The sequence below is a fragment of the Melanostigma gelatinosum genome, assembly GCF_949748355.1.
Source record: "Melanostigma gelatinosum genome assembly, chromosome: 14".
In the NCBI taxonomy this organism is placed as follows: Eukaryota; Metazoa; Chordata; class Actinopteri; order Perciformes; family Zoarcidae; genus Melanostigma; species Melanostigma gelatinosum.
The window spans coordinates 13201785-13261332 of NC_136647.1; the positions used below are offsets into that span (position 1 = coordinate 13201785).

The 59548-nt window shown below is 43.9% G+C and overlaps 6 protein-coding genes across 21 annotated transcripts; 5 read left to right on the top strand and 1 right to left on the bottom strand.

Annotated features, from left to right (window-relative positions):
- Positions 1-220: 220 nt before the first annotated feature.
- Positions 221-2782, top strand: znrd2 (zinc ribbon domain containing 2). Its single transcript, XM_079283039.1, has 4 exons — positions 221-281; positions 723-874; positions 989-1073; positions 1235-2782. Exons 1-4 carry the CDS (start codon positions 266-268, stop codon positions 1678-1680), a joined length of 699 nt encoding a protein of 232 aa, XP_079139165.1. The 5' UTR covers positions 221-265; the 3' UTR covers positions 1681-2782.
- Positions 2783-3292: 510 nt separating this feature from the next.
- On the top strand, positions 3293-4950 carry fam89b (family with sequence similarity 89 member B). Its single transcript, XM_079283184.1, has 2 exons — positions 3293-3601; positions 3954-4950. The coding sequence occupies exons 1-2, from the start codon at positions 3347-3349 to the stop codon at positions 4203-4205; spliced, it is 507 nt and encodes a 168-aa protein (XP_079139310.1). The 5' UTR covers positions 3293-3346; the 3' UTR covers positions 4206-4950.
- A 1644-nt stretch (positions 4951-6594) lies between these two features.
- ehbp1l1b (EH domain binding protein 1-like 1b) lies at positions 6595-34530 on the top strand. 13 transcript variants are annotated; one of them, XM_079283481.1, is made up of 33 exons: positions 6595-7045; positions 11059-11116; positions 11415-11510; positions 12163-12216; positions 12312-12490; positions 12752-12870; positions 13000-13095; positions 14310-15107; positions 15492-15557; positions 15687-15821; positions 15965-16201; positions 16334-16508; positions 17542-17889; positions 18136-19719; positions 20767-21282; positions 21578-21679; positions 22828-23937; positions 25409-26242; positions 27274-27511; positions 27610-27758; positions 28183-28231; positions 28357-28681; positions 28958-29028; positions 29203-29239; positions 29343-29389; positions 29744-29864; positions 29991-30090; positions 30183-30256; positions 30549-30663; positions 30947-31027; positions 32729-32831; positions 33017-33100; positions 34332-34530. In XM_079283481.1, the coding sequence occupies exons 1-33, from the start codon at positions 6942-6944 to the stop codon at positions 34443-34445; spliced, it is 8319 nt and encodes a 2772-aa protein (XP_079139607.1). In that variant the 5' UTR covers positions 6595-6941; the 3' UTR covers positions 34446-34530. The 13 variants fall into 13 exon arrangements, with proteins under 13 accessions (XP_079139607.1, XP_079139613.1, XP_079139608.1 ...); XM_079283487.1 differs by having other exon boundaries at positions 29753-29864; XM_079283482.1 differs by having other exon boundaries at positions 19618-19719.
- Positions 34531-39534: 5004 nt separating this feature from the next.
- LOC306788329 (uncharacterized protein) lies at positions 39535-43604 on the top strand. Its single transcript, XM_079283811.1, has 2 exons — positions 39535-40517; positions 41697-43604. Exons 1-2 carry the CDS (start codon positions 40097-40099, stop codon positions 43424-43426), a joined length of 2151 nt encoding a protein of 716 aa, XP_079139937.1. The 5' UTR covers positions 39535-40096; the 3' UTR covers positions 43427-43604.
- Positions 43605-43872: 268 nt separating this feature from the next.
- dpp3 (dipeptidyl-peptidase 3) lies at positions 43873-53866 on the top strand. 3 transcript variants are annotated; one of them, XM_079282943.1, is made up of 19 exons: positions 43873-44019; positions 45368-45526; positions 45636-45780; positions 45911-46000; positions 46106-46243; positions 46568-46642; positions 46888-46978; positions 47201-47331; positions 47675-47805; positions 48070-48128; positions 48675-48869; positions 48959-49071; positions 49168-49260; positions 49365-49427; positions 49526-49650; positions 51235-51355; positions 51676-51855; positions 52547-52709; positions 53060-53866. In XM_079282943.1, the coding sequence occupies exons 1-19, from the start codon at positions 43919-43921 to the stop codon at positions 53200-53202; spliced, it is 2316 nt and encodes a 771-aa protein (XP_079139069.1). In that variant the 5' UTR covers positions 43873-43918; the 3' UTR covers positions 53203-53866. The 3 variants fall into 3 exon arrangements, with proteins under 3 accessions (XP_079139069.1, XP_079139071.1, XP_079139070.1); XM_079282945.1 differs by lacking the exon at positions 43873-44019 and adding an exon at positions 44273-44329; XM_079282944.1 differs by lacking the exon at positions 43873-44019 and adding an exon at positions 44282-44344.
- An 889-nt stretch (positions 53867-54755) lies between these two features.
- Positions 54756-58002, bottom strand: LOC306788645 (uncharacterized protein). 2 transcript variants are annotated; one of them, XM_079284235.1, is made up of 6 exons: positions 57866-58002; positions 57068-57268; positions 56815-56929; positions 56502-56574; positions 56217-56308; positions 54756-56053 (listed from the first exon to the last, which is right to left on the bottom strand). In XM_079284235.1, exons 2-6 carry the CDS (start codon positions 57266-57268, stop codon positions 54765-54767), a joined length of 1770 nt encoding a protein of 589 aa, XP_079140361.1. In that variant the 5' UTR covers positions 57866-58002; the 3' UTR covers positions 54756-54764. The 2 variants fall into 2 exon arrangements, with proteins under 2 accessions (XP_079140361.1, XP_079140360.1); XM_079284234.1 differs by having other exon boundaries at positions 56809-56929.
- Between the last annotated feature and the right edge of the window lie 1546 nt (positions 58003-59548).

Below are 59548 nucleotides of genomic sequence, written 5' to 3' on the forward strand. Positions count from 1 at the left end.
TTATATGCATGTGTTTAATCATACATTTATTTGTCATAATAGTAATAAAAGATGGGATTGAAATTAGAGTCACTTTGGCTCAGACATTATAAATATTTAGTAAAGAGATTCATTTAAGTAGAGGTTTTTAAATGTCCACTGTGGGAGACTCCAGGAGGGGGCGGTAGTGCGACGTTAAGGAGGCTAACTGCCGCAAACCTCAAAAAAGAAGAAGAAACTCAGCGACTCTGGCGTCATCACGTAGAACGTGCAGCACTGAAGCAACATGGCTCTGAATGGAGGTTTGTGAAGTTATGATCTTATAAGCGAGCGAACTTTGACATTTATCTCGTTTACCCGTGCTACTGACAAATACGTATTTTTTCGCGCGCGTGTTGTCATTGATTACCGTGTATAATCTTATTTTTACTAAAAGTGTTCGTCAGCACCGTATAGACTATGTTAGCCCACGTTAGCCGAGTTGGTTTGCTAGCTAGCTTATCATTTTCCAGCAGAGCACTGCGGCAATGCTAATCACGTTTTATAACAACACAACGAAACATCTAAAGGTTATAATAAGTGCAAAAGTGTTGTGGAGTCGAGCTAATACATTTCACAAAGGGCTAACAGACAGACAACATATACACACACGCTACAGAAGTGCAAAGTGTGTTATTACAGCAAAAAGCTCTGAATTTTGTGAGTACAGTTGAATAAAATCAACACTTTGTCACTGACCCCAGATGACAAGGACTTCGAGTGGGAGCCTCCAACAGAGGCCGAGATGAAGGTGATCCAGGCTCGCAGGGAGCGACAAGACAAAATCAGCAAGCTGATGGGAGACTACCTGCTCAAAGGATACAGGATGCTGGGAGAGTGCTGTGATGTGTGCGGGGTGAGTCAAGTGGACTTTTACGCTGCGTGTGTGATTTTTGGTCGCCTCAATAATGTAGAAAAGATGGAGTCGTTCTATCACGAGTGTTGAAATACGTTTGGTTTGTGTCTCCAGACGATTCTTCTCCAGGACAAACAGCACAAAAACTACTGTGTCTCATGTCAGGAGCTGGACTCTGATGTTGACAAGGACAATCCTGGTACACACACACACACACACACACACACACACATATGAGTATTAAGGAAACCTGCTGTCTCCTTTCTGTCATGGCTGCTCATCTTGCTTTGTAGGTGTTTGTAAATACCATTTGTGCTTCTTCCCATCTTTCCCCTTCTCCCTTTTCTCCGCTCCCCTCAGCTCTGAATGCACAGGCAGCGTTGTCCCAGGTGCGAGAGAGACAGCTCGCGGCCCAGTCCGCTGCACCCTCCCAGGTCCCAGAACTCAATGGAGGCCCCAGCAGCAGCACCAGTAGTCAGGCAAGTGTGTCCGTTCCTCTGCCCAGACCGGAGCACTGTGAGGGGGCTGCAGCAGGGGGAAGAGCTCTCCTGCCTCTGCCTGCTGTCCCTTCTCCTACAACCCCTGCACCCACCCCTGCCCTGGCACCTCCTCGCCCCCCAGTAAGTCCACCCACCCCTGCCATCTCACCTATGCTGCTAGAAGCTGAGGAGGCTGTTCTCGTCAAACTTCGGTGGGCCACTAACCAGCTACAGAGTTCGACCTCCCTGGAATCGAGTATCCAGCTCTGCAGCCTGATCACCAGCTGTGCCAACTCGCTGCGCAGCCTCAAGGAGCTCAGCCAGTAGCCGCCACGGAAAAGGTTGAAACCCTGGAGCGCCGTTTCTTCTTGCCTCTGTTCTGGAATACTGACTCTGGTTCGCTGCTTCCCTTTGACTGGCTCCCTGCATAGAACTGAATTTGAAATTGGTCAGCAAATGCACTTGAAATAAGATTAAAATGTCATAAGTTCACAAGTTGCTCTTGAGTTAGCATACCCTACATGGCCGGCAGAAATATCATGTTACATTGTTTCCTTAAATGTTTAAGTACACCTGTTTGAACATTTGACCGTTTTTGTCAATATGTAAGTTATGATGTAGTGACAAGAACGGAACATGTCTAAATGCACATTCGTCATTGGTAAGAATTTAAAACCGTCTGGTCATTAAAACATTTTAAAATAAGACTTAATCTATTATCTACAGTAAAAGACTGCAAACGTAATTCTGCAGTTGACTTTGATTGATCCTAAAAAGGCCACCACATTGATATCAGGGTAAATGATGAGTTGTTCAGTCGGGTGAACAAAGGGTGTTGGTTTGCAAATTCAATCAAAGCTAAAGCTCTAGTGCCCAAATGTCTGTATAATTGTGTGTCTGCACACGCAGCAGTGTCTATGCTGAGATACAACACTACTACACTGAGTCATCAATTCAAATGTAAAGTCTGTGAGTGTGTTGTTGAAAACACCAGTCCTCTGACACAAGATGCATTTTTCTATTGACTGTTCAGTCTGGATTCAGATGGATACCCTTGTCTCCGACTTGCCGGTGACGCAAAGATTGTGAATGTGTGCGGGCAGTTCTGAGGTTTTTGTAAATATATTTGATACGTGGTGGTGGTGGTCATGTGATGCTCAGATGAAATGGGCGACATTCAGGAGTCAAATTCATAATTCTTCATTCATTAAAACCATCTAGAGCAAATAAACTGTGCACTGTACGTCAATAGACAGCACTTCATGTTAGATCAAAAGCCAGCTTCAGTGTTCTAGTGTTTTCTAATTCTGCAGTTTGCTTCGTTCCACAAGAGGGCGCCAAAATGCTAAACACAATGCCGCAAAGTTGAATTGAAAAAAACGCTGTATTTAAACAAGTAGTATTTCAAGTACCAATAAACATGTACATTTCCGTTTAAAACGTGTCCCGTGAATTACAGTCGTATCTTTGTTTCAACACAAGTTGCCACAATCACACTGGAAATGAAGTCATTCACACATTTATTTCATTTACCTGTCTGCTGGTAAATGGTGTTGCGTTGGACAGAATGAGTGTATTTGTTGTGTTTGTGTCACAGCAGTGAACCAGTTCAATCAAACAATACACAGACAGACAGTCTCTCTTTCCCCCAAAAAAACACCAGCGGGGCGTGGCGCCGCCGGGGGGGGGGGGGGGGGGGGGTCTGTGTCTGTGTCTGTGAACTCTCACAAAGGAGAGAGGAAACAAAACAAAGGCAGGAACTGGAAGCGTGACACTAACTTCTAATTCGGTGCCTCTACCGCAGAAGACAGCGGTGCATTTGACTTGATTTTCCTTTGAAAAGCCTGTTTCCGACACATTGGACACAGCGTCTGCTGCAGGAGAGAGGAAGACAGCACCTTTGGGTGACGGTAAGACAGCATTAGACTGTGCGGGGTCTCTCCTGAATGCAGTAACTGTGCGTCTCCTGCAGAGGCAGCGGTGCGGCGTGGCGATGAACGGCAGTCGGCGCGGCGCGGCGGACTGTCCGGTGAGCGGCGTCTTCTCGGTAGACGGGCTGCCGCCGCTGCCCAAAGGCCTGAGCGGGATCCTGAACTCCAGCGGCGGGTCGTGGCGGGACATCGAGAAGGTGCACAGCAAGAGAGCGCGCATCCAGGCCGACATCAGCCGGGGCGGTGGAGACGCGCCGCGCGGTTACGGAAAAACGGGGGGACTGGACGCCGCTCTGGCTCTGCTGCGGAAAGAGATGGTAAGGTGGTCTGCGAATATCCTGCCTTTGTCTGTGTGTGTGTGTGTGTGTGCGCGTGTGTGTGTGTGTGCGTGTGAATAGCGCACAAATTCAACGTTCTGTGCAAAGAAAACCTGCGCAATTGGCCTGTTTTGCGTCACACAAATCTACACTTATGATTATAAACACATTTGACAAAATTATCTGAACTCAATCTTCCCTCTCTGGCTTTTTCCAATAAAGCAAACAATACAAAGTAATGGGGATGAAGATTTTTTCATGCTATTTATGTGGTAGAAGGTGAAAATGAAAGTTCCTCATGTGTGAATAATATTTGGTGGCCAGAACATATTTTGTGTTTTTTGTGTAACAGGTCGGCCTGCGTCAGCTCGACATGTCTCTGCTGTGCCAGCTGTGGTCTCTCCACGAGGCCATCCAGGAGTACAAGGGCTACTCGCTCCTGTCCGGGGCCTCGCTCAGTGCTGATAATGGATCCTCTGAGGAGGATGATGAAGATGAAGAGGAGACAGGAATCCCCTCGCAGCCTCTGTCCTCCTCGTCCTTGCCTCCACCCGGCAGCAACTCCAGGGACCAGTGGATCAAAGACTCCTTTCATATTCCCTGATGTAGACACACTCACATGCACCATGTACTGTGCTGTCTTCTCAAAGTTCATGTGTACCTTCAGGCAACACTTACACTAGTTTTTATACCATAAATCTTCTGGCCGGTTTGTTTTTCTGGCCGTGGGCCAATCAAATGACAGCAAATGAATATCTCAGCAGAAATGAAGACCAACTGAGAAGAAAACCAAGATGTTGTTCTGTAAAACAAGCAGGACAATGTTTCCCATCGCACAGTATTTTCTGCCATTTAGTGTCTTGACTGAAGTGTCGTCAATCATATTATCTGTATTCTTTTTAATTCTGTGAGCATTTGACATAGTATACACATTTTTCTCACCTAAATATAAGGAGGAATTATTTTGAAAATAATGTCTAGCTCGTCATTTTATAAAATTAGATATTTATATGTCTCCCGACCCTGACGTTTCCTGTCTACAAAAGAGCTCTACAAAAAAAGATTGCACGTTACTTCTTTAAAAGTATCTTGGCTGCCTATGAAATGTTCAAAACGTTTTTGTAACCTCTGTTTTACGTTGTATGTGCTGCTTCTGTCTCGGCGAGGACACTCCTTTTATCTGGACACCTCTCTTGGTTAAATACAGTTATGTGTGTTTATTGAAATATATTTTGCTTCATCTAGAGTAGGCTTCATCAGTCCAAACTCAAAACAAGCCTGAGTAAAAGCAAGGCTAATGTTAGGAAATGATTAAACTAAAGGCTGATTCTGGTGGGATTCTACTTGGATGAAGGCATATTAAAACGGATTCAATTCTCATGAATAATCAGCTTTTTACAGTGTTATCTGTAGGTAGTGTTCATGAAAGCATGTTGTTTTTAAGCTCAAACCTTTAGAACTGTACAAAGCATGGGACTATTCAACTGTGTTTCATGAAGTAAAGTGGCACAGTCTGTCTGATGGAAACAGTTGCACATGCTCATGCTTCAGAAAAGCCAGTAAATTACTTGTTTTGTTTCTAAATCTTAAAATGAAACTCCAGTGTACACCACAGGCATTCACAGCGTTTCTGTATTTGAATTAAAGGTAATCAGAGGATGAAATTGCAAAATATGACCAACAGGGGGCACACTGTCACTAGTCACGAGAGCTCCTTCCCTCCTCGGACGGTCATGTCGAAAGCAGCAGAGTGGGGGAAAGCATTTGCTGCGTGGAGAGCAGCAATGAAGGGGGAGTGACGTTTGGAGTAGACAGCCTCATGCTGTTCTCTATTTATAATCAACATATGTTGTGGTTATTGTTAGAAACGATCTGCCGTTTAACTGGGTGGGTCCGTCTCTTCGTCACAAAGCATGTCTCCTCACCTGTTTGTCTCTTCATTTCCCCCTTTCTTTCTCTGCCTCTCTTTGTCTTTTTTGTTGTCCATCTATCAGCAATTAATGTTGGTATCACTCCACATAGTTACTGTTCCTGCACTGTAGTGAGTGCTCATTTGAATAAATAGACAGCAGGCTGGAGGTCAGTGGCTGTCAGCAGGGACTGGAGCGCTGGAAAGGACTTTAATGTGTTACGCCGTTACAAGACGAAAGGCCTGTGTTACATGAAAAGTGGAAAATATGTGGACGCACGCGGGTCAGGTCTGTTTACGAGGAGGTATGTTGAAAACAGGAAGCCGTACAAACTGTTGGTACTGAGAGCAACAATGCTCCTTCTGAATAATCGACCCACGGTGTAACATTACAACAACTCTGAGTCATGAGAGAGTTGTTCCCGCTGCTGCTGCCCTCCACCCCAGCTGCCTCTGTCCATCCATCCATCCCTAAAAATACACTCCTGCTCTCACTGAGGAAAATCCCTGTGCTGACCTAGCTCGAACACACACACACACACACACACACACACACTGACTGGCCCTCATGGAAACTATTCCTCTGTATTTAACTGGATGAAACACGTTTCTTGAAAGCACTGAATGACGCAACTGAAACTCAGGAAGTGCCTTTAGTATGAGCTCAATTCTTATTTTTTGATAACAGCAATGGGCTTTATGCATTTCATGCTTCAGTTAAGTTAAGTGAGTTGCATGACAGCGTACAGGGTTACACACCTGCAGTAGATCTGAGTGTGCAGAGCTGATTATGTGAAATGGTCAGATAAGCCTGTTCCAGTGACACAGACAGTCAGGATCAAAGTCTACAGGCATGACAGCAGACTGCGATGTTTCGCACATACAGTAAAGCAGCAAAGATAAAGACCCTTTTTGCATAATGCTGCATCACCACACAGTCTTTGCATATCCTGTCTGTCTCTCTGCTGTCACTGAAGGTTGGAGGAGGGCTTGACTAAGCGTGGCTCCGTGTGGATTATTGCCAGAAAGAGAGAGAGACAGTTGTCAATGAGAGCCGCTGCAGTTGTTGGGTTGAAACGTTCGCTTCATATCAGGCGTGTTGCTGTTTGAATGACAGCGAGCAGGGCGGAATCGGTTCCTTTTTGCTTCTGGCTTCATTGCCAGTTCTGTCCGTCTCTTTCTGGTCACTACACCGCGACATTTCTCAGCGTGACTCCACTTATTGCCAATGAGCGCAAGTCGCAGTTTGTGTGAAGCCTATTATCATCAGCAACAGTAGCAGCAGCAGCAGCAGAAGAAGAAGAAGAAGAAGAAGAAGAAGAAGAAGAAGAGGTCCTTTTAAGGAACTTGGATTATTGTTGCGCGGCGGAGCGCGAGCCCTTCTTTCTCTTTCCTGTTTGTTAAATTGTATATGTCTTACCAGAGGAAGTTATGACTTCGGTATGGAAAAGACTGCAGCGCGTTGGTAAAAAAGCTTCAAAGTTTCAGTTTGTCGCCTCTTACCAGGAACTCGTGTTGGAGTGCACAAAGAAATGGTGAGTCTGGATCTTTACAGTGACTTTGAGAGCTTTTCTGCCATGACCCATGTGAACGTTTCTTCCTGTTTGACATCTAAATAACTCCCCTAACAGGTTTAGTATGTTAGCGATAATCAGCCTCTATTATGCAAATGATCATGCATGTAGCCTCCATGTGATACGCGGTTCCACTGTGATAGTGGGTTCGATTCCCGACTGCGCCTATTGACACGTTTTGTGTTAACCTTTAGATCAGGACACAGTCCATTCTAAAGCATCATTGTTCTTTAAAGACTAATGATTGAATATGACAATAAGTATTTGTGCAGATACATTATCTATCATGTAACCAATGTGACAATGAATAACAGTCTGTATTTGTTACTTGCTGATGTTTTACTATCACTCCTTATTTATTTTTGAAAATGTATACAAATTCAGGCAACTAAGGCTAAGTGTCCGTGTACATTGTGAGCAATATTTTTATATTCAACACCAACATTCAATCATGTACCGTTGTAATCAAGCAAAATCAGTAGTCTCACTCTTATTTCATTTCAAAGCTCCAATCCAATCACTTTGTAGTGCTCAAGCTCTGTAGGGCTTCCCCCTCGTGTGCAATTTCCTGTTGTACAAAACATTTGGGAGGTGGCCAGGTGATGCAGCATGAGGCATTATTCTGCTGTGACACACATTGACACAGCATCGGAGAGAAAACATACTCATATACTGTCAAGAATTAGCAGTAAAGGGTGCTGCTTTAGGGTCACGTTGAAAAGCCAAAACTGGAAAATAATATCACCACCTTTTCCTGGAGCCACCTTCTTATCTGTCCAGATTACTCTGAAGTATGGACTAATTGTGTAAGCGGCGTGTTGTCAGCACGATAACAAACCGTTTTGTTTTTTAAAATCCTGCATTGATTGAAGGCAACGAAGTGTCAGAGTTTGATCAGCGGCAGAGAGCTGTTATGTGTGCAAACAGATGGGAAGGGATAGAGTGATTTAGAAAGAGTGACAACTCCCACACATGATGAAATCAGAGTTGATAAGCCGTTACCATTGTCAGAAACAACAGAGGGAAGGAGAAGAGAGGACAGGTGGAAGATCCTATTCGGCTTAAAGTTGTTTTTCAAAAGGAAATCAACCCAAAGTTCCTGTGATTAAATCTATAGTGCACAGAGTTAGTGATACTTAAAGATCACCTCAAACATCAGAGGCGGGAAATGAATCCTTGGGGGTTGAAAGTGTCTCACAAGTCACATGTTTGTGTGTGTGTGGTGTGTGTGTGTGTGTGTGTCTGTGTTTGGGGGGGTTGTTGTAATTTAGTGCTATGATTTGAAACCATTGGCTTTCTTAGAAACTGTCGCCCCTATACGCCCTTGTTACTGTGATGCATTTAAAGTTACCACAAAGAACTTTCATTTTATGTCAATTGTGGCGGCCCCTGTGGCTGAAAGCAGTAGTGTGCATCAGAATCCCTGAAGAAAACCTCTCATTTGACTGAAACAGGGTCATACAGTCCATCAGTATTAACTTGAGACTGTTTCATAACCAAAATGTCTCACAGTAACTTTAAGTCATTCCAGTTTGTTCCATTGACTCATTTTCTAAAGTTGACTTTATATCATAACATGTTAAGTTTTTATTTCAGTTTATAAATCATTATATTGTGCTTAAGTATACCAAATAAATAATTCTTAAGGACTCCCCAAAGTGTAACGATTAGATGTTAGATGTTTAAAAAAGTATTGTTAATATCTTAATGCGTCATGGCTGTGTGCACTCAGCACTGGAATGACGTAGTACAAGTTTCGCTCTTTTGAGAACTCTGAACATTAAAAAGTTTTAAGATTTAAATGTTTTGTAATTAGTCATGAGTGTTCGGCATACAACTAAATATATTGTTTAAGTTGTGTCAGACGTGTGTGTTAATGTTGTGTTAATGCAAATTAAAAGGTTGGTTTCCTCAAAGTAGCCACAACAGAGTTTGAAGTTTTCACAACTAAAATCGAATAATTTTTTTTTGTGGAAATAAAACGCTTCAATAAAACGGAAATAAAAAGGTAAATCGTTTGAGGTTTAATGCACTCGGTTCCCTCAAACAGTTTGAATTAAACAAATGAATTCGGTTTTAAACAGAGCTTTACACATCAGTGACTTTCAGCTCATTGTTTAGCTGTCCACAACTTTACTGTTATGGTTCACTCTTCCAGCTGTCATAGTGTAAAAGTAGAGAGTGACCATAGGGAGCAGTGAGCACCTATAGGTGTAGACAGAGCCAGATATTTACCTCAGGAGTTTTTAGAGACCAAAAACAGAGACAAAAAGAGAGAATATTGAATTACATTCATCAGGTTGCCACAAACAACTTTAAATGTATTATAGTGTTGCTCTGTAGCTGTCGGATGTGTACGTCGGTCAATCAAATTAGTCCTCGTTCAGCTCGACCTAATGTTACATGCGGTGCATTCAGAATATTCGTTGACGGGCCCAGTGAATATGCAAGTAGTGCGCCACATCAACTTTAATTTCTATAATATTCTCAATGTTGTCTTCACAATCTGTTTCTACTGCCTCGAAGCGGAAAGAACAATTACACGATACCATGACTGGAAGGACAAGATATTCACCATTACAAGCTCTATTGGATCGAGGAATTAGAAACACAGAGGAGCCAAAGATAAGCAGGCCTGGACGTTTGTACATGACAACATGATGTTGACCGAGACAGTCTACAGATATAATTAAAGACTTAGCAACAGGCTATTTTTACAGTAACACAAGGAGTGCTTTATGTGACCCAAACATGAGATGGGCTTAGTGAGCAAGTTGATTTATTTGACTGTCTGTAAATGTGTATATGTTCTGTTTTTACAGTGATATCGCAAACACAATCACAGACACCACATGCTGTTTAAAAGCAAACATTTCTACATGGATGTGGGTGATGTGTGTCCCTCCTCTAGTCAGCTGTGGACTAAACCATTGTCTGCTGAATGACAAAACACCAACCACAATTACAGTAATTACATGTTACACAACTGCATTACACCGCATGTTCGCCCGTGTAAAACCCATAGTTACAAAGCTCTCTGGTTCAGAAGATGTTTTTGTGTCTTTGTGGTTCGGATCATACGTTATAGTCTCCTGTTGGTGCTGTTCCTTCTTTCTCCCCTCCGTCATCCCCGCTGTGCCGGTCAGCTGTGCTATTTCTAATGCCACTCCTGACCCCCTAACACACACACACTGTACCACATAAAGACTTACACACACGTGCCCTCTTTAAACTTGAGCACTGATACACTGCAACTTGAGACAATATTTATCATTCTAAAGAGCATATGTAGGTGTTGAAACAGAGTTGTAACGATAACATATTTAAAGTTGGCTCTGAGATTTGAAAGGTGTTAGGAATTATTCGTATGTGCTGGTAATATTTGGTGTGTGCGTGTGTGTGTGTGTGTTCTCTTCCTACTTCCTGTCAAGATGCACGCCTCACATTCACATACTCCGACTCAGATCACATGACTCCTGTTTCACTTCCTGTGCCACAGAGGACTGAGAAAATACAATGGAAAGTGTTACAAACACACATATACAAAATGATAGGCACACACACACACACATATTAAAACAGCTAAACAGATAAATAGCTGCATGAAATACACACATATGCTGTACACACATTCACAATTTGACCAATGAGCTCACAGCACTCTGCATGAACACTCATATCAGTGCCTTGTCTTTGACTGGAGGGAATGATCCTCCAGCGATTCACAAGACTTTCTATTACAACTCGTGTTCTCTTTTTTGTACAAAATCCACTTTGTTTGGAGACGTGATTTAATGAAGTTCGAACATCCTTTCACCGAGGGTTTTTGTAAAGTTACTGATGTTGATCAAATGGTTGTTTTGACTTTTAAAAAGAAGCTGTTTCCTTTTTGAAGAGCAGATTAATGTCAAGTAACAACATGAGGCAAGACGTCATTTCTGTGTGTTGATGTGTTTTTTGTTTTGTTTCTGTAGGCAACCAGACAAGCTGAGGGTGGTGTGGACCAGGAGGAACAGACGCATGTGCTCCAAGGTGAAAGCACGAAACCACAACAAACATACACACACAGAGGCATGCACAGTCTTCAGAGGTGGAAAGTAGCGTTCAGAGGGAAATAACTCCACTGCTTTTATTTTAAAGCTTTAGTTCCCACTTACTTTGCAGATTCAGAGTTTTGATGCCCATACTTTTACTCAAATTACATTTTGAATGCAGGACTTTTACCTGTAACAGAGTATTTATACACTAAGCGTTGCTATTTCTACTAAAGTAACAGTTCGGAGGACTTCTTCCATGACTGACAGTCTCACCAATGTTGTTTGTTGTGCAGCTCCACAGTTGGCAGCCTGGAATCAAAAACCCCTACAGGGGCATGGTGGTGTGGCCTGTCCCAGAGAACATCGACATCTCTGTTACACTCTTCAAGGTACCAAAACAACAGAACACACTGTTTACTCTACACACACACAAACGGCAGAATTAGAGGGAACAATGGATGCTTCCATAAAGAGCACGAGGGGTCCAGTAGAGTTCAGAGTACTTTTTTAATCCCAAAAGCAAATTGCAGCGAAGCCAAGTCACACATCAATCACACAACAACAACAATAATAAAAACAGAAACTTAACAAGAATCTAAAAAATGAGTTACAGTATATTATGCTATATATCGTCTTGTATTGATATGGCAAGATGCTTCATTTGAATTGCATACATGAGTATTGGAAAGAACATAATAATAATAATAATATACACTGAATATGTACATATATATATATACACACAGTTAAACAGTTAAAACAGAAATAGGAATGTATGTAGAAGAATGTATACATGAATGTATACGGTTAACATGGTTAACATTTAAGTTAGATATTGGATAAAAATAGTAAAAATATACACAAATTCACAGTTGTATAATAATAATGTGTGTGTCACATTTACACCTGTTATATCATAACATAATATGTTCTACAACCAGAAAAATGAATTCATGTATTCATTAAATTTACAAAAAAGTGTGTGCAATGGTCGGGCAGGATGTTCGACTGCAAATGGTGTTGTTGTTCTCCCCTCTTCAGGAGGTCAATGCTGATGAATTTGAGGACAAAGAGTGGACCTTTGTAATTGAGGGTGTAAGTATCTCTTGACTACTCTGCTTATGATTCTTTCAATTGATATGATTCAAAATCCTTTACTGATCATGGCTCTTTTTGTTGGCCATGTAAAGGAGACCAAGGGACATCGTAAGGTGCTGGCATCAGCAGACATCAACCTGAAGCGGTTTGCCAGTCAGACGCCGACCCAGACCGACCTGACGCTGAAGCTGAAGCCGCTGTCTGTCAAAGTGGTGGAGGCCACGCTCAAGCTGTCGCTGTCATGCGTCTTCGTTCGAGAGGGGAAAGCCACGTGAGTAATAGTTTTATCTCAGAGACTCGTGCTTCAACAATACGTACTTGAAAATGGACACCGATTACAAAAACAAGGAAGAGTTTTTATGTGTTGTATGTATTATACTTGTTGTAAATAATAAAATTCCAGTTTGGAGGTTGAGAAATGAAGCCTCAACCACATTTAATATACTGACTGGTTCATTTATCGAAGGGATTGCTTTCCTCACTAAGTAATGACTATGTAATAAATGTTTGCTCTCATGTTCTTGCTCCTCAGTGATGAAGACATGCAAAGTCTGGCCAGCCTGATGAGCGTCAAACCCACAGATATCGGCAACATGGACGACTTCAATGAGAGCGATGAAGATGAGGACAAGAAGTCTGTCACTGCTACAGGTGGGCAGACTAACACAACCACTGCTTCTTCTCGCTGATCTTCACTGTGAGCGTTTTCTTCTGACTTTTCCTCCTCCTCTGCCTTCTTTTTCCTCCTGTCACTTCTTTTGCTCTACTCTGTTCTGGTAGCTGCAGTTGTTCCACACACTCTAACTCGCCCAAATCGCCCCGCTCCCCCTCCACCTGACAAGCGAGACTCCACTGGATCCACTTATCCAGCCTCAGGTAGCTTCCTCTTGCCCTTTCTTTCACCTGCTCCTGCTGTTTGTTTCTGTTGCCAGAGAGGAGGAGGAGGTGTGAACAGGAACTCTCTCTCTCCACCTGTCTGTTATTGGGAGGCGCGGTTTATATCACAGTAATTCACACACTCGTGCCATTTGCTCTGCATACCACATATTTCTCATCGAGACATTCTTGAGAATCATGTGATGACCAAGGCCACAGATGTTTGTTTGGAGGCGTGAAAAGCAACATGGCATTGAAAGGTGAATGTGTCCAGAGAGGCATTACTGTCAAACCACCAATGTAGTTGCATGGCTTTAAGGCGTACGTTGTTATCCGAATAGGCACCAGTGGTGGAAAAAGTATGTACATCATTTACTTAAGTAGAAGTAGGAATACAAAACAATGAAAAATACCAGTAAAACTGCTGCGTTCATTAGAAATCCTACTTCCTACAGTAAAAGTGCAGCAGTATTTAATTACCAAATAAAATGAATGTACCAACAATACTCATTATGGAGAGTGTCCCCTTGTTAAATATACGATGTGATAATTATCACTTCTGTATTAATATGTGAGAAGCATTTTTGTTGTCATTGGTCGAGGTGATTTTAATTGTTAATATAAAATGTGGTCAGTTTAATCTGCAGAAAAACTCCACTCTTATGAAGATATTTCTAAATGCAAAACAATGAAATGATAATACTAATTATTAATTTAAAAAGCCGGTTGCTGCACTACAATGATTCAAATAGAGTTTAGAATATTGTGAAATTAGTTCACTTGCGTTAAAAGAGATTATCTTCCATTTTTTATGAGAAAGGAAAATGAAATAAGATATGTTATAGGTACTGGTTATGTAACCAGTAACTATAACTGTCAGATAAATCAAGTGAAGTGAAAAGTACAATATTTCCCTCTGAAATTTGTTGGAGTAAAACTATAAAGCAGTAGAAAATGGAAATACTCAAGTAAAGTACCTCAAAACTGCACTGAAGTACAGTACTTAAGTAAATGTACTCAGTTAGTTTCTACCACTGATGTGCTCACCTTTAGTCAAATCATCAACTGTCATTGACTCCCAGTTAGTTTCATTTTCATTCTAAATTCATAACCTTTTCCTTCCTGTCTTTTTCATAATTTGTCTTTCTGCAAAAATCTACTTTCCCTGATCCATCCATCCATCCATCCATCCATCCATCCATCTACTCATCCAGCCTGTGGGCGTGATGGCGGTCCTCCCAGTCCTGCTGTCCACTCCCGCCCTCCTCTACCTATTGCTCCTCGCCCATCGCCCCGTCGCAGCCGACACCCCTTCACCACCACCCCTGTTCAGTCAGAGATCCAACCTTCCCCCGGCCCCTCCCCTCAGCCCTCACCCAGATCCAAGCATAAAAAATCATCAAACCCTCGTCTCCTTGAGGCTCTTGCTTCTTCTGACCCACTACCTAATCCTCCAAACTCACAGCTCACAGCGGCTACTCCCTCAATCCAAAGTGCCTCCTCTCTCCTGCCTCTCTCTGATGTGTCTCCTGCAAATCCTCCATCCCCCAAATCCTCCAAAGCACCCATAATCACACCTTCAACCCAAAACATTTCCTCTTCCATTCATCCTCCATCTCCCAAATGCTCTGGATCTGTGTCAGTGAAGCCTTCTTTAGCAGTGCCGTCTGTTCCCCTAAATTCTTCTTCAAATACCCCCTCAAAACTGCCTTTTCAGCAGCCCAGCACCACCGGAGCTGGCATTACCTCATTAACTTCCAAACTTCCCTCCCCTGCATTGTCATCACCCATGACTTCTTCCTCCACGGCTCCCCAAATGTCTTCTTTCACTGTGTCCACTACTATGACCCATCAGACCACCTCTACTGCCTCCCATTCTCTCCCACCTAAATCCTCCTCTCCCTGTAAGCCCACCCTGTCCTCTGAGCCTCCATCCGCTCACCCTCCACTCACCCGGACCCTCTCTCAGCCTCCCTCTCTGCCCAGCATCTTCCAGTCATGCTCAGGAAAAGGTATCAATGTGGCTGGCTGGCAGACAGGCATGCTGCATGCTTTCCACTAACTGATTCCTTATGTGTGCTGGTCTGGTCTGACCTTGTCTTCCACATGATTTAGAGTCATGCCCATGTTACTTTACAAGTCAAAGGTATGCTACTTATATACAGTATGTGTGGTGTGGGGAAGATCAGTTTGTGATGATATCAGAGTTAAACATCTGCACGTTTTGACATTGCTGCAGTACCTCAGGCAAGAACAAAGGAAAGGTTTGTGGCCGTTTTAGAAGTGATAATTTGGTATCTACTCGTTGCTCTTTCACTCTTTGCCTCTCGCTAACTATACATTGGTTTGTCTTTATCCCTCTCTCGTTCATCACTCCTCCCTCTCCCTCTCCTCAGTTCCTATTTCACATCAACGGCGCCCCCCGGAGGATCAAACTCCTGATGATCTTACTTCAGTCTCCGGTCTGTCTCTGCTGTGACTGTCTAGAATAACAAGATGCTCCACTACTAATATTATTTTCAAATCTTAAAATCATTTTCTTCTCTTCTGTCCTGCTCTTAATATCTTTCATCGCCTGTTCTCTCAACTAGGCCGTGCTCACATTTTCAGACCTCAGGTTGTCAAATCAATCCCCCGCCCCTCATCTCCATCTCCCTTTTCCGCTGATGCACCTCCTCTTGAGTCCACTCCTCTCCCCAAAACTCACCCCAGTATCTTAGAGTCAGGTAACCAATGTCAATGTCATGTTTTATTTTCCTCTGACGTCTTCCCTCATCATTTCACTCTTTCCTATAAACCTGCTTCATCTAGTCTCCCCTGTTTCCCTCTCCGCCTCCTCTTCCCTCTCCTTCCTCTCTGCTTTCCTCAGATGCTCAGGGGACGTGGTTGACATCTGGTAGTGACATCACTCCTGTCCCCCTGCTGAGTAGTCCGGACCTTGATGCCCTCTGTGACCCCGCCGCTCCGGCCCTTACTGCCTCCCTTCCATTCTCCTCACCCCCTCGCTCCTCATCTCTTTCCACCTCAGTTTTATTCTCCTCTCCTCACTCTCAGCTCGCTGTGTCTCCTTCTGCTCCTTCCGCTCCAATCAGCTCCTGTCAGTCAGGTATATCAGCCAGCTAATCAAATAATCTCATGTCTTTATTACAGCCAAGACCATTACCTCATGTTTTTTGACGTTTAGAAATGTCTCAAGCAGATTTCATCCAAAAAATAACCTCGCTTTTGCTCTTTCAAGGTTCAACCTTCCCCCTCGCTCAAGTAGACGAGGAAACAACTCAGAGCCCTCTGCACCGGGACAAGAGTTCTCCTCAAAATAACCGGGCCGTGGCCAACATCAGAGTATCCAACCAGCCAATCAGACCAGCCCAGGATTCAAAGGTGGCCATCAAAGATGAACCAGCAAGTATCAGGTGAGGTCATGGGATGATATCACATGAGTGATTCAATTTATATTGCTTGGTTTGGATCCTGTGTTTGGCTACGAGTCGCTGTGTGAGGAGAGAATGTGTCAGCAGACCACAGAGCACAGCTTGGGAGAAACACAGACACACAGACTCAGCAAGCGCACAGAGCACATCTGGACACTTTAAGATGGGCTACCTGCTTGAAATTGCATGAATGCTTCAAAGAATAGTTTTTTGCTGAATGCTCTTATTAGCTTTTTTGATGAGAACATCAATAACGTGCTCATGCCTGTCTATCAAATATGACGCTACAACAAGGAGAAAGTTGGCATTGCATAACATAAACACTGGCAATGGGGAAAGCAGTAATCCTGTCTCCATCCAAAGGTAACAAAATCCACCTACCGCACCTTTAAAGTTCACTAATTAACATATTACATCTTGTTTCTTTAATCTGTACACAAAATACTATGTATTTAACCCTGTGAAGCAACGTCATTTTTACGCTTTTTATACGGATTAATATAATGTATTAATTGGTGAGCTTCACAGATGCTGGTAGGCAAATTTTGTTACCTATTGGACAGAGCGAGACTATCAGTTTCCCACTCTTACTGGAAATATAAGCTAACCATGTAGGAAGGTAGCTTCATATTTACCGCACAGACATGAGAGTGGTATCAATCTTCTAACATGGATCTTCGAACTCTCAGCATTGAGAGCGGACCCACCTTCGTGCTGACTGAGGCAAACCTGCTTCAGCGTGCGTGTGTGGGTGAATAACAGTTTTACCTTGTTTGTTGATCAAGAGATTTGTGAAACGATTGCTCAAGGCCTCATGGTTGCTTGATGCTAACATGTGCTAGTTGAGTGTGTACCCTGCCTCCTGTTGCACTGACCTTCCTTTACACGGCAGTGGAGTAATGATCAGGTTTGTAGTCTGCTCTGTTTCCACCCGTAATCACCTCCTGCACGGTCCGCCTTGTGAATTCTCACCCACTCATCTCTCGAGCCTGACCTCCAGTATTTCTGTCCCCAGTCCTGCCCAGTCACATTCAGAGCTGATCATAGCCCCGCCCCCTCCATGGCCCTTCTCCTGCTGCGAGAGCTCCACCCCTCAGCAGCCCTCCACCAATGTTGTGGCAGCATTTATCACTCCTAAGCAGCCAAACGCTCAGGGGGAAACTGATTTGAAAACAGCAACTAATGAGATGGGGGTTATTAGCGTCTTTAAGGCCGAAAAGCCGCCACTGGCAAAGCCTGAGCCAGATCCTGACTTTGACGACATCATCTTTGAGTCGCTTGAGTCACAGCGACAAGAATCAGGGGGCTTGTTTCTGGAGGAGGATGACTCGAAGCGGGATACCATCAAAAGGTGTCCTCCGGGGTGAGTATTCGCAGATACAATCAAGGCCCAGAGCATTAAAAAATAAGTTTGCAAAATGTGAACTGATGGTGCTGATAATAAACACACACACACACACACACACACACACACGCACGCACACACACACACACACACACACACACACACACACACACACACACACACACACACACACACACACACACACACACACACACACACACACACAGATTGAGGATTAAGTAATATTGTTTATCTGTTCTGCAGTCTGCAGAAAAACAATGAAAAAGTTGGTGGAGAAAATACATCACTGACGGAGCAGTTAGAGGGAGCAGCGATGAAGAAGGAGGTGATGATCAAGGCAGAGCAGGAGAAGCAGAGGGAGAAACAACAAGAGGAGGAAAGGAGGAGGAAAGAGGAAGATCAACGAGTAACGCTCCAGAAGCAGGAAGAGAGCAGAAAACATGAGGATCAGAAGAAGAGACTGTTGGAGGAGGAGAAGAAGAGGCTCTTACAGGAGGAGGAGGAGGTCAAGAAAGAGAAGGAGAGGAAGAAACTTGAGGAGGAGAGACTTCTGAAGGAGAGAAGAGAAAGACAGGAGATGCTGAGAGAAGAGGAGGAGAAGAGAAAGCGGAATGAAGAGGAGAGAAGGAAAAGAGAGCAGCAGAGGAGACTGCTGGAGGTGGAGGAGAAAAAGGACAAATGTAGGAGGGAGGAAGAGAGGAGACTTGAGAGAGACAGATTCTTGAGGAAAATGAAAGAGGAGGAGCAAAAAGGGAAGGAGGAGGTGAGAGTGTTTGAGGAGCAAAGGAGAAAGAGGGAGGAAGAGAAAAAGAGGCTCCTTGAAGTGGTTGCGCAGAAGAAGATGGAGGACAAATGCTTGAAGGAGGAAAAAGAGATGGAGCAACAGAAAATTAAAGAGGAGGAAGAGAGAAGAAAGAGGGAGGAGGCAGAGAGAAAGAAAAATGAGACAGAGGAGAGGATGCAGAGGGAGGAGGAGCAGAGAAGGAATGAGGAAGAGAGAAAGAAAAGGGAGGAAGAAGCGGAGAGGAAGAGGAGGGAGGAGGAGAAGAAGAGGGTCAAAGAAGCAGAGGAGGGGAGAAAGAGGGAAGAAAAGGAAAGAGTTCTCAAAGAGGAAAAGGAGAGGGAGGAGGAAAGATGGAGAGAGGAGAAAGAGAAGGAGAGACTCATAAAAAAGGAGAAGGAAAGGATGGAGAGGAGGAAAAAAGCAGAGGAGAAAAGGCATGGAGAGGAGGAGGAGAGGAGGAAAGAGACACTCTTGAAGGAGCAGAAAGAAAAGGAGAGACGACTGCAAGAGGAGCAAATGAGGCAGGAGGCAGAGAAGAAGAAAAAGGAGGACGAGGAAAAGAAAAAAAGGGACGAGGAGGAGAAGAGACATTTAGAGGAGAAAGAGAAAGCAGAACGAAAAATGAAGGAGGAAGAAGACAGGAAACAGAAAGAGGATGAACAGAAGAAGAAGCTTCTGCAAGAGAAGGAAGAGATGGGAAGACGAAAGAAAGAGGAGGAAAACAAGAGGAGCAAGGAGGAACGAGCTGCTACGATCTGCAGTCTGGAGGCCAACAAGTCAGATGAGGATAAGCAAAAGATGAAAACTTCTTTGCCAGTTCCTCAGCTAAACAAACACACCGACGCCCCTCCTCCCACTTTCACACACTCGCCCGCGGCTCTTAAAGATGTAACACAAACTCGACTTCCTGCTCTCCACCTTCCTCCTCCCGACAAAACCAGCGGGACATCCGAGCAGCTGCCCTCACAAATTCTCAGCCAATCACAAAACAGAAAGATGACCCTTCAAACAGTTGACAAACCAAGCTCTGCCACCAATGAGCGGTGAGTTGCACCACTGAAATAAAAAGTGATGATTTCACTGTAGGTGTTGATATTACATAACTCAAATGGCTGTCATCTGCTTTCTTAATCTGCAAATAAAATCAATTTACCAAAAAGTCACTTTAAATTCACTTTCTACTGATTGAAACATCAGACTTTGTTCTGCAACTCTGTCCTAAAGTGGAATCAAGTTGTGCTGAATCCTTATTTCTCTGTTCTTCCGTGATGATTCTTTTTTGATTCTCTGCTCATGTAAGCTTTCTTTGATTGATCTATGTTGTAGGGGAGGGGCAGATCGATCCCCAAAGTATTGATGCCACCGATACTAAGTCTTGTCTTAAATATCAATACCACTAGATCGTGCTTACGAGCACTCTTTGCTTCTCTGCTGCTTATTTTTGTGTGCACGTGTGATTTTAAGACAATTCACACGATAAAAATGCATTGTTTACCATTGAAATCTGTCTTGCATTTTAACATGCAAATGTTCCTACTACTACTTTTTTGTGTTGTCGTTGTTGTGTGGCTTTCCTCTTCTCCCTTTCCTATTTCTGCTGGATTATTTTTGAAATTCTTCAACCTGCCCCCCTTATATTTTTCCCTCTTTTCTCTCCTTATTCCAGTCTTGGGCAACCCTCTTAAAGGAAGGTTCATTGGCAAACATTGTTATCCCAGAAAAGAAAATATCGGCCACATATACTCCACCTAGCACCTGTTCAGGCCCCAATGTTCAGGATAAACCATTCACATCAGAGGTCTTGACCCTGGTGCCACCTTCACAGAGGCTGTCTGATGAAGAGGTTCCTCTATGGAAAGCGCTAGAAGGGAGAAGTGGGAAAGATACATCTGAAAAGATCTCTGCAATGGAGGGTGCAAAACCTTTGTGCAGAGGGCAAGAATGGATGAGGGGATGTCTGTCTGTCTGCTTTGTCTTTCTTTCTGTGTATCTGCGTGTCTGTCTGCTTTGCTGTTCTGGCTTCTCAATGATGTAGTAGGTATGAAAATGTAAAACTAAGACCCCTTCATGCTTTTATCCCTTTCTTCCAGCTCACAAAGAGAAGATGCTGCTGAGGTGGACACCCCTGTCAGGCAGGAGCCCCAACCAATAACCGTAAAAGACTCAGAAAACCATCACATATTCCCATCTCCTGCTGAACCCGGCGCTCCACCAGTTAAAGAGGAGCCCAAAGAGCCAGAGGGACCCAGCGTTGAACCAGAAACCTCACCCGAAGTTTCCCCAAAACCGACCGTCGAGGGAACGGCTTTGGCGCTAGAGCCGCTGCTTCCAGCAAAACCAGAACCAGGACTGCGGTCGGAACAAGTCCTCCAGCCATCAGGAAAACCACAACAGGAGGGAGCAGATGAGGAGAAACCAGCCGAGGTCTTGACTGGTGGTCAGGAGAGTTTCACCAACAATAAGGAGCCAGTGTGCGAGGCAGAAAAGCAGCTGTGGGCGACAGTAGAGGAGACCACAGCGGAGACAGGAGTGGAAAGACGGATGGAAAGTAGTGAGAGCACCGAAGAGAAGGATGAGAAGCATGAGGAGGGTGGTGTAACAGGGGGGTGAGTCAGTGACGGTTCCTTTGCAGCATGGCATATGTCTGCTTTTGCTTGCAAACCACTACAAACACACACACACAGACACACACACACACACCTGCACATGTAATGACTAACATTCCTCTATGGTGCTGCAGCCTACCCAGTGCTTAGTTGCAATTAACCTCATCTGATGCTGTTCTCTTCATCTCAACCACTGTCTATGCTGTTAGACTGGCTGTTTAAATGGACATTATTTGATGAGAGCTTTTCACAAGACTACATTTTGTGTGTGTGCGTGTGTGCGTGTGTGTGTTAGTGCCCAGAAATGTGCACACACAGAGGCAGACGTGTGTGTTACAGAGCAGCAGTTGGGGCCTACTGGCTTCATGTCAGCAGTAGTTGGGGTGTTGTATAAAGGGTGAGTCTCTCTGCCTGCCTATTGCCTATCTGATCCGTCTATTTTTATTGAAAAATAACCAATTAATGAATTTAGTTAAATCAATTGTTTAAGTGTGAGGCATTATGCTAAAAAGGTGTTGTAGACCAAACTTAAATACAGTCACAACGTATTGCCGATAACTGCTAATAATTAGACAACTTTTGGATAATTCAATAACTTGTCAAATGCAATGAAAAACCTTTCTAAATGTTTCAAAAAGCAGGTGCAGTAAAAACACATGCATTATAACTTCAAATACAAATACAACTTCAAAAGAGGGATAATATTTGACACTATTGACTGAGGTAGTATAATAATTAAGAGTTAAGACTTCAAAATTATAATTATGTTTTTTATAAATAATCATTATATCTGAGGTTATAAAAGTGTTTTAAAGTTAAATGCACGCCTTTTCTAATAATGGCATAGCAGTATGTTTACACATTTTAGCCTATTTATCATACATTTTACTAATCAATTTAAAGAGACATTTTATTACATTTTGATGACTTATTACTTTATCTCTATGGGAGTAATGCTGGTATGGGATGGCTATACATTTGCCATAACACACATATTGTATATGAGTGCTTAATGCTGTGGAAAACCAGAAACAGTTTGGTGTTTAGGAACTGCTCTTCTGAGAACAACTGCACTCAAAAGCCACCACTTACAACGATACACCATGCTGTTGGTCCAAGTGGTTGATCAAGCATTGTTTTGTTTCTTGGTTATAATCCATTCGGTGAGCTGTCGAACACAATGTGCTCATCTTTTCAGTGTGTAGTAGAGAATTTGTCTTGTGCATATGCGTATATGGGCTTGTTGTGTCATCTTTCTCAGAGCTGCAAGCGTTTTCATGTCTTCTGGTCACGTTTTCTGAATCATGCCCGAGGGCTTTAGTAGTTAATAAGTAGAAATAAAGTGCGGGGTGGATCTCAGTGCAACCAACAATACATGTTTCCTCTGTATGTTTTGGACAAGCACCAAAACAAAGTCTGAGAAAACTGAACTACTTAATCAAGCATGCTGACTGGCTTTCTGTCCAGCTGTTCAGAGCCTGCTGAGGTCATTTTAGGGTGAGAACTGTCTCAGAGATTTCCTGTCCCTCGTCTCTGTCCCTTTAGCTATGAGACAGTGACCTCCATCCTGCAGACTGCTGGACCCACTGATGCAAGGCATGCCCACCACTCTGCAGGCCAACCATGCATCCCTATAAGTAATGAAGATCAGCCATCTTTACACGGAGGAGACGCACAGATTCTGCACTCCGCTGAGCCAGAGGACGACCCACTGATTCCCGTTGGTGTCGACATTTCTCCGCCCACAGCCTTCTCTGACACAACAGAAAACCAGACCATCAGTAAACAGACTGGATTGACTCAGAAACTTTCACACGGACTAAGTCTGGTGGCAAGTCTGAGACTGGCAGCTAGTGAGCAGGAGAAGGAGAGAGAGCAGGAGAGGGAGAGAAGGGAGGAGGAGAGGGTAGAAAACGTGAAGAGGGAGGAGAGAGAAGAGGCAGAGAGGTTGGAAAAGGAGAGAGAAGAGATGGAGAGGGAAAGGGAGGAGGAGACAAAGAGGCTGGAAAAAGAGAAGGAAGCGCTGGAGAACAATCAAAGGGAAGAGAGGGAAAGGGCAGAGAAAGAAAGGAAGCAGCACATTGAGGATGAAAATAAGAAGAGGAAGAGAGAGATGGAAAGGGAAAAGAAGAGAAGGAGAGAGGAGGATGGTGTGAGGCAAAGGGAAGAGGATAGCAAAGGAGAGAAACCACAACAGAAACAGATCAATTCTGTCTCTACGTCACTGCAGGAAGTCATGAACGACCAATCAAAAAACTGGCCTCCTCTGAGGGAACTGGAGATGGATGATCTTGCGTATGATGAGAGGTTACAGGTTGATGAAGAGCAGCCAGAAAACAAGTCGGATCCCAAATTAGTGACAACAAATACTGTCCAACTGGTTTCAACCAGACCTGCTGATTCTGTCCCTGTACTCAGACCAACAAGCAAAGTTGACTCCCAATCAGTTAAACCCGAGGCCTCTGTAACTGCTGTTAAGAAAGCCCTGGATAATACTGTCCTGAGATCAGTTAAAAAGGGCAAATCCAACCTGAAATCTGGCGCCATCCCAGTGTGTTTGAGAGAGGAGGAGGACGAAGAGGTGGAGTATGAGAGAGGACAGGAAGATCTTGGTTCCATCTGGCTGGCTGAGCTGTACATGGAAAGGGAAGCAGGGTGAGTAAGGGTGGGTGAGAGACAGATAGCTGCAGGGAGAGAGTTGGCTATGTGAAAGAGAGCTGCTTGTTGCATCTTGTGGATACAGAGAACTCTGCCTGTACATTTGTGGTGTATGCCTCCTCTCATAATCAAGGCTGTCACTCGCTATATCTGCAGGGAAATAATAATTACTAAGCACTACTTACCTTCATTTACTCAGGGTTTGGCCTTTTCCTGCAGGTCTTTTTCAAGAAAGTTGTGTGTTGGCATGTTGATGTGAGTCATGTACTGTATGTGCCCCCCCCCCCCCCCCCCTCCTCCAAACAACATAATGACCATGTTGTTTGTGAAGGAAACTGGAATTTCCTCTCCACATCTTGTCCTGGTTCGGACAGAGGCTTAAAACAGAGGTTTTCAAACTGAGAGTTAACCTCTGAGAGATAGAGAATTGGGGGGAGGGGCAGATGGCAAAGATACTGCGTCAGGTGAAGGAAGGATGTTTCCGGTAATATAGCAACAACAGGAAGCCTGCTTATCAACACAGTTATGCTACTTTAAAAGCCTTAGTGCACATCTTGTTTGAAATATCTCACTCCTTCTCAGAGTCATGACTCAATCTGAAAACACCGACATGATACACATATTTTTATATTCAGTGTAACTAATACATTCCGAAGACATCATCTCCATGAATCTCCTTAGAAATGGAAAAACAAATCACTCCTTAAAACTCCAGACCTTGCCTGAGAATCCTCACATTTTTAGGTTATTTTCAGTATCCAAGTAATCCAGTGATAGCTGTCTGGCTATCCATGGATAAACTGCAAACAGGAACTGCCAATGGCTAATTCGGCATGCTTTTAATGGTGCCAATTTGCCAGAGTTTACTAGCTTTTCCAGTGTAGATAAACTGAGTCAGTCCTATTGCTGTTGGAGTCATTTAAACTTGGAGAAAGAAGGATTTAATCAAAGATGCAGCAGTAGTGCAGCATGCATAGAAAAGATGAAGCTGTATAATGGATGCATCTGCATCTGCTGTATGTTCCTGTCTATGAATGCTGCTGTCTACACAGCTGTCATCAATGAATATTGACAGGTTCCTCGCATTTTGTCCAGTACTCAATTGCTGCTGTAGCACGTCAAGTAGCATGGATAAGTGGATTGGTTTGGTCATTGGATATTGCAATACAATGGAGGCTGGAGCATGTTTTAAATTGGTGTTTTGCTTTCGTTGTCCAGTTTGCTGTAATCTTTGGTATAATCTTGCTTGCTTTGGAAGTCTGGGGAAAATCTTTTCCAAACAATGGGGATATAAAGACCATTCCTCCGACCTCTGCGAGATTAACAATATGGATCTCTGGCAGCGTAAGATAAATGGTTGTATGTTGCCGAGGGGAACGGAGCATGCGAAGGATCTGTTGCTGGTCAGTGTTTTCAAAAGTACCTCAGCCTTCAGGTTCAGCTCTGAAATCTTGTTTTCTGTCTTCAGCCCAGGCCACCAATCCCTTGCTGTTGCCCAGATGCAACCCTTAATCTCTTCCAGTGGACAAACCTTTTACGACAGCTCTGCTGCCAGTCGCCCGAATAAACCTGAACAATCTCTAACCAGCCTGGCAGAACGTCCTCCTCTCAAACCTCTTTCGGGGTATAATCAAGAGGAAGGAAACAGTAAGAAAACTAGAGCCAAATCTGCTCCCCAATATAGTGGAGCACAAAAACAGCCAATGAAAGGACAGAGAGATGATGATGTCACAAACACTGGCCACCGCCTGGAGGTAGCAGCCATCGAGGAGGGAGAACTTGTCCAATCGTCTGTGGTGCCTTGGCCACTTCCTCTGAGCACAAACACTGCCAGCGTGCAGTCACACAACAAGACGCACACAGGAACAAACGTCAGTAAGATCGACGATGACACAAAAATGCCCAAAACAGCTACAGAGGCACACAAGAATCTTGAAATGAGGGATGATAACGAAAACGATGACACACACACCACAAAGAGTGACAGTCCACAAATCACTTGCCCCCACACACAAACACACACCCCTGATCTCAACCGACAAACCAAAGACCTACAGCTCCAAGAGGAGGAGAGGCTGTTGTTGGCTAAAATCAATATGATGACAGGTGACTCCTCACCTGTCTCTGGCCCTCGCAGTATGAAGCGCCTCATTCCCGACCCCTGTGATATTGACGGTGACACCACAGAGCTTGTTGATTACAGTCAGTGCTGCTGTGACACCGTGCAGGAAATATCCCGAACTGAGGCAGAGGAGCCACCGGGCAATGAGCTGGAGCAACATCGAGAAGGAGAGGAGGATGTGTAAGTCAGCCTGTGCTGCTCCAGAAAATGACATGCCACCGAAGCCTTGTGTTTGTTTGGGTATGTGATGTGCAGAAATGCCAGAATTAAGTGACACTCACTAAAGATTTGACTTGAAGTTAAATTTGACTTGAAGTTCAATCTTATAATATATATTCGCAATACAAATAATAATATTTGTATTATTAATTATCATTAATAAGAATAAAGCCTTCTTTTCACTACGTATGAAAACCATACTATGAAGAGTCTTTAGTCACTAGCGGTTTGGTGAGTCTGAAGCAGTGCATTAAGCTGAACGCTTACATCAGCATGCTAAATGACGAGACTAACATTCAGATGTACAGTATCTTACTAAGTACAGCTGAGGCTGATGGGAATCTTTATTTGGTCATGAAACAAAGTGTTGGTACGGGCTTGAGGTCTCTCCCAAATTTCACTCAATACCACAAAATGTCAACCAGCGGTAAAGTCAGAGACTCTCCAATCCAAAGAAATGCGGATTCATCCTCTTGGCCATGGATCTATCTTTCATTTTCAGTCTGGACTGTGGTGGTGGACAGACCATCAGACCGGCATTCATAAAGCCATGCTTCTAGAAACACCAGCCACACAGCTCAGCAAGCAAATGCTTTTCTTTTGGACTCGCAAAAGCTCTGGCAACATGCGTGTGTTGCCACCGGGCCGCATGCGTAGTTTGAAGAACTGCTGCTGTGTATGATATGTTTTTCAACTGAATACCCAAAGCATGGAAAAAATACACAACATAGACAAGTGTTTGGTGAATCTGCTTTGTTCTGAGGTGATTGAAATTGGCCGAGCAGCATAGACCTGTGTTCAGGAAACTGTGCAGAAAGTTCTGCTGTGTGTTCCCTGTCATGCCCTGCAACACCAAGGCTGTGCTGCCATCTGCCGTGTCAGCAAGCTTGCATGTCTCTCGCTCGTCGCTGTTTAAATGATCTCCTTTGTTCCAAAAGCAAAGTGTCTTTCATGACCCGTCTCTCTGTTGTTTATGCCCTGTCTCCTCGTAGGCTAAAAGGCCAATGTGCTGACCTCCCTGATGGTGGAGGGAAGAAATCGCCATCACAGCTTGGAGACACCTCAAGCAGACACACCAGTGATGAGCGCACTGACACAAGCATCACTCCTCCCCATCACTGTGAGATGACCACATCTCGGCTTCCTACTTTACCAGAAGAAGAAACCTCTGACCTTAAGCCTGCTCCAATGGTCCGAGAGGAGGCTGACGGGAAGGACGATGCAGCTGAGGTAAATATGCACAATACTGATGTGTACATGAACTCTGACATGCTTTTTAAATTACAAACAAAAACGGAACTTCTTCCTCTCTCGTCCTCCTCCTGCAGGGCCTGGTGAACTCCACCCAGTCGTTGCTCCAGTGGTGTCAGGACATCACCAACGGGTACCGGGGGATAAAGGTCACCAACTTCAGCACTTCCTGGAGAAATGGTCTGGCCTTCTGTTCCATCCTACATCATTTCCATCCAGACAAAATGTACGACTCGCAAGAAACACAACCTGCTTTTCAGCTTTATGCCTCTTTCTAGTTTGATCTTTGTTTTTCATTCGTTTTTTTATATTTTACAGCTGAAACAATCAATTGTCAATTCAATTTGCAACTGTGAATATCTGCTTCATTCTTTTCATTTTATATAACAGTAAATTGAATGTCTTTTGGTTTGGGGCTGTTGTTTGGACAAAACTACACATTTTGCGTGTGTTCTGGGAAGTTTTAATGAGCATTTTTCACTATTTTCTGGCATTTTATAGACCAAACAATAGATTGATTTATCAAGAAAATAACAAACAGATTAATCAATTATGAAAGTAATTGTTGGTGTCCGCCCCACATGAATTTAAATGTTAACCTGTGTGTTCTTAAATCATTATTATATGCTTCCTGTGTTTTGTCCCATTAGAGATTTTGACCAGCTGGTCTCTAATGACATCAAGCTGAACAACAAGAAGGTAAAGACGTGGCTCATGTTGATCAATTTTATAAGCAGCTCTTAAGTGCCATCAGATGTGTTGATAGTTGAGTCATTAACAGATATTTCTCTTGTGTTTCTGTGCTTGTCTTCCTACCACATCAGGCATTTGACGGTTTCGAGGCGCTGGGCATCTCTCGCCTGTTGGAGCCGTCCGACATGGTTCTTCTGTCTGTCCCCGACAGGCTCATAGTCATGACCTACCTCAGCCAGATCCGCTCACACTTCACCAACCAGGAGCTGAGCGTGCTGCAGATAGAGCACAACAGCAGCCAGTCCAGCTACGGCCTCGCCCTCTCGGGTCCCGGTCCCACTAATGTCGATGCCGCTGCTTTCTGCATGGCCAGACTGAACGAAGGAGTGAGCTTGGAGGAAGGAAGGAGCAGCACGTTGGTCGTCCCACCACCGAGGACCAAACGCCTGATTAAAGGTAGCCTCTGTGCCACTTTTAAACATATCAACTCTCTTGTTTTTACCACGATTCATTGATTTATTTTCATGGACCCTTTTTTGTGGGTTCATCATAACAAATCGTGCAGTCAAACTCACTTAAGAGTCCCGTCCACATTGAGTCATGATGGTTTGACGAAGACAAATGTCAGGAAAAATACAAAAGAGGAAATTGTTTCAAGCTTTCTCAGGAAATTGGGTTGAATTATTAGGTTCAAGAAGCCAACTTCTAATAGTTGTTTATATCTGTTTTTAGGAGACGAGTCAATAACCCCAGTCCCACCACCAAGGTTGGGTACTAAAGCAGGCAACTCTGGACTGACTCAGGTGACACTTTCTGTTGTTTTCTTTTTAACTGGAACTGACTTCCATGTTTAAACTGTAATGTCATTTTCTAAAACAGGATTTTAAAAAACACTTTAAATTCTATTTTCTTAATTTGCCATATGTGTCAGCCTTGTAATAGTTACTGTATGTGACAGTTTAATTTTTTTCTTGTAGGATGAAGACACAAAGACAGGAATCACTAATAATACAGGTGAGTACCTAAAGCCCGAGTATTTATTCAACTTCCCATTCATATTTATTTCTCTCTTTTTTTTTACACTTTTGATTTGTCCTGTGTGTGTCCCTGTGTGCAGAGAGTACAGCTGAGACACAGCCTCCCAAACAAGAAGAGGAAACCATGGTCAGTTATGTGTTCCTCCGTTAACCCTTTCTCTTCTCTACTTACCCTTTTCTTTTATCTTTGACTCTCCTTCTCACATCAAATCAAATGAACATCATTAACGTGACTGATGGCTGCCAGAAGGAACAAATCATGTTTGCTTTCATTTTGTACAAATCTGTTCACATCGATTCCATTCTTTAGGCCGCTCTCTAATCTTTTGACCATCTTCTTCTACTTGTTTTCCTCTTTCCCGCAACTCCCTCTTTCCTTCGATCTCCTTTCCCCTTTTTCCTCTCTTGCTTGTATGTTCATGTGTGATTGTGTGTGTGTTTGCATGTGTGTGTGTGTGTGTGTGATGTGGCTTGTGGTCAGTGTCTGCAGGACACCAGTCAGTATGTGCTGAGTGAGCTGGCAGCGTTGGAGTCGGAGCAGAAGCACATCGACAGCAGAGCCGCCGTGGTGGAGAGACGACTGCGAAGCCTCATGGAAACAGGTGACACGTGGAAAATACATATATAATCAATAAGTAATAAACTGGGAGGACTCAGGGAGCATCAGTGAACGGAGTAGGTTTTCTCATATACAAACTAAACTGCCTTTTGTTTTTCTGTTCATACAGGAAGCGACCGCACTGAAGAAGAAAGACTGATCCAGGAGTGGTTCACTCTGGTGAACAAGAAGAACGCTTTGATACGCAGACAGGACAATCTGGAGCTACTGTAAGACCTCTCTACGCACTAACAATACACACACATGTACGCACACATACGGTATACACAATACTTTAGCTGATTATCAACTGTGTCTACAGACAAGAGGAGCAAGATCTGGAGAGGAGGTTTGAGCTCCTGAACAGGGAACTTCGGGTGATGATGGCTATAGAAGGTGAGTAACCAACAGAGGTGGAGGAAGTATTCAGATTATCAACTTAAAAGTCAATTCAACGGGATTTACAGATGACTGGCATGTTGATAACTAAAACCAATAAAATAGATTTAAAAAAGAAATGCATTTCATTACATTCCACCACTGGGAACCATTTAGCCTCTTGCTCAACGCCACTTTTTTAAGGTGAATGAGGAGGTAAACCCTCTTTAATACAAGAAAAAAACTGAAATTGGTGAACTGCACATGATTATAGGAACCGTTACGTAACGTTCTGCCCTTTATCCTGCAGACTGGCAGAAGTCGTCCACACAGCAGCAGAGGGAGCAGCTGCTCCTCCAAGAGCTGGTGTCTTTGGTCAACCAGCGGGACGAGATCATCAGAGACATTGACGCCAAGGAGAGAGGGTGAGTGTGTGTGGGTGTATGGTTGTGTGGAAAAAAGACAAAACAAGTCGCAGGGAGACTGCAAATCCCTAAAATACAAGAGGTTACAGAGAAAGCATTGAAGAGTAAAAGAATATTGAAGGTTAATGCTTGTGATACTGACGTGCAAAACATAAAATGTAGTTAGTTAAACAATATGAATTATTTGTATTCCTTAGTTACAAGCAATTCATTGATACAGGTCTGGGTATAGATGGCTAAGATGTCTTATGCGCTGTATTTCTATATGTGTTTGTGTTTGCAGGGCAATGGAGGAGGATGAGCGTCTAGAGCGCGGTCTGGAGATGAGGAGGCAAAAATACAACAAAGACAAATGTGTCCTACAGTGAGATGCGATGTCACACACAAACACACACACAGCTTTTATTAGCAAAAGATGATCTTTCAGGACTTTTGGGGCTCCATATTTCACTGTTTTTTGAGTGCCTTTATTTTCCCAAAGAACTGTTCAAACCCATTATAAGAGGAAAGACAACAAACTGTGTCTTCTATGTTTTCTTGAAAATGAATAACTGTTGTTCTGTCAAAGTTGCTGTCCGTCTTAAGCATTATTTTGAGTTCAGTTCACATATTCTTATTTATTTAAACGATGTGTCAGGTTGTTGTACATCTATTGTACATGTGTTTTGTGTGTGTTCATGTGTGCGTTTGTTCAGTATTTGAACACTGGCTTTTCCTTCTTCTTTTTTTTATTACAAAGAATAGGTTACCCATCTTGACATGACTAGAGCTTGTCAGAATCTGCTGGATTAAAACCAAAATGTGCCTTGTCCTTTCGTAATACGCCAAAACATATTAGATATAAAAATAAAAGGTGACAAGTCATGAGCTGGACTACAGGGTACACGTTTTAAACTGAAGGATGATCTCCAACATGACATTTTTATAAACCCAAAACTCATTTCCACTTGTTGCAATATTGGTTTTCTTTTTTTATATGCTGAAAGCATTCTTCATATTAAGGAGTTATTAAACCTTGTGTGCGCACAAACCCTGAACGCCTTAAATAACATGTAGGGATGTGATGTTCATGCCTGCTTGAATCACAGAAATGAACCCGTTTCCTCCCTTCTGTGTCCTTGTACTACTGTATGCATGCTGTTTGAGGTGCACTGATAAAGTGGTTCTCTGCTTCACATGACTACTGTATATCTATCACACACTGTATACCGGATGCTGTCTATATTTATGAGTTGAAGATTTGATGTTGAATGATGTTGATAAATACGTTCAAGAAACATAAATATTGTTTGCTTGCTTGCGTCTGGATTTTGATTGGTTTTTTTTGGACACAACATGAAGCTGTGAACTCCTTGGCCATGAATACAGCCTGTACTTTTTTGCCTTATTGCACTGGATTGCAGTAGAAAGTGAAACGTTCCTGTTATTATGGCACAAGTTACACACACTAAATATCAGTTTAAATTAAATTACCAATGTTTATGAACAGTAAAAAAGTGAAGGCATGTTCCCAGCTCAGGTCAAACTTACCCAGTGGAAACATTTGAATAGGCTCATGTAAGCTGTGGTGTTATAGGACGTCGTTTACAGAAAGTCTTGTGTCCGCTCATTTTACTGAAGCATATATCTTTAAAGTGAATCATTACAGTGTGTATGTGTGTGTGTGTGTATGTGTGTGTGTACACGCACGCCTGTGGTCTGTCCCCTCCTAGAGTATTAGAGCTAATCAGCTTGACTCTGCAGCACAGATCTCCACTTTATAGGGATATGCTAATCTTAAATGACAGAACCAATGCGTTAGCTGTAGCTCAGCAGGAACCTCCTGAAGCTCTGATAGCAAACCCTCAGTTCGGTCATGCTCGAACCAGAACATGGCCCTATGATGCAGGTGGAGCACACCCATACAAGGTGTTGGGTGTGTGTGCTGAGCTGCCTTCTGCTCGCCTGCCTGTACGTTGGCAGTTTGTATGTCTGGAGAAGCAGCTTAGGTACAACTCACCAGCAGAGCTGTGACAGTGCCGTTAGACTGGACTATTAAACTGTTTCTATGTGTGCTTGTGCGCAGGGATCATCCCGGTTTGATAATGCGTCGCTGTGCCAGTGTGCTGCTGGTCTCTGCACTGTCACCTGCAGTGGTGAAGGCATGGATGCACTGGGCTGATGTCAAGGTGAGTACGTGAACAAAAACATCTGTATCTCCCTTCTCTTCAATTCTCCAGTCGGCACTAGTCTAATGCAATAAACAATGTTGCATGTCGCTGAGAGCCGCTGAGAATTAAACTCCATTTCGATCTTTGACAGGCTTTGTCCAGTGAACATTACAGAACAATAAAGCTGCATTCTGCTCCTCCAGCTCGAGGCGTCTGTGTGGCAGTTGATGGGAGTTCGTTTGGAAGGTCTGGTTCCTGCAGCCGTACTGCCACTACTTCTAACCGTGGTATGTCCGAGAGTCTCAACCCAGATTAAACCTTGACGAAAAACATTTCTGTCTTTGCCAATCTTTTATCGAGGATGGCTTAGCTGTTAGATGTACAATAATTCAACGATATGCAACTTGAGCACCTGCTTGTCACAGTTGATTTCATGAAGGTACCACAGGGCTTGGCTAAGCACGCTGATTTCATCGAGAATTCTTAGATCCAATTCAGTGTCTGAGGAAAAAAAGACCAGATTTAAAGCTTAATATCCAGAGTTCCCATGAAACAACATTCACTTTTCTAAAATTGCTTTTACTGCCATATTTTTCTGAACCTGTTAGATGTAAAGTCAACCAGAGAACCTCTTACCTTGTGGATCCCGTTTGCCTCTTAGAATGTTTTATTTATGCTGCACTAAAGCAGTTTGGACGTTTTAGATTCAATTTCCATTTTTTATCTCGGCCCCCTGGTTCATTCTGTGATGGACAACCCCGACGGCTTCACACTGCAGTCTGCACTAAGTGAGTTATATATTACGTCCCGGTTGGGTAGTTTTACATATGTGCCTGCATGCATTTGATGTGTAAGTCAAGACTTTATTTTCCCAGATGTTCAATCATGGATGCTGTGTGTGGGAGATGCAGTGTGGCTCAGGAACCAGGTGGTGGCACCGGTGACGGAGGAGCTGGTGTTCAGAGGGGCCATGCTGCCCATGCTGGTGCCCTGCACAGGACCCACAGCTGCCATCTTCATGGCCCCTCTGTTCTTCGGTGTTGGTATGGCAGCCAGATTTTCAGGCGTATACATGTTAGCAAGGGCTTTATTTATTTTTCATTTGACATCGATTTTTGCCTCAATTCATAGCTACTTTACTCGTCATTCTCGCCCACTTCCACCATATCGTAGAGCAACGGCACCTCCACAAGGACAGTATGAGTGTCATCCTCTTGGTGTCAGGTCAGTTGGCTCACAAAACTCTCCTCAAAGCAAATTTATTCAAATGAAGTTAGTATTCTATTTGGGGATTTTAGTACATGAATGATTTAAGTTTAAATTCGACACGTTTCATGGGGGAAATAATTCTGTGCTGTTCTGTTGTAGGGAGTCAGTTCTTGTACACAACTGTGTTCGGTGCCTTCACTTCCTTTATATTCATGAGAACTGGTGAGAGAAGAGCGGCGCATTAACCTGCTAGCATGCTCACGTACAGTACACACCTCATTACAGTAAATCTGTCATCTCTTTCTGAAGGTCACGTTGTGGGTCCAGTTTTGTGCCATTCGTTCTGTAACAGTCAAGGGCTGCCTGACGTCAGCTCGGCCCTGCAACACCCTCAGCGGTCTGCTCTACTTTTCTCGTATCTGATAGGGCTGCTGCTCTTTCTGCTGCTTCTCTTCACGCTGACAGACTCCTTCTTCTATGGTGCCATTCCTGTCTGCAGCCTGGCTACCCCCGCAGCGTCGGCATGCTAGATTAAATTCAATTAAATATACTCCTCTTAAAACTTCTTGTTTTTACGATGGATTTCATTTTGTGCTGGGTTTTCAAATAAAAAAAGTATTTTTTATATATGACTGTGTGTGTGTATTTATAGGTGTGTGGGTGGATGTGTGCATGAGAAGTGAATGATAGCACGTCAGACATTTCCTGCATGGTTGGAAATATTTCCTACTGTATTGTGGTGGTGTGTTTACCACGAACATGTGATCCTGCTGCTTTATACATCACAGGCTTTAAAGAGACCAAGGATGGGTTTTTTCATATCTTTATTTGTCCAAGGAAATACTGCTGACTTCTCATCACGCTCTCTCGCTGCTTCGCTTTCATACATTTCAACTCAGTCATAACTTGGAATCTTTCCAGTACCACAAAGTCTTGAGCTGCTGGCTGATGAGAGTTTGGGGATTTGGCGGACTTTGCTGCTCAGGATCAAGCTTGTCAGCTGTTTTTGCCAGAAGCAACTGTATTACCTACCTTACCCTAAATTTTTCCCGGAGAATTACACTGAGATTAACTGTAACAACCTCCGATTTGGCAGCCATGTGATTTGAAGACAGCAGAAATAATAGAGAGCAAAGACAAACAGGCTGTTATTTGACTTCCCCGCACAGAGCTGGCCTGCAGAAGATTTTAGCATTGTGGTTAGGGAATGATTTACCTCCGCTCTCTGATGCTGACTCAGGCACTTCACTGATTTGTTGCCATTTCTTTCAGAATAGCTTTTTTTTGGTGAAGCACACGCTGAAAATAGAGTTCAGGTTACGTGAGGGATGTGGGGTACGAATGTAGTTTCAACAGGAGACGTCAAGAGAGAATAGAAGGAAATGGTGTCGAGAGAAGTCAGACGTGTGGCGGGTTATCTCAAAGGTCCTTCACATCCGACGTCTGTCTATGTGTCTGAGCCTTTGTGTCCTGACCCTTTCTTGTGGAGTCGTCATCCTTTCTCCCCACTGTTGATCCATTTACCACTACACACACACACACACACACACGCACCCACACACACACACACACACACAAATGGTTCCGTCTCTGGAGAAATATGACTTTATCATGAAAGACACTACAAAGAAGTGTAAAATGTGTGTGTGTGTGTGTGTGTGTGTGTGTGTGTGTGTGTGTGTGTGTGTGTGTGTGTGTGTGTGTGTGTGTGTGTCTATGGAAAAACTGAGCCTATCATCTGGAAAAGGAATAATCTGTCAGGAATCATGCTCTCCCAGTGCGCTCTCCATCTCTGTTTCTGCCTCTCAGCAGTTCTTTTAACCTGAACAGTTTTCTGGTGATTTTGTTAGCAGAGTTTCTATTGGCCTGAGGTTTCTTTAAACATGTGTGATTCTTTACGTGCAGCAAACTCCAAGGTGCATTAGTATCACCCGAGCCTTTGCTGCTTCTGCAAAGCTAAAAAAGGGTTTTTGGACAGATAGAGCTCGATCACTGCAGTTTCCATCAGCGACCATGTTTGTTTTAAAATTGCCAGATGACTCCAAACCGGAGATTCAGGAGCAGCTGTTCAATGATATTCATTGTTTCCATTCTCCATTTTTTTTATTGCCAGTTTAAAGAATGCAATGCAAGAATACTTGTAGATGAGAATGAGAAATTAAGACACAAATTAGATTTTCCAAATTCTCCCGGTGCCCAGTTTGTTACCAGTTTACAATCTGAAAATCTCAAATTGTTCCAGTGGAGCTGCTCATTGGATAACTGTGTTGGTACTGGGCAGCTTTTAGGTGTGGACATGTGTGAAACTGAGCATGAAGGAATGAGGACATGGATGAAAAGCATGCTTAGTAAACTATTTCAAGGTTAAATAAAGGTTAATAAAGTTCATCTGGCATATGGACGTATAGCAGTTGGTAACTGTGCTCGCCAGCTACCTCTAAAAGTGTCTCTTAGCTCTTTTAGCTGATGGTCCAAGCAACTGTAGACATCAACTGGCAGGGAATTATTCCTTCTGGATTCACCCATTCCACCCCAGTCTGCTCAGAAATTTGTGGTGAAGATTTGTTGACAGCCTAGGTGTGGATGGAGAGCACCTAGATGTCTGCTATGAGAGATGAAACATATGGACCTTGTAGACGAAGTGGATAAAAGTATCGTCTTTTTCCTCCACGCCACAGAAATCACCAGGAATGCCTAGACTCCGTTATTTAACCACAAGGCCGCAGCTAATTGCTTCAGTGTGTGTGTGTGTGTGTGTGTGTGTGTGTGTGCGTGCGTGCGTGTGCATGACATAAGACACCGGCGGTTGGGAAAAAATGAACAACTGACGTGTCCTGCTGTATTCGATTTGGTGCACACGGTTCAATAGGCTTCAATGGGGTGAGTCTGAACTCCACTGACCCACGGCAGTAAGGAAATGCAGTTTCCTTGACATCAGTGTGGAAGCTTGGTGACCTTAGGAGAGAAACAGAATGACAGACCAGGAATATATTTTCCACATATGCAATGAATTGTGATTGACATCCAGTAGATTGAGCAAAGTATTGCCTGACATTGTGCAGTGTTATCCCTCCATCATGGCTCTGCCTTTGAATGTGGCTGTTTGTAAGCACTTTTGAATTTCAACGTGACTGGACGACACATTGCACAAACTCGTTGTTTTCTAGCATAACCCAGCCTTTAGTCTTCTTAGAGACATGTCACAATGGTCTTTGAGTGAAATGGCCTTAAGTGTACATTCAAGTGTCAGCAATCCAGACAGAACATCTCATCAAGAACAGCTGTTCAGCATTAAAAAATAGAATTAGTGGTTGAAGTGAAATGGAGAGGCTTTGGAGCTGGAAGTTACAGTTCAGCTGCTTGGAAGCTAGAAGTTGAGAATATATCAGAGCCAGTAACGACATGTGGCAAGTGGTTAGGAGTCAAGGAGCTAGACAGTAGGCTGTGACCTAGGAGGTGAAGAGAGTCAGAAGATCTGTATGTTCCATTAGAGGTCTTCGGGTCGGGAGATAGAGCAGCTTGGAGGTACTGTAAGTAGATTGATGTTGAAGAGGGGAATTGGGAGCGCAGGACTGTGGAAAGGAGAAGTTTTGTCTGCTCCATCAATTACATTTCTGGAATGTGTCTCTGGGGGCGTGGCAGTCTGAGCAGGAGGAGGGGTCAACCAGGCCTGTGCGATAGAATAAACAGACCAAGAGTGGGAGGATTGGGGCAAAAGCTGGGGTTCTCGGGGTGAGATTGCTGACTTGGGAGCCCAAATAATAAGACTAAAAGAGAAGAGGGGGAGAGGAGTAGCAGGGAGAAGATACAGAAGGGGAGGAGAGGATACGAGAAAGGAGGGACAAGGGGGGATTAAAGAATAACAAGGAAAGGAAGAGAGGAGACAGAGGAGGATGGGGGTAGTCCAAGAAAAAGAAATTTAGAGGATAACAGGCAGAGGATGAGGGATGTGGAGGAGGAGGAGAAAGAGGTGGGGAACAAGAGCAAAAGGCTCTTTAGGATCTCCAGGATCCTGAGGTTTTATTTGCTTCCCTCTAGTTCCAATGGTTGTTACACAACTGGAACAGACTACTGAATTGTTGTATACATTCTGTCTGCCAAAACCAACAGGCCACAGCCAGCCGACGCATCTGGTGAACACAGATAGAGTACAGAACACTGCAGCTGATAACGGATTCAACTACTCAAATAGCATGACTTTTCCATCTCATCATCCTGCGTTGAGACGCTACAGCAACATATGATAATGACATCAAGCTGCCCTAAATTGTGTTGTGGCAGGTCACACTTTCCACAGAGAAGGGCTGTTGTTTGCCCAAGCACTCTTCCACTTATGTTGCTGTACAACAATTCAGCGTGTTTGTGTGTGGGAGACCTTAATTTGCGGTCTCTCTGCCAGTTGTTTGCCCCTGGCAGCTTTAAATCTGTAACATTCCCATCAGCTGCTGACTTCATTTTATGTTCCTTTTTTATTAAAAAAAAATCCAAACTCACCTTTAACTTTGCACCAGGTGTACCATTCATGGCGGACGGATCATGTAACGGCAGTGGAGGTACCCCCAGTCTACCCTCCTGCTCCCCAGCTACTGAGAGGTCAGGCTGATGCACATCTGGCATGTCCTGTTTCCTCTCCTCCATATATGCCCCAGAGTGGTAGCCACACACACACACACACACTGAAAAACTCTATACTCTTAGACATCTGTGCCAATACGAAGTTATTGTATAACAGCATGAAAATGAACTCACTCTCACACACACACACACACACACACACACACACACACACACACACACACACACACACACACACACACACACACACACACACACACATGTGCATAGTCCAACAGGTCTTCCCTTTCCATACTCAAATGTTTCCATTGGACTGTTAAATGTTCCAGCTGGTATGTGCTTTGTAGAAAGAGGGACTGAAGGGTGGTGGCAGAAAAAGAGACAATAGAGCGAAAAATGGGGGAGATTAAAAAAGAATGAGAATAAGAGAAATAAATATAGGAACAAAAAAAACAACCATGCTGACAGGGAGCAGGAGAATCAGGCAGAAAGACAGAAGGTGGAAGAGAAAAAGGAGAAGGGGGAGACGATCTTTGCATCTCTCAGAGCTGACAAACACTTTCCACTCCTGTGGATGCTGTGCAGCATGAAGCTTGAAGGTTATGTGTGTGCGTGTGTCTAAAGCCATAGGCAAGATGGGGGGGGGGGGGGGGGGGGGGGGGGGCGGAATGGTGCCGTATGGTTTTCATAACTCTCTGAGGCTTTTCAATTTTGTAACCCCCCACACACACACACACACCCACACACACAACAATCTGTCAGCCCCTCCTGCCGTCCCTTATACACTCACACATTTTACCAGCCCCCTCTTCCAAAAAACTCACAATTCTTTTTCCTCTACGTAGCCTCCCCCCCTTTCCCCCCTCCCCCATCTCTCTCTCTCTCTCTCTCTCTCTTTCTGAGGTTCAGTCAGGAAGACAACTTTGCAGAGGCGAGAGAGCCCTGGCAGGATCAGATACAGGAGAGGGTTTCCGTCACTGGAATTCATCACTTTCAAATTTGGAGTCTATTTATCTCTTTTGGACTCACTTGAAAGGCAGATTGCTCCACTGAACAATTTTGAACACCGGACTATACTGGTATACTTCTCTGGACTTTAGTTTGGACTGGACTGGACTCAACTGGACTTCACTGGACTGCATTGGTTTTCTGTTAGATATGGGATCTGGTGTAATCTGCTTCATTGTGGCAGCAGTGCTGAAAGTCTGCTGAGTATTTAGTTTGACCGATTCTGCACCGTAGAGGTTTTTGTCTGGGGCTTGGGCCGTTTTGGATTTATCTGCCTCAGATTACTTTCAGTAAAAGGTCAATTAGACCAGATAATTTATTCAAATACATTAAAAGGATATTTAAAAAAGTCTTGATTGGCTAGTTGCAGTTTGACTAAATTGACTGAAGTGGGTGAATTTGGTTTCAGGTTTGTTGAAAAAGTTATTTTTTTCTTTATCAGGTTATTTATTTTGACAGCAAGGTTGGAATGTTGGCCTAGTTTAAACTTCATGTCTTGGTGGAGGATGCAAAAGATCATAAGAAGCAGCAGCAGCATGCCTCTCCTGTGTGTCCTGTGGCTGCTGATGGTCTGTCTGGCTCCTGGAAGCCAAGGCCAGAGGCTGAGGGAGACGGAGGCGGAGCAGCCAGCAGCCAGCGCTCAGCTGGCGGAGAGAGACGCGCTCTGCCACCAGGAGGGATGCTACACCGTCTTCCTCCAGAAGAGAACCTTCAGGGAGGCTGGGCGGAGCTGTCGGGAGCGAGGTGGGACCCTGGCAACGATGCACACCCGCGAGGCAGCGGGTGTGGTCCATGAGCTGCTGTCGGCCATCGAGGGAACCAGGTCGAGGCTTCGCCTCTGGATCGGGCTGCACAGACCGCCACGCCAGTGCTCATCCACCCGACCACTCCGAGGATTCGTCTGGGTCACAGGCAAAGTTTCCCCTTTTTGACATTTGACCCTTCAGTGTCAGTTCAGTTGAGCCATTTTAGTGGATTTTGATAACTCATCTAAAAAAAACATTGCTCCAAAATAGGGAAAGTTACATAATGGTTCCAGGTTTGTAAGAATCTAATGGAAAAACTGTGTACAATTGAGGCTGAAGCAGGATTTAGTTAGTGAATCAACCAGATTAAGTTGGTTCAGCTGTGTTTGCAGACTTACATGTGCAGAACTAAATTTACCAATGCTAGATTTAAACCTTTTTTACCATACATTGTAGTTTTAAGTGAATATGGACCTGTGATGATACAACAATAGACTTTCCTAAACTTAAATCATAGTTGACAACCATTAGGCTTACTTCAATAATACTACTGTCACACACAGACACAGACATGTCATTTGTAACAAGTTTATGAATGGATTATACTGGTCCCCGTCCCTAACCTCTCTGTCAGACTTTGGTACCCGGGCCAGCCTCCAGCTCTGCACCGACTGGATGGTTATTACATTAGCTACTTTCACAGAGACGGAGCTGGCGCGACAGGGGAAGTCAAATTCCCTTTTGACCTCACTGCTCGACCTGATTTAGTCGTTACAGAAAACCTGACCCGCTGAAAGCCAGATTGTTTTGTTTTTTTGTGCCTGCCTTGGTCTTTGAGTTAGAACAGACATTACATTTTAAAGAGTTATGTGGTCAACTTAGCTGTTTTTTGTTTGTTTGTTTATAAAAAAAACATGTTTCTCACTTATCCCTGGGAGTATCTAGCTTTAGCAATGCAGGGATAGTTTTGGATTGATGTAACAAGGGTTTGATAGAGAGATTTGTTCCTGTTCATATATACAGAATATATAGTCGCCTATTTGGCGACTCCTTGTGGTGGTAACAACAAAAACACTTTGGCAGACCACAATGCAGGCTGCTGTAACCCCCCCCCCAAAATAAATGACAATGAATAGGGCAACATCAACATATAGACTGCAGTTTTTTTTTTTTTTCATAAAGTCACATAAAATATACTACACATGGCAGCTTTAATCAGAAGCTGAAGGATTAACTCTTAAAATGTTTCATATAGATCTGAAAAGCAAATCAAATAGAAGAGAAAACTCAAAGAGGGATTTTCTACTTTTTACTGACCATGGTCCTTGTCTTTAACTTCCCACAGGAGACCAGGACGGCCAGTTCACCAACTGGCTCCGTGAAGACACCCCTGGGACTTGTACGGCCCCTCGCTGTGTGGCCATGAACGTCCACACGTCTGAGAGTGGACGTGAGAGCGCTGACCATTTCCGGTGGCTCGACGGCTCTTGCGCGCTGCCGTTGGATGGATACGTTTGCCAGTACAACTACAAAGGAATGTGTTCACCGCTGGAGGACGAGGGCCGTGGTCCGGCTCTTTACACCACCCCCTTTCACCTTGTCAGCACACTGCTGACCCACGTGCCCTACGGCTCTGTAGCCGCTGTACCGTGCCCTGCAGACGCCTCAGACCCAGAGGCCCGTGCTGAGCAGACAGTGCTGTGCATGGAGAGAGACGACGACACAGTGGGCTGGTCCAGGGATGCCCCGCTGTGCACATCTGGTGCAGCTCCGCAGAACCAGGACTGGTGTAGCGAAGACCATGGCTGTGAGCAGTACTGTCAGAACACAGACACAGACTACTACTGTTACTGCTCTGAGGGCTTCACGATAGATGAGGACGGGTACAGCTGCAAGCCTGATCCCCTGAGCCTAACTGACCCACCTGAATTATCCGCTGACTCCGCCGGTCCCACTGAGCAGCCCCACATCAAAGAGGTCTGTGTGAAGATGGGGTGTGAGTACGACTGCGTGGAGACACTGCGGGGCATCCGCTGCACATGCCCCCACGGTTACCAAATGGGTCCAGATGGCCGCAAATGCTCTGACGTAGACGAATGTCAACAGCAACCGTGCACGCAAGTGTGTGTCAACATCCCAGGCACCTTCCACTGCACCTGCCACTCCGGCTACCAGCCAGACGACGAGGGCGAGTGTGCGGACATCGACGAGTGCGTCTATGAGGACAGCTGTGAAGGCCCTTGTGAAAACACAGCGGGGTCCTTCACATGCCTGTGTAACCCCGGGTACGTGTCGGGCATTGGAGAAAAGTGTGTGGATGTAGATGAGTGTGTGGGGGAGTCGCCCTGCCAGCAGCAGTGTCTCAACTACATGGGAGGGTACCAGTGTTACTGTGACAATGGCTACAGCCTGCAGTCAGATGGGCTTACCTGCCAGCCTTCGCCTGATGATGGAGAATATTCCACCCTGACCCCTGACCCCGGTGACTTCGCTCACATGCCCGAATTGCACCCCGACCATGATATTCTTTGGGCCACCTCATTCACCCCGGACCCGGACTTTGAAGCTGACACTAACTTTGACGTTGACTGGCTGACAGAAGCCCCTGAAGCCCCCTCCCCTGACATGGCTCATGGGTCAGACAATCATCTGAACCAATGGGATGCCCTATCACCAAAGCGATATCAGACAGTCCCATCCCCAACGCAAAAAGACAACACAGGCAATGAAATTGATAATGAGGCTGAAGCTAAGACTGAAGGTAGTGAAGCTAGAGATAAGGAGGGGGCTGAAACTGCAAACGGGTCAGCTACAAGGCAGGGAGAGGGATCTGAAGTAGATAGCACGGAGGAGACAGGGGCCGGATCTGCTGCAGGTGAACGCAAGAATGACAAGAGCTGGTTACTGGTGGCCCTGCTGGTACCTCTGTGCGTGTTCCTCGTAGTGATGCTGGCTCTGGGGATCGTCTACTGCACCAGCTGTGCTGTGGACAAGAGCCTGAGCTTCTCAGACTGCTATCGCTGGGTACTCCCTACAACGCCTCCTGACAGGAGGGCTGGCAAAACCCAAGCATGAACCCTAAAATAAACAAACACACACACAGATGTTTTTTCACATTTATCTTGTGTGTAAGCAAGGCTGGTCACTAAACCTACCATTTGGATATAATAGCCAACTACTTTCTGTTGCACACCCCTTGTAAATAATTCACTTTCTGATTGTGTTTTTAGAATTCAATAAAACCAATAAACTGATGAAATGCTGTGTGGTTTTATAAGCCTATCTGGAAAATAACAGAAAACAATGTCCAATTAAAGAGGATGAACAAATGAAAGTGTGTTTGAAAAGAATGTGTGGTTACGGTTTTATGGATCCACTATGTGTGTGCGGGGAGCTGTGGGGGGAGGGTGGAGATCTGCCACAAACCGGAACAGGTTCTCCGGAGTGTCACCATACCACGTGTTCCGGTTGTGTGAGGCACTATTCATGCTATTACCGATGTCTACCGTATACCGTGGCCAAATAATTTGGAGACATCTCCGACTATGGAAAAGATCTCCGACGAGGATGGGATTCGAACCCACGCGTGCAGAGCACAATGGATTAGCAGTCCATCGCCTTAACCACTCGGCCACCTCGTCCTGTGTCTGCACTGGGAGGCAATATTGGTAATTATCTGCGTGTACGTGAATATGTTCTTCCAATTCTTTTCTTTGCGGTGTTACAGTATTGTGTGCTTTGTTTGGGTCCAGATATTGAGAAAGGCCCAATGTGTTTTTCATGCTTACCCTTGCTTAAAGAATTACGACTTGAAGCACAGCGAAAAGTCCGGTGCCGGTACGTGATTGGTTAGTTTTCCCATCAACCAAATGGTACAACCTGTGATTGATTGAGGGGCGGGTCTTACGGTGAATACATACAGGAAGTGTAGTGCCGAGCGTGAGACTGCAATTTGACGGAGCTGTTGAAGAAAAGAAGGTAATAAGCTATTGAGTATGTACCCACCTTTATACCTCTCGAGATGAAGTGTTTAGTTGCTAATCATGCACTTCGTATCATATTTCGAAGTAATAATTGTCTTACAGTAGCTAGTTGTGGCAGCACGTTTATATGTTTATAGCACTCAGCATCTGCATAGCTTTGCGCTAGTAGCTAACGGTAACGTTGAGCTAGCTCAGTAGCCTGAATACTAAACTTATTTACAGTAACGTAACGTTATTTACTTAAATGAGGTGTGAGTGGTTATTAGTTTGCTCATTTTAAAGCGACATTTAACGTTAAACGCGTGTGTGATTCTGCATGTTTGCTTTTCGTTTTTATTTTATCATTTATATAATTATTGGTTTTAGTTGAAAGTGAAACAGAAAATGGAATGTAACGTTAAAAAGTTTACTGTCACACGTGTGGAATTTAGTTTCAGCATCTAACCTGTTCTAGTGTAAGGAGCAGTGGGCGGTGAGCTCTTCAGTGGTCTGGTGCCTTGCTTAAGGGCACCGCGGCAGTGCCCAGGAGGCACGCTGGCACCTCTTCAGCTGCCAGGCCACACGACCATTTAGTTACTTAAACATTTCATTGACGAAACAATTGTAAAAAAAACTATATATGTATGTATGTATGTATGTATGTATGTATGTATGTATGTATGTATGTATGTATATATGTATGTTAACAGTTAAATTGTGGCAGTCCTGTTTGATATGCCAACGAATTGAGTATTTGGTAGAATTACTTGTAAGAAGTAGCCTTTTTCCATAGCTTTATACAATAATCATACTGAGCAAAACAAGATGCAGATTTTACAACTTTCAAGTTAATGTTTTCACTATAACTGTTATCAATGTGTTTGTACAATACACAATCTGCTTAACCTGCATGAAGCTTAGATGTGCAAATACTTACTGTAGCTCATGGTTATGGAAAAAAAAACCAATGATGTTTGTTCTAAATGTCAGTTTTTCTTTTATATTTTTATCCTCCGCTCATTGTTTTCTCTTCCCTTCCTCTCTCTTAATTCAGTTCCTCATCGTCAGTGTTGAACCTCAGACTTAAGATGGTGGACTCCCAGTACTACCTCCCAAATGAGATTGGTGTAGCTGCTCTTGACTGCACCGAGGCCTTCCGTTTGCTTTCACCTCAGGAGAAGATGTACTCTCACTACCTGTCACGCGCAGCCTGGTACGCTACAAATCACAGGATTTTGCAAGTTCAAGTCGAGCACCATTGAAATGAGCAATTAACTGAAGACTTTGATAACTGAACGCCTGTGCATCCTCTGCTGTGTTAGGTATGGTGGTCTGGCAGTGCTGTTGCAGACGTCCCCAGAGTCTGCAGATATCTTTGTGTTGCTGCAGAGAATCTTCAGGAAGCAGACGCCGGCACAGCTGGAACAGGTTGCAACAGCAACTGGACTCAGCTCTGAGGAGTACCAGGTACACAGTCTGTCTCTGGCGCTGACTCACCTTTTCACCCACAAACAAATGCAAACATGTATAAAGACGTTCAATATGCTATACACCGGATGAACATTGTGTTGTATTTCTTTCTTGATTGATATTTTAGGCATTCTTGGTGTATGCAGCTGGTCTGTATGCCAACATGGGAAACTACAAGTCTTTTGGAGACACCAAGTTCATCCCAAATCTACCCAAGGTAAAAATCCACTTCAGCTGATTTGTAACAGTTGTTTTTCAGTTGGTTTTAACACTTGTCGAACGGCTGTGACATATTTTAAGCCATCTGTGTCTGTCCACCCAGGACAAGCTGAAAGCTCTGGTGAGGGCCAGCCAGGCATTTCAGGAGCAGCCCACTGAGATGGAGGCTCTGTGGGACAGCTGCTCGTGTCTCCTCTTCTCCCTGGAAGACAGACAGAAACAGCTGGGGTTGAGCGACAAGGTGGGTTCTTGTATAATTTTATACAAGTCAGCTGTAACCATAAATTAGTTTGTCTCGTAATATTTAATAAAATGTCAATTGTGTTGTCGGGACATACAAGATTTAATGCATGTTAAGATGACTTCTTATTCTGCATTATAATAATTGAATATATAAGTAGATGGTAGCAAGTCAAACGGTCTGCGGCTTAGTGTGTTTAGGTTGTTTGCAAACACCAATAACTCTTTAGGAAGCCGCTGAATTTAAACTTCCAGTGAGTTCTTCAGGTGACCCCGATGAAACAATGCATGGCTCATTAAGTAGTTCTGCTGTTCCCCTCTTCAGGGAGTTACCACCTACTTCTCAAGCAACTGCAGTCTGGAGGATGCTGAGCTGGCTCAGAAGTTTCTTGACTCGAAAGTAAGTAAAATGTATTTCCGTTGTTGTGTCCCTGATCTCTTGTAATCTGCGCTTTCTTTCCTTCTGTGCTCCACTCTGACTCCCGCATTCCTTTCTCGTTACGTTTTCCTGAATCTTCTTTCATCTCTGCCCCCCATTTCAATGGTTCATCCTGTTTCTGTGTCCTGTGTCCTTTCTCACTCCTCCGTGTGTCTCTCGGTCTGGTTCGGCTGACTCTTAGCTGTGTTCTTGTGGTTTATCTCTAGAAACTGTCTGCCTACAACACCCGTCTGTTTAAGACGGACAATGGAGGTAAAGCCTGCTTTGAGGTTCGCCTGGCCTCGGCTGTGCAGAAAGGTCAGCGCTACAGTCTTACATGACAACTTTATAAACATTTACAACAATAATCAACCGTATTGCTCTTGTGACGGAATGTAATATGTAGACTGCTAGACAAATTCCAGCTTGTGAACTCAAACGAGTTGTTTGCCAACAAATTGATTTTGTTTTTTATGCAATAAATGTTGTATTTGTTTCACAGTCTGTTAACGCAATGAAATGTACTCTCCTGCTTCACAGACTGCGCAGTGGAGGGGGAATGCGAGTCATGCTGCGGCAGCTTCAACTTTGAGGAGAACGAGTTCACTGTGAAGAGGGGAGACTACGCTCCTCTCATGGAGAAAGTCTCTTATTACCTCCAAAAAGCACAGGTGAGAGGGAGGGATACAGCGCAGATTATAGTCAATTCTCAGGCTGTGCTGTTTTAGCTGAACCACAACGGAAAGAAAATCTCCCGACTAGGAAGTTTATACAGCAGCGACGCGTCCTTGAGCGAGACGCCGAACCCCAAGTCGCTCCCCGGGCGCTTCACAGCAGCCCGCTACTGCTAAAATGCTCGGGATGGGTTAAATGCAGAGGTCTAATGTCATGGATGTGATGTCAGTGAAGTTTCACAGATTCCTTTGTGACTGAATGAGTTGAGCCTAAAACTTAACCTTCCTGCAACTTTGCGCCGCTTGTAATTCTTCTGCCGTTTCCAAATAATGAACACAGGCCTACGCTGCCAACGAGAACCAGAGAAAGATGCTTGAGGAGTACAGTCGCAGCTTCACCTTCGGCTCAATTGACGCCCATAAAGAGGGCTCGCGCTACTGGATCAAAGACAAGGGACCAATTGTTGAGAGGTGAGCCCAGTGAACCACAAAAATGTCAAATTAACACAAAATGATCTCCTTGCTTGTGACGTCAAATCCTGCTAACCTTGAATATAATCTGATGTATAAACACAGAGCACATCTGCTGCAGGTCCAAGCTGCCTGATTTATTTCTTTAAAGTCTGCGGCTGTAATACAGGCTTCCAATGTGGCTGTTGACTACTGCTCTCCTCCTGTAGTAATCTCTGAAACCTCTGAAACCTTTCTCTCTCTGCTCCTCCCCCCTTCTCTCAGTTATATAGGTTTCATAGAGAGCTACAGAGACCCATTCGGCTCCAGAGGAGAGTTTGAAGGTAACTGGCACCGTTTATCATTTATCTTTGTTTGATAACATTAAAGTCATATAAAAAGACTGAGTGAGAGAATAATTCAGTTTGTTTCACAGCGGTTATCGTCTAAAGCACATCAATGGGCTGAGGGAACATTTGTTAGTTTCTTAAAAAGTAGTCCGGGGACTAAAATTTCCAGGAACTTCTTAGTGGAACTTGGCTATTGTGGTTGAGCAACTTTTAAAAAGTTGATAAACGCAGCTTTTAACTCCAGTGGGTAATATGTAAATGTTTCAGCCAATCAATGATTAAGTTGACAGGGACGTAGTATGAAGAAGGTTGTTCAACACTATTTATTAGGTTAGTACTCTGCCATCAATCCTAAAGTCCATGGTCAACATGCTGTTAATATACTTTGCTAACATTAAAGAAGCGGGCTCATGTGTGAATGAGTTTTTGTGTCCGTGTTTGTAAATAATTCAAATATCAGCAGGGTTTATATTGCTGTCTCTTCTTTAAGATTAGTCAGATTGTTGTTCCTAGGGATTCACTTCGTTGTATCGCCTCTAGGTTTCATAGCGGTTGTGAACAAGGCGATGAGCGAGCGTTTTGCCAAACTGGTGAGCTCAGCAGAAGTCTTGCTCCCTGAGCTTCCTTGGCCGAGGGAGTTTGAGAAAGACACGTTCCTGAAACCCGATTTCACTTCGCTGGACGTTCTCACCTACGCTGGCAGCGGAATACCAGCTGGCATCAACATCCCCAACTGTATGTACACTGATGCAGTTTTAAAAGTTCAGTTGGTTCAAGTCTCACAGTATTATACTTACTAATACTGTCTGTGTTATTGCGTGTAGATGATGACCTCAGACAGTCGGAGGGCTTTAAAAACGTGTCACTAGGCAACGTGCTGTCTGTAGCCTATGCTACACAAAAAGACAAACTCACCTTCCTGGAGGAGGAGGACAAGGTAACGCATGCAGCCTCCTGATTCTCTTACACAGAAGCTCTTGTCTCCCTCACACACTCCTATAATAATGCATTCTCTCGTGTGTGTGTGCGCTAGGATGTGTTTATCAAGTGGAAGGTCCCATCATTCGAGGTGCAGGTTGGACTTCATGAGCTGTTGGGTCATGGCAGTGGCAAGCTGTTTGTCCAGGTCAGTCAGACGTATTGATCTCTGCGTGTTTAATTTTCTGATGTATGATTGAAGAATCATCAGTGAGGAAATAAAAACTGATTTGAGTTTTCTTTCTTCCACAGGATGACGAGGGTAAATTCAATTTTGACCAGAGTAAGGTGACCAACCCAGAGACTGGAGAGCTGGTGAGTTTGTGTGAACACCAATTTATAACTGTGTTCATTGGCAAAAATAAAGGACAAAGTGATTGACGGTGTGACTGTTTCTTTTCTTTTTTTGTCAGGTGTCCAGTTGGTATCGGGGCAGCGAGACGTGGGACAGTAAATTCTCCACGATTGCTTCCTCTTATGAAGAATGCCGCGCCGAGTGTGTCGGACTCTATCTGTGCCTCAACAAGCAAGCGCTCAGGTACATTATGTTCATGTAACGGACTCTCAGCTCATGTCTCTGTACAGTAGTGACGGACTCTGAGCCTGACCTGCTCACTGAAGGTTTTCTCTTCTGTCTCCTCCCTTACTGAGCGAGACATGCCGTTTTATTTCCTTTCATTCAGTTTTTCTGTACGTCAGAATCAAAATCCTCAGGACTATCTAAAGCAGGGGTGTCAAACATACGGCCCGCGGGCCGGACCCGGCCCACCACGTCATTTTATGTGGCCCACGAATCCGCCAGCAAAAAAAAAAAAATAATAATTTTTTTTTTTTTTACAAAAATTTAAAGTTAGATGTGAAAATAAAAATATCCCCATGGTCGAAATTATGAGATAGAAAGTCGAAGTGATGAGATGGCATGTTGTCTGTGTGCCGACATTAAAACTATCACAACAGGTGGACAGGAGATGCAACAGCCCATAAAGAGGATTTCCAACAAGTTTCTCAACATGCGTACTTCTCTGTACTGAAACGTCATCAGTCTCAGCCCAAGTACTGTTCCAATTCAAAGTTCACATCGAGCCAAGCACGGCCCTAATGCCCGGATGTGGCTCGCTCTGCCCATTTTACCCGGGATGCATCGGAGGTGACTTGTCTGTACTTGGGACAGCCAAATATCCCAGAATGCATTTTGCACCAGCAACAGGAAACAATGGCGGAGGAGAAATCACACAACTGGAAGTACGTGTTGTGGAAGTCACAGATATCCCGGGAAACTAAACTAACTATGTTAGGAGTACCGTAGTTACATTTACACCGTCTTACATTTACAACCGGCCCTTTGAGGGCGACCGTGATGCTGATGTGGCCCCAGAGTGAAAATGAGTTTGACACCCCTGATCTAAAGTAACCGTTTTATGGGCTGTCACCATTTTCTGTGAACAGTGGATTTTGCCCTCATTTAAATACACCACACCTTCAAGTCCCCCTTAGCTCAGAATAAAACCTCATGTCTCTTTCATAACACGGTGAGTCTGTGCACACAAGACGGCTCTGTTCGTTAAAGCAGTTGCACTAAAATGTTTATTGCACCTGATGTGTCATCTCAGTTTAAATGGTAAAGATTGATATGGAGCTTAAGACGCGTAGATCAAAGAATAATTGTCTGTATCACTCATGATGTGATTGGTCGTTCTGATGGAACAGAATTTCTATAATATTGGAGATTATGTTTGTATTTCATAGTGAGCAGTTTTTAAAATATGCTGCGTATAGTCTGAACCTGTGTTACCATCATTTGAGTGACAGTTTTTAAATTTACTTTATTTGTCAAAGTAACTGAAATAAAGCCACTGAATGCTGTTGAGCCAAAAAGTCTAATGTCTCATTTGAAAATCGATTTTAAACTATACGTCTTCAAGTTCGCATCACCCCTCTACCTCCTAATTTTAAAAATGAAATAATTCCAGTTACTGACTCTGATCAGCTGTTGTTTACTATCTCAGGTTTAATCAACTGACTTTATTAAACCTGCTTTCTGAAATGGGGCCCAGGTGATTTGTGGCTGATGGCTGAGAAGCGTGTTAATCGGTGCCTTTGTCCGTTTGTTTGTATGTTCCAGTATTTTTGGCCACGAGGGCCAGGATGCGGAGGACGTGGTGTACGTCAACTGGCTCAGCATGGTCCGAGCGGGACTGTTGGGCCTGGAGTTCTACACGCCTGAGAACAAGAGCTGGAGACAGGTAATCTGTCTGCTCAGCGAGTTGCTCTCCTCCATAACATGCTGCGTCTCTCACTCTTTACTTGGACTGATTTGAAACCTGTAATGATTGATCATAGCTTAATACATGCGTTACTTTAATTTATATGGAACTTCAGAGATTCATAGTTTTTGGCGAACCGTGTTTACAAGACGAGTCAACTTACAGACCGTTGAGCTTGTGTTTCTTACAAGCGGACTGGCTCAGTTTAAAGGGTCTGTGTTGTTTTACAACTTCGTTTACACCGAGTCTGTTTCGATCAGGAGGAGTAAACTGTGTATGTCTCATGTCTGTGTCTACAGGCCCACATGCAGGCGCGCTTCGTGATCCTGGGTGTTCTGCTGGAGGCCGGGGAGGGCCTGGTGGGCCTGGAAGAAGTGACGGGACAGGACGGCAAGCCTGATGCTCGAATCACACTGGACCGAAGCAAGATCCACACCGTGGGCAAGAACGCCATCCACAGGTTCCTCTGTAAACTGCAGGTATGTTCTGGTTCATGGTGAGTTTTGACGTCACAATTGCCCAGACAGCAGATTCTATAAGTACAACATATTGAAGAAAGTACAATACTGAAAAAATGTATCTTGGATGGATAAAATAAAATCCATATACTGTAGATGCATGTCGGCTTGATTGCACTAATACACTACTGGTGTATTACATGTGCGTGCAAGAGACTAATGCATTTGGGGTGCATTAACAAAACTACTTTATAGCGTTGTTGGTGGTCTAAAACTTCACATGGCATCATTTTGAGGGATAAATCAATTCCAAAAATCTGCAACAATTTCAATAGTCGCATTGAAGTGTTTTTATTTATTTTTTAAAGTAAATATTTGCTGGTTTATTTCAAAAGTTCAATATATTTGAGTGCAAGAATTAAGTGAATGTTTGGCTTCAGGAAATTGTAAAAATATTTCAGTATGTTTTTTTTATAGACTAAACAATGAATCAATAAATAATAATCTGCAAATTAATAACAATTGTTGGTTATTTAAAAATAAAGTAAAACATGAAATGAAGTTTCACATGACAACTCCAACCAAATAAGAAATGTACACATTATCACGGTTTACAAAAGGTACATATGTTAATGCCATTATTTATTTCTCTGTATAATAACCATGTTGATTTTCCCAACATGTTGCTAACCGGATTCCACTGTTTTTGTAGGTCTTGAAGGCAACCGCTGATGTGGAAGGAGGCAGAGCGCTCTACGACTGCTACTCCACCGTCGGCGACAGCGGCGCTCACAACTTCTTGCGTCTCCGGGAGACGGTGCTGCTGAGGAAGGAAGATCGTAAGATGTTTGTTCAGGCCAACACCAGAATCAGTGGTATGTAGCTGCATCTGTACCTGCTGAGGGTTTGTTACGACAGATGCTTGTACACAAACTCTCACATCTATTCTATTGATTCCATTTTGTAAACAGAAGGGTAACATGACTGTACCTTTTTTAGATTGTAGTCATTGGGAACAACTGACACTTCTACCTTTTTACCATGTCATACGAACTCTAATTACACTAGTTTGTAAGCGCTGAAGTAGGTTTTTATTAGCACTGCTTTATAACTGATCAAAATTAGCATTATAGAACATTTTACTGTTCAACATTTGTAGTTACAGACTGTCATCGACGCGATTGTAGTCATTTATTCAGTTTGTGCCCTGCTGTGTGGTTTCCAGGGGACAGTGTGGAGCTGGTTGACTACGAAGGCAGCGCGGCAGGTTTGATTCGCTCCTTCACTGAGCGCTTCCAAGACGACGCAGAGCAGCTGGAGGCCGACCTGTTGAAGCTGTGCAAAAGAGACGCTCCCTGCTGGTGTTGATGGATGATCTGCTCCATAGGCTTCAGAAATACCAACTGAAATCAGATTCTTTTTTTTTTGTATGTGAAAGCAAATTGATTCTTAATGGATGTTCAAACATACTTCTGAAGAGACAAACTGTAAGTTTCATATTATACAGTAAAGCCATAACAACAGATCTGCCAAAGACACCAGCCACAGTTTTTCTGGACATGACTCAGATCTAATGTCAGGTGCTGTCTTTGTGACACAATGAACAACAAATAAATGATTTGCCACCATCACTCTTTAAATTTATTTAGGGCACATTCTTCCAATGAGTGTTGAACTGTCCATTAAACCAATGCTGCCTGATAGTAACACTGGCTCCTGGGTGTAAACGTGTGTAAGTGAATAAAATGTTCGTTATGACAGGTTGTGTCTGTACTTGAGATGATGTGCATGAATTGGTTTTTAAAGCCAACCTTTGGCTAAAAAGTTCAATCTTTACAGCGTGTCCACTCGGCTAAATGTTTGTCCAGCCTTGGTGTTGATTAGTTGAAAGGTTGAGGTTGTTAACTCGCTGCGATGACTGCTTAGTTTTGGCAGAATGAAGTCATGACTGCATAACATATTGATGTCTGGAAGGCCTATGGAAGCGCTGTATGTACGGATGACCCCGGTGAATCTGCACAAATTAAATTTGTTTGATAAGATCTTCGTGGGCTTTTTTTTTCTACCAGAACATTAGTCTCATTTCATTATTATGAAATTCATAATGACTGCCTTCACGTCATCCTATTTCACTATCTGTTAATCAACTCAGTGTTGATTTTACCAAAAAAGAAATCTAGCGACTCCTGGTAGCCAACTCAAAAGCAGTTGTAACTGTATTGCAGCTATGACGATATCATTTTTACCGTTGCAAACTAGAATTACTGCTTTTCGGTTGTAAACCTCCAACCATTCAAGCTGCCATTTACATCCATGTATGTCCAAAATGTAATTGCTTCATAATTTAATCCTTTCAGACAATTGTGTGAAATTGTCATGAATAGCATATTAATTCTTAAGTTATGGCCAAAAATGTGTTTTGTGAGGTAACTGACCTTTGACCACCAATGTCTAATCGGTTCATCCTCGAGTCAGTCGTCTTTAGTGCCCAATTTGAAGAAATTCCCTCGAGGCGTTCCCGTCTGATACACATTAAACAAAACAATGGCCACGTGATGTAAATTGAGCAAAATAAAGGCATGTAGAGGGTAATTGTGATGGACTACCTCACTCATGAAAGTTCTTAATTGAATTTTTAGAAAATACTGATATCGAAGGAAATAAATGGCTGTCAGTTTGCAAAACAGTCAAAAATGTGTTATGCTTAAGGAAATGTTTGGCAATAGAGCATAATAAAAAGTAGTTTGCAGTTAAATCATTGAAAACAACCAGTATCGTGTACAATTTTTGGTTTTGAAAAACTTATTTAATTCAAAGGTTTGCTATATTATCTCAGGGTGAGACCCTGAGATGCTGTCACCACGTTCACATTTAGTAATTCCACAGTGCTTTATAATAATGTAAATCAGTTCGTCTGAAATGTTTGTGCGCTAGAGGCTTGTAGCATCGTCCTGTATGTGGGGGGAGTGAGGTGGAGTCTCTGCTGCTCCCTCAAGACTACTGAAGAAACTGCAGCTGTCTGTGTCATTTAGAGAAGCAGCATTCATCTGTAAAACCAGACCCCTCTCCTCTTTTGTGTCATCTTCATCCTTCATTTCACCCCCACCTGCTCCCTCCTCCTCCTCCTCCGCCTCTCTCTCTGATCTTTGCTGATCTGGTCTTGAAGGAGTAGAAGGTGTGTGATAGGCCTGCTCTGCCATCTGAAGGAAGGACGGAGAGGTGAAGGGAGAGAGACAGAAGGGGGCCTTTGGAGAAGGAGAAGGAGACGGGGACTGGTGCGGTGAAAGGGAAGGTGAAGCGATGGGTGAGTCGTATGGAGAGAGGGAAATGGCAGACTTGGGGGAGAGAGATGGGGCGAGAGAGGAAGAAGCCCAGGGAGAGTCAAAAGGAGAGAGGGACGGAGATTCTTTGGGGAAAAGGGGAGGCGCCTTGGGAGAACCATATGGGAAGAGGTAAGGAGGGAGTGAGGACGAACTGGCGAAACTGATCATTGGAGAGGGCTGCATGTAGTCTGATTCGGGTGGAAGATTCTCCGTTACTGCCGATAGCTGAGCTGTAGCCTCTTCACCGATGACTCCAGCTTCACTTTGGCCCCGCTCCTGCATCTCAGGCTGGAAGTGAGGAGTTGCTGATGGAAGCTGAACTTGGGCCTCACTGGAGGTGTTCTGCATCTGTGTCAGAGGCAGGGGCCAGGTGAGATCAATCTGAGGACCTTTACTGGGTTGGGCAGTTCCTTGTCCCCGTTTCCGGGCATTACATTTTCCTTTGGTTTTGGGCATTAGCGGTGGTGGAGGTGGAGGAGCGAGTGGGGGCAACAGCAGGCTCGAAGACTCTGTGGAAATCCGAACCTTGCGGCTGCGGCTGAACATGCGCTGTCTGGACAAAGGATTCTGGGAATGCAGGAAAAGGGGGTTGACGAAACAGAGAGCGCCGTAGCCACAGTCCAGCTCTCGGGGGCTGCGGGTCGTGATTGGACAGAACTCGTTGAACAGGGTGGGATTTGAACCTGCTTGGTTTTTGTCCGTGTCAGAAGTAGTTCCCGTCCTGAGCTGGTTGTCTGAGTCGGGCTGGGGAGCTGAATCCGGCTGAGCTGCAGAGCTCGTCTGTGGGGCAGCAGCGGGCGGGACTGAGGTTGCTGTGTCTGGCTTCTTCTTCTTGTCTTTCTGGGGCTTAGGTGCCTCCCGAGGCCCACGGACGTTTAGGTGGGAATTCCAGAATTCTATAAAATATGATGTTTTCATTACAGTGAAACTTTAGTCTTTCTACTCATTCGTCCTTCATTTAACGAAAGTATTTATATGTCATATGTTTATTACGCAGCAGCTGGGAGGTAATAATAATGTATGTAGTATGCATGCAAACAAGGAGCTGTGTTCACCAACCTATTCCCATATGTGAGATGGACTCGAGCTCTTTGTGGGATGTCGCCTTTGCAATGGCTTCAGGAAGCTCCAAAGGGAAGCGTAATACATCTCTGATACACAGAACACATACAATATTAACACCAGCATTTGCTCTTGCAGATCAATCAACATTGACAGTGACAAATGTAGAAAAAGAGGGAAAACTGCTGTGAACATATTGCACAGGAAGTGAAGGGAGCGAAAAGAAAAGACACAAATGGTGAACAGCTGAGGAGAATGCCAATGAGGAAGGCAAGATGGTACCTGCTGACACAGTAGAAGGAAACTAGTCTTGGGACATCTGGAAAACTGATGGCTGAAGTCTCCAGACACAGAGCTGGGGGTGAGGAAAATTCAAAGATGCAGAGATGTTGGGAGGGGGAGATGTAGTCGTGTGTTAAAACGATGTAACACTGGAGCAAAGATGATACCCGTAGTTTTGCCATTATACGAAAATATTGATGACGTGAGCACACGGGCATGACTACATATTTGTTTACCAAAGAAGGCAGATTCAGTCTTGATGGGTCAGACACAGAAATATGATGTTTTTTTTTAAGTTGTCACATACTCTTACTGGATTGTTCCTCCCTGATGCCAAATTGCTGAACAAAGGATGGCACGCTGTCATCCGCCAAGCGGACACACAGCACATTTTTCCGGGATGTGCGAGACCTGCGCACCAGGAAGGTCTGCGGGAGGAGACAAGTGATTACTGAGTGCATGTGTGTAGGACATGGACAGAGAAGGCAAGAGAGGTATGGCCTAAACGTATGTGGACATGTGTTGTGCTCCTGATTTTATTTAGATAAAGTGTATGCGGCTCTTACCCCAGGAGGCTCCCTCTGCAGTATGTGCAGTGCGGTGGCAGGGTTGATGGACAGCTGGAGCCAGACTGGAACTGTGAGCAGGAGACGGTCCAGCACGCTGATGCTTCTCAGAGAGCCCTGTCCCCTCTGATGCCCCAACAGCTTCCGCTCTGACGACTGGGTGGGCTCCGGGAAATCATACAGCGGTTCTTCTTGTGCCATCTACACACACAACAGAAAGGTACACCCATGGCTATTAGCTGTCCTGCCACTGACCATGCACTCCCATAGTGTGTGCAGGCTACAGGTGGTTATTATCTCTCCTTGTGGCTCACATTAACAACAGGAAGATGGGAAGGATGCCTTCACACACCCTCACCCTCACACGCGCACACACACACACACGACTGCGTAATAAATCCGCCTGGATTGGGACAGCAAGTCCAGACTTGGTAAAGTGCAGCGGCTCAGACAGAGTTTAAATGAAATAGGAAGAGAAACACACATTTAAAAATACCGACACAGAAGCACGACACACACACGCGCGCAGAGACGGCGATGTAAAATCAATAATTAAACGTAAACTAGCAATGATATTGTTGGTTATGGCTATTTTTCTGAACATATAGGTCTGTCGCCCTATTAAATCTCACCGCAGCCTACATGTCAACATCTGTCTGGATCCGCAGCGCGCATTCCTGTAAAACTCTCACATTTCCTCGTCAAACTACGAGTCTTCCTGCCGTAGGCTTCATTTACACCACTTGTGTGTAGCTACTGTGGGATTCCAACTTCAACATTCCCAGGCTCGTTGTTTACCTCGTTGTCCCGACACTTCTTTTGATCCCCTCCGGATCCGCTTTATGTTGACACGCTGCTATGTTTTCCATCAAATTCACGAGGATGAAAACTTTGCTTCTCTTCCACTTTGGCCTGTCATGGCGTGTGGCCTTAGATCCGGAGACGTCTGTCTTCTTTGGCTCCTCCTCCTCTCCCTCACCTGGAAACAAACACGTGATACTGTACACCTATCACGGGCCACAGAAAGACGCGCCTGTCCGAAGCAGAAATATTTGAAGAGTAGAAAAGTTAAACCCGTTATAACTATGTTTATAGTGTTGTAGTGGTGGAAGACGTACTCAAACATCTACTAAAATAAAAAATAAAAAAGCAATGTAGCAGTGTCATACAAGTCATGCATTCATGACATTATTAAAAGATTATGATCAATGTACTTATATAATATACTTATGCATTGTTGCCTATTCCAGACAAGTGTATATTGGATTATTAAGTAAAGGATCCGAGTAGTAACTGTTACTTATTCCCCACTATGGTCCTCCAGTGTCCACAGATTGACAGCACGTGCACCTGCTGTTTTACGTTTCCTACATTGTTGTTTTTATTATTTAACTGCTCAAGTTCATTTCCACACTACGCTATTTCCTGTGATGAGGTGTCACACGTAAGCAACTACACGCTAAACAGGTTGGGAACTATACATACAAAGCCTATAGTTTTCAATACTTCAGTACTCCCCCACATTTAAAATCTACACTTGGACTTATGGCACTTACTTTAAACTTTTGAATAAGATAATGGTTTGAGTTATGTAACTTAGATATAACACAAAAGATCACTTTCTGAATGATCTTCGATTAAAGACCAGGGCGAGTTGAACTTAAACTTCTCACTACCCTTACTAAGTCATATTTAGGATTGTCTTCAGGGGAAAATATTGATCCGTTTCTAGGTAAGTAAACAAATTGTGTCGTCCAGCCACCGTGGCTTCCAGCCAAGGCCGGCGTTCATAAATACATTCGGCTCCCACTGGTTCACATGTCGGACCCTATAGTTTTATTTGTTGAGCCGCTGTCATCCGCGCCGTTTGATTCATGATGGTGTGTTAGATGTCTGTGGATTCAATTCATTTCTTTATTAATATAACACAGGGCTGTTGAAAGGAGGATATTTCTAGCTTCATGAAAACACAATTTAATCCAAGATCTTCAGCATTTCATCAAATTAATACAAGCATCAGTCTAATAATGTATTATGATGATGGTTAAGCTGCAGCTCTCCACTCCTATTGGGCCTTTGTCAGTAAGATAATGGCTCCCTCTTATGGCCATTTTGAGTATACAGCTGGAGACCTACGCTGAGATTGCATGATGTTTTGCAATTAACTTCCAATATTTTCTCACAAAGAAACATCATATTCAGTTATTTTGCTCCTTGCAATATATACATATATATATATAAGTGTTGCTTAGAGTTACATTTAAAGTTTGTTCACAGTATGTAACAGGTGCTGCACCATGTTGTACTACGATAGTAAGGCCATGCAAACCATGTTGAACCATTGTGATTCTGCCTCCCAAGGTCTTGCAACACTGCACTATTTTATAACACGCGAAAAGTACAATGTTTCGATAAAAGAATTGGCTTTTCATCAGACTCAGAGGTATCAAACAATCTGTGGTGCATTTGGATCAATGTTGT

Excerpts from the sequence above, each read along its gene's own strand:
- znrd2 (XM_079283039.1), top strand. Across the intron at positions 875-988 it reads AGTGCTGTGATGTGTGCGGG|ACGATTCTTCTCCAGGACAA; the intron begins GTGAGTCAAGTG and ends TTGTGTCTCCAG. Across the intron at positions 1,074-1,234 it reads TGTTGACAAGGACAATCCTG|CTCTGAATGCACAGGCAGCG; the intron begins GTACACACACAC and ends CGCTCCCCTCAG.
- LOC306788329 (XM_079283811.1), top strand. The coding sequence starts at position 40,097 with ATGTCTTGGTGGAGGATGCAAAAGATCATAAGAAGCAGCAGCAGCATG. Across the intron at positions 40,518-41,696 it reads AGGATTCGTCTGGGTCACAG|GAGACCAGGACGGCCAGTTC; the intron begins GCAAAGTTTCCC and ends AACTTCCCACAG.
- ehbp1l1b (XM_079283481.1), top strand. The coding sequence starts at position 6,942 with ATGACTTCGGTATGGAAAAGACTGCAGCGCGTTGGTAAAAAAGCTTCA. Across the intron at positions 26,243-27,273 it reads CGAGAAGGAGAGGAGGATGT|GCTAAAAGGCCAATGTGCTG; the intron begins GTAAGTCAGCCT and ends GTCTCCTCGTAG. Across the intron at positions 33,101-34,331 it reads TGCCACTACTTCTAACCGTG|GTCACGTTGTGGGTCCAGTT; the intron begins GTATGTCCGAGA and ends CTCTTTCTGAAG.
- fam89b (XM_079283184.1), top strand. The coding sequence starts at position 3,347 with ATGAACGGCAGTCGGCGCGGCGCGGCGGACTGTCCGGTGAGCGGCGTC. Across the intron at positions 3,602-3,953 it reads CTCTGCTGCGGAAAGAGATG|GTCGGCCTGCGTCAGCTCGA; the intron begins GTAAGGTGGTCT and ends TTTGTGTAACAG.
- dpp3 (XM_079282943.1), top strand. The coding sequence starts at position 43,919 with ATGGGATTCGAACCCACGCGTGCAGAGCACAATGGATTAGCAGTCCAT. Across the intron at positions 45,781-45,910 it reads TCAGCTCTGAGGAGTACCAG|GCATTCTTGGTGTATGCAGC; the intron begins GTACACAGTCTG and ends TTGATATTTTAG. Across the intron at positions 46,643-46,887 it reads AGAAGTTTCTTGACTCGAAA|AAACTGTCTGCCTACAACAC; the intron begins GTAAGTAAAATG and ends GTTTATCTCTAG.
- LOC306788645 (XM_079284234.1), bottom strand. The coding sequence starts at position 57,268 with ATGGCACAAGAAGAACCGCTGTATGATTTCCCGGAGCCCACCCAGTCG. Across the intron at positions 56,930-57,067 it reads TGCAGAGGGAGCCTCCTGGG|ACCTTCCTGGTGCGCAGGTC; the intron begins GTAAGAGCCGCA and ends CTCCTCCCGCAG. Across the intron at positions 56,054-56,216 it reads CATCTCACATATGGGAATAG|AATTCTGGAATTCCCACCTA; the intron begins GTTGGTGAACAC and ends CATATTTTATAG.